This window comes from Oncorhynchus nerka, linkage group LG15 (assembly GCF_034236695.1).
Source record: "Oncorhynchus nerka isolate Pitt River linkage group LG15, Oner_Uvic_2.0, whole genome shotgun sequence".
NCBI lineage: Eukaryota > Metazoa > Chordata > Actinopteri > Salmoniformes > Salmonidae > Oncorhynchus > Oncorhynchus nerka.
In genome coordinates, this window is record NC_088410.1 from 97,435,013 (window position 1) to 97,507,101 (window position 72,089).

Below are 72,089 nucleotides of genomic sequence, written 5' to 3' on the forward strand. Positions count from 1 at the left end.
AAAGATGGCCTATATAAGGGCTTATTGGGGGCAGCCTTCTTGTTAGATACTGGTAAAGATGGCCTATATAAGGGCTAATGGGGGCAGCCTTCTTGTTAGATACTGGTAAAGATGGCCTATATAAGGGATAATAGGGGGCAGCCTTCTTGTTAGATACTGGTAAAGATGGCCTATATACGGCTTATTGGGGGGCAGCCTTCTTGTTAGATACTGGTAAAGATGGTCTATATAACGGATAATGGGGGCAGCCTTCTTGTTAGATACTGGTAAAGATGGCCTATATAAGGGATAATGGGGGCAGCCTTCTTGTTAGATACTGGTAAAGATGGTCTATATAAGGGATAGTGTGGGGGGCAGCCTTCTTGTTAGATACTGGTAAAGATGGCCTATATAAGGGATAGTGGGGGGCAGCCTTCTTGTTAGATACTGGTAAAGATGGTCTATATAAGGGATCGTGGGGGGGGGCAGCCTTCTTGTTAGATACTGGTAAAGATGGCCTATATAAGGGATAATGGGGGCAGCCTTCTTGTTAGATACTGGTAAAGATGGTCTATATAAGGGATAATGGGGGGCAGCCTTCTTGTTAGATACTGGTAATGATGGCCTATATAAGGGATAATGGGGGGCAGCCTTCTTGTTAGATACTGGTAAAGATGGCCTATATAAGGGATAATGGGGGGGGGGCTTCTTGTTAGATACTGGTAAAGATGGCCTATATAAGGGCTTATTGGAGGGGGGTGGCAGCCTTCTTGTTAGATACTGGTAAAGATGGTCTATATAAGGGATAGTGGGGGGGGGCAGCCTTCTTGTTAGATACTGGTAAAGATGGTCTATATAAGGGTTTATTGGTGGGTAGCCTTTTAATTGTTTTATTTTACCTTTATTTAACTAGGCAAATCAGTTAAGAACAAATTCTTAATTTCAATGACGGTCTAGGAACAGTGGATTAAAACTTGTTAGAGAAGTGCTCCCGCTGTGGGGATCAAATCAGCAGAAATGCTCAAGAGCGCCACCATAGAGGTTGATAAACCTCAAACTTTCATTAAAATTGACATACAATATACTGAATTAAAGCTACACTCGTTGTGAATCTATCGACCAAGTCAGATTTGTAAAATGCTTTTCGGGGAACGCATGAGAAGCTATTATCTGATAGCATGTAACACCACAAAAGACCCGCAGGGGACGTAAACAAAATAATTAGCATATTCGGCGCTACACAAACCGCACAATAAAATAGAAAACATTCATTACCTTTGACCATCTTCTTTGTTGGCACTCCTAGATGTCCCATAATCACTATTGGGTCTTTTTTTCTCGATTAAATCGGTCCATATATAGCCTAGATATCGTTATATGTAGACTGTGTGATCAACGGAAAAAAAACTGCGTTTCATAACGTAACGTCATTTTTTTAAATTCAAAAAGTCGACGATAAACTTTCACAAAACACTTCGAAATACTTTTGTAATGCAACTTTAGGTATTAGTACACGTTAATAAGCGATAAAAATCCTCAAGAGGCGATGTGAAAAGATTAGCTTGCCTGTGGAAAAATTGCTGTCTTGAAAAAGTCGAACCAAAATCTGGGCGGGGACAGTAGGAAAGGAGTTCCTTTGTTTCGGTTAGACCAAGAATCAATTGCGCAACAAATGACGTGACTCTAGACAAGCTGGGGAAGCTGTAGCCAATGAAAACTCGGCTCTATGTAATTCTGTTCGCTTTTAACAATTGCCTGTCGTAGCGGAAGAATATATTTTTCCATTTTCAGTGAACAGATTTTCATGCACTATTTGACGAAACGCACGTTCTGTAAATGGCACAGGCGTGATTTAAACAGTTTTGGAAACGTCTGAGTGTTTCCTATCCACACACACTAATCATATGCATGTACTATATTCCTGGCATGAATAGCAGGGCGCTGAAATGTTGCGCGATTTTTAACAAAAAGCTAAGAAAATTCGCAACATCCTTAAAAGGTTTAACTGCCTTGTTCAGGGGCAAGACCAACAGATTTTTTGTACCTCGTCAGCTCAGGGATTCGATCTTGCAAACCTTTCGGTTACTACTCCAACGCTCTAACTACTAGGTTACCTGCCGTGTCCCTCCCAATAAGCCCTTATATAGGCCATCTTTACCAGTACTTCCTAGTGCACTACTTTTGACCAGGGCCCATAGGGAAGAGGGTGCACTACTTTTGACCAGGACCCATAGGGAAGAGGGTGCACTACTTTAGACCAGGGCCCATAGGGAAGAGGGTGCACTACTTTTGACCAGGGCCGATAGGGAAGAGGGTGCACTACTAAGAGGGTGCACTACTTTAGACCAGGGCCCATAGGGAAGAGGGTGCACTACTTTAGACCAGGGCTCATAGGGAAGAGGGTGCACTACTTTAGACCAGGGCCCATAGGGAAGAGGGTGCACTACTTTAGACCAGGGCCCATAGGGAAGAGGGTGCACTACTAAGAGGGTGCACTACTTTAGACCAGGGCCCATAGGGAAGAGGGTGCACTACTTTAGACCAGGGCTCATAGGGAAGAGGGTGCACTACTTTAGACCAGGGCCCATAGGGAAGAGGGTGCACTACTTTAGACCAGGGCCCATAGGGAAGAGGGTGCACTACTAAGAGGGTGCACTACTTTAGACCAGGGCCCATAGGGAAGAGGGTGCACTACTTTAGACCAGGGCCCATAGGGAAGAGGGTGCACTACTTTAGACCAGGGCCCATAGGGAAGAGGGTGCACTACTTTAGACCAGGGCCCATAGGGAAGAAGGTGCACTACTTTAGACCAGGGCTCATAGGGAAGAGGGTGCACTACTTTTGACCAGGGCCCATAGGGAAGAGGGTGCACTACTTTTGACCAGGGCCCATAGAACTCTGGCCAAAGGTAGTGCACTATGTAGGGTAGAGGGTACCATTTGGGACGCCCCTCCTTGATTGCAGTATGTGGTAAATGTAGCACCATTTAACTTGTACTGTGTGTGAGCTGTTATCTTTCTGGATCCCCTTCAAAACAGTGAGGTAAATTAAGCCGAGTGTACACAACACAATTTTGGCCTCGATTTGGCTGTCCCAGAAAAAGTTTTTTTTGAGACCGGAGACAAAATCCCCATGTCGTTGTCACGTTCGTCATAACGAGGAGACCAAGGCGCAGCGTGATAAGAACACATACTTCTTTTAATGAAGAATAAAACACTGAACAAACTATACAAAACAAACATGACGCTATGAGCCACAAGTACTGACAGGCAACTACACATACACAATAACCCACAAACTATCCAAGGAATATGGCTACCCAAATATGGTTCCCAATCAGAGACAACGATAAACAGCTGCCTCTGATTGAGAACCAATCTAGGCAACCATAGACATATAAACCCCTAGACTAGAGACCCCATAAACATCCAAAAACACCTAGACAATACAAAAACTACACAAACCACCCTTGTCAGACCCTGAACTAACCAAAATAATAAAGAAACAAAGATAACTGAGGTCAGGGTGTGACAGTCGTTGCCTACTCACAGCACAGTCCGTCCCCGAAGCTTGTTTAATGTGAGCTGGTCAGAGACGCAATGTGAGGGATACCGATCCAGGCTTTGAGCCTCTTCCCAGGCGTCCCCAAAAATGTTCTAACATGTTTGTTTTTATTGGCACAAAATCTGCAATTCTCTTTTAGTGTGAGATGTACGTCGGCAAGTTTTTTGAGAACAGTGATGAGCAATAGCCAATGAGAGCTCGCCAGAGAAGCCAGTGAGATGACGTGGTACCGCTCACTGAAATCTGGAATTACTTACTAGTATTCCTAATTTGTATGGTATCCCATCACCCAGAATGTGTAGACTCTCGAGCAGCAGCGATGACTACCACTAGTATGTAGTTCACAATCAATGTTATTCAATTCAAAATGTGTCGGCTAGATATTTCAACTCTGTATGACTGAACATATTCCTGAGGCTGCTTTGAGCCACAGCTCGGTTTAGATAGCTATCTTATCACATCGTCACATCATTGTTTTCACAAGACACTGTGGTTTTCCACAATCCTCACGACCAAGTGATGAATCTTGTATCGTGGGAGCCCGTACTGCGCCACATCGTTTAGCACCACTATGCTGGCATGACAAACAACTACAGGAAAGTTGGTCGATTAATGTGAGAGGCCCACATGCTGACCACACGGCTCACGCACGTCTGTGTAGACGGGCGCTAAAATAGAACGTGGTACTGTTTGTGACGCTTGATATGCTGCAAGTCTCGCCTCTCCCATCTCCTCATTGGTTTTTAGGAGCATATACCCACGTGGGTGATTGAAAGATGATGAACTGAGGTTCACACTCCAGTCCAGTAGGTGGTGGTAATGCACCTTAGAGTTGGTTGTCAACCGCCATATAAAGTCCAAACAAGAAGAAGAAGAAGAAGCCTGAAGGAGGAGAGATTACTAGAAAAACAAACTTTACCCTTTTATCTGTGGATTAATTGTCAGAGTAGAGGACTTTACGTATTTCAGGTAAAATAACAACCCAATGTTTATATCCCAGGGCAAACTAGCTAGCTAAATTGCCATGAATGTTTACTTATCGACCTGTCCGCAAAATTAATAAAAACTCAGCAAAAAAAGAAACTTCCTCTCACTGTCAAGTGCATTTATTTTCAGCAAATTTAACATCCGTAAATATTTGTATGAACATAACAAGATTCAACAACAAGTTCCAGACATGTGACTAACAGAAATGGAATAATGTGTCCCTGAACAAAGGGGGTGGGGGTCAAAATCAAAATTAACAGTCAGTATCTGGTGTGGCCACCAGCTGCATTAAGAACTGCAGTGCATCTCCTCCTCATGAACTGCACCAGATTTGCCAGTTCTTGCTGTGAGATGTTACCCCACTCTTCCACCAAGGGACCTGCACCATCCCAGGCAAAATATGTGGGATACCAGAGAATCTATGCCTTCCTTAAAAAGGGTTTTGGGGATAACCCATTGTTTTATGTCATATAGCGCAACATCGTCTGAACACTGAGGGACTAGTGCTGCGTAGGAGTGACATCCCCTAATGTAAGTCAATGGGGATTCTGCAGACGTATGTGGACACCCCTTCAAATGAGTAGATTTGGCTATTTCAGCCACACCGGTTGCTGACAGGTGTATATAAATCAAGCACACAGCCATGCAATCTCCATAGTGAAACATTGGCAGTAGAATGGCCCATACTGAATAGCTCAGTGACTTTCAACGTGGCACTGTCATTGGATGCCACCTTTGCAACTAGTCAGTTACTAAAATGTCTGCCCTGCTAGAGCTGCTCCGTTTAAGCGTAAGTGCTGATACTGTGAAGTGGAAACCTCTTGGAGCAACAACGGCTCAGCCACGAAGTGGTAGGCCACACAACCTCACAAAACAGGACCGCCAATTGCTGAAGAGCGTAGTGCATAAAAATAGTCTGTCCTCGGTTGCAACACTCACTACCGAGTTCCAAACTGCCTTCTGAAAGCAACGTCAGCACATTAACTGTTTTTCTGGAGCTTCATGAAATGGGTTTCCATGGCCGAGCAGCTCCACACAAGCCTAAGATCACCATGCGCAATGCCAAGCGTCAGCTGGAGTGGTGTAAAGCTCGCCGCCATTGGACTCTGGAGCAGTGGAAACGGGTTCTTTGGAGTGATGAATCATACGTTACCATCTGGCAGTCCGACAGACGAATCTGGGTTTGGCTGATGCCAGGAGAACGCTACCTGCCCGAATGCACAGCGCCAACTGTAAAGTTTGGTGGACGAGTTCCAGTGAAGGGAAATCTTAATGCTACAGCATACAATGACATTCTAGATGATTCTGTGCTTCCAATTTTGTGGCAACAGTTTGGGGAAGGACCTTTCCGGTTTCAGCAATGACAATGCGCCTGTGCACAAAGCGAGGTCCATGCAGAAACAGTTTGTGGAGATTGATGTGAAAGAACTTGACTGACCTGCACAGAGCCCTGACCTCAACCCCATTCAACAACTTAGGGATAAATTGGAACGCTGACTGCGATCCAGGCCTAATCGCCCAACATCAGTGCCCGAACTCACTAATGCTCGTGGCTCAATAGAAGCAAGTCCCCGTTCCAACATCTAGTGGAAAGCCTTCCCAGAAGAGTGGCTGTTATAACAGCAAAGAGGGGACCACTTCCATATTGATGCCCATGACGAGCTTACTTTTGACCATGTAGTGTACTTCACGGCTTCGACCCAGTTCAATTTAATGTTAGTGACCACTATGCAGTTCTGCGACATGTCAACCACAGAACTAGAATGAGATTCTATACTGAACAAAAATATACACTCAACAATTCAACAATTTCAATGATTTTATTTGAGATCATGTAAGGAAATCAGTCAATTGAAATTAATTAATTAGGCCCCTAATCTATGGATTTCACATGACTGGGCAGGGGCACAGCCATGGGTGGGCTTGAGAGGGCATAGGCCCACCCACTTGGGGGCCAGGGCCAACCAATCAGAATCAGTTTTTCCCCACAGGCCTTTATTACAGACATAAATACTCCTCAGCACCCACACCCTGCTCTTCAGACGATCCCACAGGTGAAGAAGCCAGATGTGAAGGTTATGGGTTGGCGTGGTTACACGTGGTCTGCCGGTTGGACGTACTCCCAAATTCTCTAAAATGACGTTTTCAGGCGGCTTATGGTAGAGAAATTAACATTAAATTCCCTGGCAACAGCTCTGGTGGACATTCCAGCAGTCAGCATTCCAACGGCAATGCATCCCTCAACACTTGAGACATCTGTGGCATCGTGTTCTGTGACAGAACTGCACATTTTAGAGTGCCCTTTTATTGTCCCCAGCACAAGGTGCACCTGTGTAATGATCACATTGTTTAATCAGCTTCTTGATTTGACACATTTGTCAAAGGTGGAAGGATTATCTTGGCAAATGTGAAATGCTCATTAACAGGGATGTAAACAAATTTGTGCACAACATTTTTGAGAAATAAGGTTTTTTACGTGTGTATGGAACATTTCTGAGATGTTTATTTCAGCTCATGAAACATGGGACCAACACATGACATGTTGCATTTATTCCATGATGTATAGAACAGAAGTCGTTTGGAATGTGAATACAGTCAAATGAATGGCAACTAGCCCCAGATAAATAACGTTTTGAGGCCTCATTGTACAAACACCGGTGCAGTGCACGAACAATCGTGACACTTCTGCATCTCCCTTGTCCATCTGTCTGACTAGCAGAAGCTCAGCCATGGTAATTATGAGTAACTTTAAATGGTTTCCGAAGACGTCCAGTAATTCACTCAAGAAATCAGACCCCTTTCAGAGAACCTACTCTGTTTCAAGTAGTAATATTTTCACTTCTACTTTCCTTTCAGGTAATAACGTTGAAGCCCAGCCATTAAATCAACAACGGTGCTTCAAGTGATTCCCACACCTTTTACTAGCGTTCAGTCAGACAAACAAACAAATAAACAAACAAGACAAACAAGACATATCCATAGTGATTCACTATTTACAACACTACAACATAGGCAAACTGTAGCAAGTATTGACAAGAAGAAGATGAAGGGAGGAATAGCAAAAGAGAGAACGAAAGAAAGAACATCGAGAGAAAGAAAGAGAAATAGAGCTAACAGAAAGAAAGAACAGAGAGAGAAAGAAAGAGAAATAGAGCTAACAGAAAGAAAGAACAGAGAGAGAAAGAAAGAGAAATAGAGCTAACAGAAAGAAAGAACAGAGAGAAAGAAAGAGAAATAGAGCTAACAGAAAGAAAGAACAGAGAGAGAGCCCTGTGGCAGCAGGCGTCCTCAGACTCCTCACCACTGATGCAGAGACTGAGGGAACAGAGGCTCTCCTCGCAGGTCTCGGGGCTCTCCAGCTCCCCCAGGGAGGGGGACGTCCTCCCCCTCTCTCCCCCTCTCTTCCTCGGGGACATCTGCCTCACTATCTTCAGCACCCGGTTTACTCTGTCCATCCTGTTGTCTTATCCTGGAACTAATCCTCCGTTCGTTCACTCTGATCTCCACAAACCGTTTCCCCCCCAACACAGTTCCCAGTACAACTCCTCCTGGTCCAATAGCTGTACACTTGTGTAATGTCACATTAGCTGAGAAACATTCAGGCTACGGCAGTATTGAAATACATCAGGGATTGAAGAGAGGAGGGTGGCAGCGAGTGGCATGCTGCCTGGTTGTTTCCCCTCTGGTTGGAAACTGGAAAGTCTGTGTCTCTCTCTCTCTCTCTCTCTACTCCCCCCTCCTTTCCTCCCTCTCTTCCCATCTCCTCTTTAATCTCTCTCATTACATACAATATATCTCTTTAAAATGAGTTAATCATTCACTGTTTAACTTGACTAAGAATCAGACGTTAACCTCGGTCCAGAAGGGACCACTGCTACACAACCAGAGAGGTGTGAGATGATGATGATGATACCGAGGTAATAGTGCACAACATAATAACTTCAGTCCCCAGACTGCGGCTGGGGTTAGTCAGTGGCTATTTCAATAGCTCCATGGGGTACTTAGGCTAAAAGGAGAGAAAACGTCGCTACCATTCTGTGACCAATTTAACAGACAATGACCCAAAGCCAACTTGACACAACAGTGGGAAGTATTGGGAGTCAACATGGGCCAGCATCCCTGTGGATGCCATGCCCTGACGAATTGAGACTGTTCCGAGGGCAAGAGGGGTGCAAGTCAATATTAGGAAGGTGTTCTTAATGTTTTGAACACTCAGTATATAATGTCAGTTCTCTAAGTCTGACCAGTAAGTAGTATGGCGCTGCAGCTCTGAGTATTGTTTCATCTTCCTATACATCCTGATATTACAGGTTCTGACTACTAGATGGTGCTGTTCCTGCTTAAAGGGATAGTTCACTCAAATGACATATGGGTTTCTTAGCCTGTAAGCAGTCTGTGGGAATACATTTCCATGGATTCCTCGTCTTCCTCATTATTAGAAAAATTATATATGTTTGTCCAGATCGAATGTTAGATACTATATTTGTTGATTATTAAATGAATCCTATTAATTAACGATGGCCAATTTGGGTGCAATCAATTAGCTCAGAGATCAAATTATATTTAAACAAAATAATATTTCAGGAATGCTAATCTTATCTGTTATTATCTTATCTTATCTGTTTCTAACTACAAAACTGATTTCAGAACAATTAGAGATGATGGGTGTCTTTGCTGAAATGACTTGGAACGACCCGCGAGGCATGTTAATGATTTGGAACGACCCACGAGGCATCTTTATAAACCCTTGGGTGTCTTGCTGAAATGACTTGGAACGACCCGCGAGGCATCTTTATAAACCCTTGGGTGTCTTGCTGAAATGACTTGGAACGACCCGCGAGGCATCTTTATAAACCCTTGGGTGTCTTTGCTGAAATGACTTGGAACGACCCGCGAGGCATCTTAATGACTTGGAACGACCCGCGAGGCATCTTAATGACTTGGAACGACCCGCGAGGCATCTTAATGACTTGGAACGACCCGCGAGGCATCTTAATGACTTGGAACGACCCGCGAGGCATCTTAATGACCTGGAACGACCCGCGAGGCATCTTAATGATTTGGAACGACCCGCGAGGCATCTTAATGACTTGGAACGACCCGCGAGGCATCTTAATGACTTGGAACGACCCGCGAGGCATCTTAATGACTTGGAACGACCCGCGAGGCATCTTAATGACTTGGAACGACCCGCGAGGCATCTTAATGACTTGGAACGACCCGCGAGGCATCTTAATGACTTGGAACGACCCGCGAGGCATCTTAATGACTTGGAACGACCTGCGAGGCATCTTAATGACTTGGAACGACCCGCGAGGCATCTTAATGACTTGGAACGACCCGCGAGGCATCTTAATGACTTGGAACGACCCGCGAGGCATCTTAATGACTTGGAACGACCCGCGAGGCATCTTTATAAACCCTTGGGTGTCTTGCTGAAATGACTTGAAACGACCAGCGAGGCATCTTAATGACTTGGAACGACCCGCGAGGCATCTTTATAAACCCTTGAGTTTCTCATCCATTTGCTTCCAACAGTCATAAATAAATGAACTAAAAATGAAACTATGACGGCTGCAGGGGTGATGATGATTCTGCTGCTGCAGGGGCGACAACTACAACGATGACTACGACACTCAGCGAGTCGTGACTTTCTGATTATGACTCTGTAGGATTTACCAGACAATTTTACACAATCCTATTATTGCAGATTACACAACATTAATCTTTTGTAATTCCCTTGTTTTAACCACATCTCCCTGGAAATGCTGTCTTACTTCTATCCTTCAGTCTCTCAGAATTACCACACGACTTGTCCCTGTTTCACGTTGCTTTCCTCTGAGTCCCACCCACACAGTGAGACAGGCAGAGGGAAAGAATGGAGGTAAAAGTGAGGAGAGGAAGAGAAAGACCGAGAGAGTCAGTCAAGAGGGAAACGCGTGGAGGTAAAAGTGGAGATGGAGTTTTGTATCTAAGTACTTTGCTTTAAAGCTTCCATTAGCTGTTATCGTCTTGTATGTCTGAAGGATAGAAAGCCTACCACCCACAGAGGATTGTCTCTTTAATCCTGTGGATTCTAGAACACACACATACAGTTTTTAAAAGGTTCTAAGAACTCTCCAAAGTTTCACCGGCTGATAAAGGCTTGTTGATTATAGAAGTATAAAGGGGCGATAATTCAATACTGTATATCTTGTTTGCGTGTAGCTAGCTAGTGCAATACAATACTGGATGTCCTAGAAAGATACGATACAGGAATGATACGTTTTTAGTTTTAAACGATTTGGTTTAATTAGAGAACCAAATCGATGTGATTCGGTTTGATGCAATACGATTCAATACACTAATATTTGTTGCATAAACATACATTTTCCATTCTAAATTAAAATCTGCTGCCGCATGAGCTGGGCCTCTCTGAGCTGGATCTATTTGAGCTGGGCTTCTCTGAGCTGGGCCTCTCTGAGCTGGATCTATTTGAGCTGGGCTTCTCTGAGCTGGGCCTCTCTGAGCTGGATCTATCTGAGCTGGGCCTCTCTGAGCTGGGCCTCTCTGAGCTGGGCCTCTCTGAACTGGATCTATCTGAGCTGGGCCTCTCTGAGCGTGTGTATAATGTATGTCCATGGTGTATGGCTCCTGTATGGCATTTCAAGGCTGCGTTAAGACAATGACTTCTCAATGACCCAAGATCAGCTCAGCTAATCCCTACCATTGTGACAATGAGTTGTCATTATGCCCGTAGCAAATGTACATTATCCCAGGGGTGTTGGCAGACACAATGTAAGTAACTTAATTTGTGCCCCTAACTTCCCTGAATACCTCTGTTGATCATACAGCTACTGCACGCTGTAATCATGTGCCTATGAACCAGAGTTACACTGTTAGCACTGAGAGGGTGTGCCCTAAAAGGAAGTCCACTGTGTCAGGACTTTACTTTCATTAATCTGATGATAGTAAATTGATTAGATAAATAACAATGTTAAATTATTCATTTAAATCGGGTAACAATTGGGGTACCACAAGAGCGGTTGTTTAAAGAGTTAACATCTCCCACATTAAACTCTATAAGGCCTTTACCTATCACATCCATAAAACAGTCAACTTATTAATCATAACCTCGTATCATATTCTGAACAGTCGTAACCTCCTGCATCTGCAAAAACCTCAGCCTTACTTATGAATCAGTACTACCGAAGTTGGTTTATTTATTTACCAGTTAACTAAATGTTGACACAGGATAAACCCACACACAGTTAATGCATTAGAAACAGATCCCTAGAGGTCTGACACAATATGGCGGCTTGTTACAGACATCGATAGGGCGAGAGAGAGAGAGGGGCCGAGACATAATACTTTGGTACATTTACAAACTATTCTCACAGTAATCATATACTTTGTAAACTAACCACCGCCTTTTTTGGAGTAAGATTTCATGTATTTAAAATGTAGATGTCTTGGTTCTTCGTGTATTTCTGTCGGAACCACGGACTTCTTGGAAAGGTTGTTGGGCCTTTTCGCGGCACGCTTGCAAGGCTCTGATTGTCCAAAAGGGGTCCCCACCAGTCTTCTACTACTGTTAATCTCTGCTGTCGTCCGGTATCCGGTGACCTGTCATGTAGTCCTGAACAGAACTACAGAGTTTATTTCCTTCCATTTGCACCTGAAGCTGCCTCTTTGAAGATAGGCTAGCCAGCTGTGTCCATGGTTCCCAGTGGGATGATGAGAGTAGCATACTACGGTGATTTGAGAAGAGTAGTAAGATGGTTTGAAGAGTAGTAAGATGGTCACACTTAAGTTCACTTTTCTAGATACTTTACTTAGGACAGCTAATCAGCTGTACCAGTGATTGTCCGGGAGTGGAGTTTATCGTCTCTGCCTCGTGTTGAGATTTCAGAGTTCAAACCACTTTGGACATGAGCTGCAGCTCAACATCTCTCTGGTCTCATATGTTAATTCATAACCCATCGTTTTATACAGTTAATTTAAAAAGGGGGCGGTTCCGTCAGGATGACACTCTCTCTGACATCACTCAAAGGGGCGGTGACTACTGACTTGTACAAAGTTATAGAAACAATTTCCTCTTTTACTTTCTAAAATCACATCCCTCGCTTAACAAAAACACTTTCATAATTTTTCATAACGCATTAGATGGACACTATATTATTATTACTATAAATATATTATATATATTTCCTTTATACGTTTTTTTAATGACAACACAAAATAACAACCAAAATGACATTATTATTCTTTAGGTTGCCTCTGACCATTCCCCACGTTCCATGTTAGAAATATTGTTCCAGTAATTGCTTTAGAACGTGTTAGTTAGAGTTGTGGCGGGAAAATGTCTGTGTAGACAAAGGCACATTCCTTGGGTGAACATTGGAGAGGGAGATGCTGAATGTTCTTGTCCTTGATTTACATCAGGGCTTGAGCTGTCAACCCACCACCAGTTCCCTTCTCCTCCGCCCCCCCTCCTTACAGGACAGTCATGACAATTGTGTGGTGCAGCTCATCGTGCACTATCAGCTCCAGTATATAAATAACAAGAGCAAGTCTACTTCTGATAAGCTTCCCAGTAAAGCATTAAAAACAGTCAAGCAACCCAGAAAAGTCCCAAAAAATAGGCTACATATGTTAATATGGGCTAAGAAACAAGGTTCATGAAGTCAATAACTTGCTTGTAACAGATGACATTCATATTCTGATCTCTGAAACTCACTTAGATAATACCTTTGATGATACAGTGGTAGCAATACATGGTTATAACATAGACCGAAAAGATAGAAATGCCAACGGGGGCGGTGTTACGGTCTATATTCAGAGCCACACTCCTGTAAAGATTAGAGAGGATCTCATGTTAAATACTGTTGATGTAATATGACTACAGGTTCATCTGCCTCCCCTAAAGCCCATTCTGGTGGGAAGCTGATGTAGACCACCAAGTGTTAACAGTCAGTATCTGGATAACACTGTATGTGTGAAATGCTTGATAATGTATGTGATATCAACAGAGAAGTATATTTTCTGGGTGTATTAAATATTGACTGGCATTTATCAAGCTACCCACTCAAGAAAAACATCACACTGTAACTAGTGCCTGAAACCTAGTTCAGGTTATCAGTCAACCTACCAGGATAGTTAAACAGCACAGGAATGAAATCATCAACATGTATTGATCACATATTGACTAATGCTGCAGAAATGTGCTATAAAGCAGTATCCAAATCCATAGGATGTAGTGATCACAATATAGTAGCCATATCTAGGAAAACCAAAGTTCCAAAGGCTGGGATTAATATAGTGTATAAGAGGTCATACAATACGTTTTGTAGTGATTCATATGTTGATGATGTAAAGAATATTTGCCGTGGTGTGTAATGAGGAGCAACCAGACGCTGCTGGTCTGTGGTGTGTAATGAGGAGCAACCAGACGCTGCTGGTCTGTGGTGTGTAATGAGGAGCAACCAGATGCTGCTGGTCTGTGGTGTGTAATGAGCAGCAACCAGATGCTGCTGGTCTGTGGTGTGTAATGAGGAGCAACCAGACGCTGCTGGTCTGTGGTGTGTAATGAGGAGCAACCAGACGCTGCTGGTCTGTGGTGTGTAATGAGGAGCAACCAGATGCTGCTGGTCTGTATACTTCCGGCGCCGACTGAGATGGCCGCCTCGCTTCGCGTTCCTAGGAAACTATGCAGTTTTTTGTTTTTTTTTACGTGTTATTTCTTACATTAGTACCCCAGGTCATCTTAGGTTTCATTACATACAGTCGAGAAGAACTACTGAATATAAGATCAGCGTCAACTCACCATCAGTACGACCAAGAATATGTTTTCCGCGACGCGGATCCTGTGTTCTGCCTTACAAACAGGACAACGGAATGGATCGCATGCAGCGACCCAAGGAAACGACTCCGAAAAAGAGGGAAACGAGGCGGTGTTCTGGTCAGACTCCGAAAAAGGGCACATCGCGCACCACTCCCCAGCATTCTTCTTGCCAATGTCCAGTCTCTTGACAACAAGGTTGACGAAATCCGAGCAAGGGTAGCATTCCAGAGGGACATCAGAGACTGCAACGTTCTCTGCTTCACGGAAACATGGCTTACTGGGAAGACGCTATCCGATGCGGTGCAGCCAACGGGTTTCTCCACGCATCGCGCCGACAGAAACAAACATCTTTCTGGTAAGAAGAGTGGCGGGGGCGTATGCCTCATGACTAACGAGACATGGTGTGATGAAGGATTTAGAATTCCTCACAATCAAATGTAGACCGCATTATCTTCCAAGAGAATTCTCTTCGATTATAATCACAGCCGTATATATCCCCCCCAAGCAGACACATCGATGGCTCTGAACAAACTTTATTTAACTCTTTGCAAACTGGAAACCATTTATCCGGAGGCTGCATTCATTGTAGCTGGGGATTTTAACAAAGCTAATCTGAAAACAAGACTCCCTAAATTTTATCAGCATATCGATTGCGCAACCAGGGGTGGTAAAACCTTGGATCATTGTTACTCTAACTTCCGCGACGCATATAAGGCCCTGCCCCGCCCCCCTTTCGGAAAAGCTGACCACGACTCCATTTTGCTGATCCCTGCCTACAGGCAGAAACTAAAACAAGAGGCTCCCACGCTGAGGTCTGTCCAACGCTGGTCAGACCAAGCTGACTCCACACTCATTTACATTTACATTTAAGTCATTTAGCAGACGCTCTTATCCAGAGCGACTTACAAATTGCACTCCAAGACTGCTTCCATCACGTGGACTGGGACATGTTTCGTATTGCGTCAGATGGAAATATTGACGAATACGCTGATTCGGTGTGCGAGTTCATTAGAACGCGCGTCGAAGATGTCGTTCCCATAGCAACGATAAAAACATTCCCAAACCAGAAACCGTGGATTGATGGCAGCATTCGCGTGAAACTGAAAGCGCGAACCTCTGCTTTTAATCAGGGCAAGGTGTCTGCTAACATGTCCGAATATAAACAATGCAGCTATTCCCTCCACAAGGCTATTAAACAAGCTAAGCGTCAGTACAGAGACAAAGTGGAATCTCAATTCAATGGCTCAGACACAAGAGGCATGTGGCAGGGTCTACAGTCAATCACGGACTACAAGAAGAAAACCAGCCCAGTCACGGACCAGGATGTCTTGCTCCCAGGCAGACTAAATAACTTTTTTGCCCGCTTTGAGGACAATACAGTGCCACTGACACGGCCTGCAACGAAAACATGCGGTCTCTCCTTCACTGCAGCCGAGGTGAGTAAGACATTTAAACGTGTTAACCCTCGCAAGGCTGCAGGCCCAGACGGCATCCCCAGCCGCGCCCTCAGAGCATGCGTAGACCAGCTGGCCGGTGTGTTTACGGACATATTCAATCAATCCCTATACCAGTCTGCTGTTCCCACATGCTTCAAGAGGGTCACCATTGTTCCTGTTCCCAAGAAAGCTAAGGTAACTGAGCTAAACGACTACCGCCCCGTAGCACTCACTTCCGTCATCATGAAGTGCTTTGAGAGACTAGTCAAGGACCATATCACCTCCACCCTACCTGACACCCTAGACCCACTCCAATTTGCTTACCGCCCAAATAGGTCCACAGACGATGCAATCTCAACCACACTGCACACTGCCCTAACCCACCTGGACAAGAGGAATACCTATGTGAGAATGCTGTTCATCGACTACAGCTCGGCATTCAACACCATAGTACCCTCCAAGCTCGTCATCAAGCTCGAGACCCTGGGTCTCGACCCCGCCCTGTGCAACTGGGTACTGGACTTCCTGACGGGCCGCCCCCAGGTGGTGAGGGTAGGCAACAACATCTCCTCCCCGCTGATCCTCAACACGGGGGGCCCCACAAGGGTGCGTTCTGAGCCCTCTCCTGTACTCCCTGTTCACCCACGACTGCGTGGCCACGCACGCTCCAACTCAATCATCAAGTTTGCGGACGACACAACAGTGGTAGGCTTGATTACCAACAACGACGAGACGGCCTACAGGGAGGAGGTGAGGGCCCTCGGAGTGTGGTGTCAGGAAAATAACCTCACACTCAACGTCAACAAAACTAAGGAGATGATTGTGGACTTCAGGAAACAGCAGAGGGAACACCCCCTATCCACATCGATGGAACAGTAGTGGAGAGGGTAGCAAGTTTTAAGTTCCTCGGCATACACATCACAGACAAACTGAATTGGTCCACTCACACTGACAGCGTCGTGAAGAAGGCGCAGCAGCGCCTCTTCAACCTCAGGAGGCTGAAGAAATTCGGCTTGTCACCAAAAGCACTCACAAACTTCTACAGATGCACAATCGAGAGCATCCTGGCGGGCTGTATCACCGCCTGGTACGGCAACTGCTCCGCCCTCAACCGTAAGGCTCTCCAGAGGGTAGTGAGGTCCGCACAGCGCATCACCGGGGGCAAACTACCTGCCCTCCAGGACACCTACACCACCCGATGTTACAGGAAGGCCATAAAGATCATCAAGGACATCAACCACCCGAACCACTGCCTGTTCACCCCGCTATCATCCAGAAGGCGAGGTCAGTACAGGTGCATCAAAGCTGGGACCGAGAGACTGAAAAACAGCTTCTATCTCAAGGCCATCAGACTGTTAAACAGCCACCACTAACATTGAGTGGCTGCTGCCAACACACTGTCATTGACACTGACCCAACTCCAGCCACTTTAATAATGGGAATTGATGGGAAATTATGTAAATATATCACTAGCCACTTTAAACAATGCTACCTTATATAATGTTACTTACCCTACATTATTCATCTCATATGCATACGTATATACTGTATTCTAGATCATCGACTGCATCCTTATGTCACTAGCCACTTTAACTATGCCACTTTGTTTACTTTGTCTACATACTCATCTCATATGTATATACTGTACTCGATACCATCTACTGTATGCTGCTCTGTACCATCACTCATTCATATATCCTTATGTACATATTCCTTATCCCCTTACACTGTGTATAAGACAGTAGTTTTGGAATTGTTAGTTAGATTACTTGTTGGTTATCACTGCATTGTCGGAACTAGAAGCACAAGCATTTCGCTACACTCGCATTAACATCTGCTAACCATGTGTATGTGACAAATAAAATTTGATTTGATTTGTGGTGTGTAATGAGGAGCAACCAGACGCTGCTGGTCTGTGGTGTGTAATGAGGAGCAACCAGATGCTGCTGGTCTGTGGTGTGTAATGAGGAGTAACCAGATGCTGCTGGTCTGTGGTGTGTAATGAGGAGCAACCAGATGCTGCACTTGAAACATTTATAAAAATGCTTATTCTAGTTACTAATAAGCACCCACACACATTACAAAAATGACTGTAAAAAACTGTTAAATCCCCTTGGATTGATGAGGAATTTAAAAATTGAATGGTTGAGAGGGATGAGGCAAAAGGTAAGGCAAATAATTCTGGCTGCACAACTGATTGGCAAACCAACTGCAAATTGAAAAATCCTGTGACTAAACTTAATAAAAATAAACTATACTATGAAACAAAGATACAGTAAATAAAGAATGATAGTACAAAGATGGAGGCTATTAAATGAAATTATATATATTTTGTTTAATTGAGGTGACTAAACTGCTTGGAGTAACCCTGGATTGTAAACTGTTATGGTCAAAACATATTGATACAACAGTAGCTAAGATGGGGAGAAGTCTGTCTATAAAAAAAGCAACGCTTTACAAGGCAGGTCCTACAGGCCCTAGTTTCTACCTTCTTAACAGCACTGTCAACAAGGCAGGTCCTACAGGCTCTAGTTTCTACCTTCTTAACAGCACTGTCAACAAGGCAGGTCCTACAGGCTCTAGTTTCTACCTTCTTAAAAAAAAAAGTAGTTGGCTTCCTTGGCAGGAACTAATGGGGATTCATAATAAACCACAGGAAGAGTAGCTGCTGCCTTGACAGGAACTAATGGGGATCCATAATAAACCACAGGAAGAGTAGCTGCTGCCTTGGCAGGAACTAATGGGGATCCATAATAAACCCCAGGAAAAGTAGTTGGCTTCCTTGGCAGGAACTAATGGGGATTCATAATAAACCACAGGAAGAGTAGCTGCTGCCTTGACAGGAACTAATGGGGATCCATAATAAACCACAGGAAGAGTAGCTGCTGCCTTGACAGGAACTAATGGGGATCCATAATAAACCACAGGAAGAGTAGCTGCTGCCTTGGCAGGAACTAATGGGGATCCATAATAAACCACAGGAAGAGTAGTTGCTGCCTTGGCAGGAAGTAATGGGGATCCATAATAAACCACAGGAAGAGTAGCTGCTGCCTTGGCAGGAACTAATGGGGATCCATAATAAACCCCAGGAAGAGTAGCTGCTGCCTTGGCAGGAACTAATGGGGATCCCTAATAAACCCCAGGAAGAGTAGCTGCTGCCTTGGCAGGAACTAATGGGGATCCATAATAAACTCCAGGAAGAGTAGCTGCTGCCTTGACAGGAACTAAAGGGGATCCATAATAAACCACAGGAAGAGTAGCTGCTGCCTTGTCAGGAACTAATGGGGATCCATAATAAACCCCAGGAAGAGTAGCTGCCTTGGCAGGAACTAATGGGGATCCATAATAAACACCAGGAAGACTAGCTGCCTTTGCAGGAACTAATGGGGATCCATAATAAACCCCAGGAAGAGTAGCTGCTGCCTTGGCAGGAACTAATGGGGATCCATAATAAACCCCAGGAAGAGTAGCTGCTGCCTTGGCAGGAACTAATGGGGATCCATAATAAACCCCAGGAAGAGTAGTTGCTTCCTTGGCAGGAACTAATGAGAATTCATAATAAACCACAGGAAGAGTAGCTGCTGCCTTGGCAGGAACTAATGGAGATCCATAATAAACCCCAGGAAGAGTAGCTGCTGCCTTGGCAGGAACTAATGGGGATTCATAATAAACCCCAGGAAGAGTAGCTGCTGCCTTGGCAGGAACTAATGGGGATCCATAATAAACCCCCAGGAAGAGTAGCTGCTGCCTTGACAGGAACTAATGGGGATCCATAATAAACCACAGGAAGAGTAGCTGCTGCTGCCTTGACAGGAACTAATGGGGATCCATAATAAACCACAGGAAGAGTAGCTGCTGCCTTGGCAGGAACTAATGGGGATCCATAATAAACCACAGGAAGAGTAGCTGCTGCCTTGACAGGAACTAATGGGGATCCATAATAAACCACAGGAAGAGTAGCTGCTGCCTTGGCAGGAACTAATGGGGATCCATAATAAACCACAGGAAGAGTAGTTGCTGCCTTGGCAGGAACTAATGGGGATACATAATAAACCACAGGAAGAGTAGTTGCTGCCTTGGCAGGAACTAATGGGGATCCATAATAAACCACAGGAAGAGTAGCTGCTGCCTTGGCAGGAACTAATGGGGATCCATAATAAACCACAGGAAGAGTAGCTGCTGCCTTGGCAGGAACTAATGGGGATCCATAATAAACCACAGGAAGAGTAGTTGCTGCCTTGGCAGGAACTAATGGGGATACATAATAAACCACAGGAAGAGTAGTTGCTGCCTTGGCAGGAACTAATGGGGATCCATAATAAACCACAGGAAGAGTAGCTGCTGCCTTGGCAGGAACTAATGGGGATCCATAATAAACTCCAGGAAGAGTAGCTGCTGCCTTGACAGGAACTAATGGGGATCCATAATAAACCACAGGAAGAGTAGCTGCTGCCTTGGCAATAGCTAATGGGAATCCTTAATAAATACAGTTACTATATAGGCACCTGATCTTTTACATTTTTTAAATCTTTATTTAACTAGGCAAGTCAGTTAAGGACAAATTCTTATCTTCAATGACGGCCTAGGAAACAGTGGGTTAACTGCCTTGTTCAGGGGCAGATCGACAGATTTGTACCTTGTCAGCTCAGGGATTTGATCTTGCAACCTTTCAGTTACTGACCCAACGCTCTAACCACTAGGCTACGCTGCGATCCCATCTGCCCGCCTCCCCCCATCTGCCCGCCTCCCCCCATCTGCCCGCCTCCCCCATCTGCCCGCCTCCCCCCATCTGCCCGCCTCCCCCATCTGCCCGCCGCCCCCATCTGCCCGCCGCCCCCATCTGCCCGCCTCCCCCATCTGCCCGCCTCCCCCCATCTGCCCGCCTCCCCCATCTGCCCGCCTCCCCCCATCTGCCCGCCTCCCCCATCTGCCCGCCTCCCCCCATCTGCCCAACCTCCCCCATCTGCCCAACCTCCCCCATCTGCCCGCCTCCCCCATCTGCCCAACCTCCCCCATCTGCCCGCCTCCCCCCATCTGCCCAACCTCCCCCATCTGCCCGCCTCCCCCATCTGCCCGCCTCCCCCCATCTGCCCAACCTCCCCCATCTGCCCGCCTCCCCCATCTGCCCAACCTCCCCCATCTGCCCAACCTCCCCCATCTGCCCGCCTCCCCCATCTGCCCAACCTCCCCCATCTGCCCAACCTCCCCCCATCTGCCCAACCTCCCCCATCTGCCCGCCTCCCCCATCTGCCCAACCTCCCCCATCTGCCCAACCTCCCCCATCTGCCCAACCTCCCCCATCTGCCCAACCTCCCCCATCTGCCCGCCTCCCCCCATCTGCCCAACCTCCCCCATCTGCCCAACCTCCCCCATCTGCCCAACCTCCCCCATCTGCCCAACCTCCCCCCCATCTGCCCAACCTCCCCCATCTGCCCAACCTCCCCCATCTGCCCAACCTCCCCCATCTGCCCAACCTCCCCCATCTGCCCAACCTCCCCCATCTGCCCGCCTCCCCCATCTGCCCAACCTCCCCCATCTGCCCAACCTCCCCCATCTGCCCAACCTCTCCCCATCTGCCCAACCTCCCCCATCTGCCCGCCTCCCCCATCTGCCCGCAGAAATGCGGGATGAAGAGTTTCAGCTAGTAAAGTATCAATATTGATTGCTTGTAAAAAAAATATATAACATTTGCGATGACATAGGATATGACTATTTGGATTTCTCCTCAAAATCTAAATGGACACTATGACTGGATGGATCTCCCCTTCTTCTCTTGCTTGGACCATGCAGTGTACCTCACAAAAGTGATTGCTGTCCTCATTATGAAATTATCAACTTTTAAAAGAATGACCACACACACACACACACATACATATGTGTGTGTATGGTCATTTTTTTTTTAAAGTTGACAATTTCATTGATTGTTTAATGCAAAACTGCCAAAACTACTGCTGATGGTGAACCTGAACAATCCAAATCCAAATCTATTGTTTTCCCCGTTCAGTAGGTACATAGCCAGATGAGAGTCGTCTCCAATAGACGACTTTCAACAGTGCATAGATAACAAATTACATAGGCTGTCACTCACTAATAAAGCTTAATATCATGCAAGCCATTTAAGCATTTGAATACTGAAGGTGCCCCGCTGATGTGCAAGATTAGGAACAGGCTGCCTACCTCGCGTTGGTCAGCGCGAAGCTGGGCTCAGTTTGACTACTGATATTACTGGGGTTGTTCGGCATGCAAAATGACTTGTAGATCAATGACTGTCAACACAGTTACAGGCAGTTCGACACTGAAGGAGAGAACTCATCCGTTGTCACAAAAGATGAGGTATTTTGTAAGGTATGAAGAATGTAATCTGAGCAAAACATTTTCGTAAACCGGTGATTCATAACGTTTGAATCAATTTTCTAACCAATGCAATGCTACATTTGGATCGTTTTGGGGTCCGTGGACAGATGCACTTGTCTCTTAAACATTTAAAAACAGGGACTGATGCGTATTGGTGAATAATTACATCCCCAAACTTTCCCCCTCACCTTACACTTGTTATTCCAAAAGAACAGACAGTTTTTGGAGGATGATGTGTTGTTGTGTTTTATAGTCTGGAGGAACAGACACAGGGAGAGTGACAGGAAGGGCATAAACAAATTACTGATTCTCTAAACAGTGTCAGAGTACAGTGCCATCATCATCCTCTGTATCTCTGTGTTCTGGGCCTCCGAGTCCAAACGGTGTCAAAGTACAGTACCATCACCAGTCTCTGTGTTCTGGGCCTCCGAATCCAAATGGTGTCACAGTACAGCGCCCACCTGCCTTCAACCTCAGTTCCCTGCCTCAATTGAACATTCTCTGTGTCAGCGTCCCAAATAAATCACCGTATTCCCTACATAGTGCACTAGTTAAAAGTAGTGCACTATGTAGGGAATAGGGTGCCATTTGGGACAAACACATGTCTACCTTCTCTGCCTTTTTAAAGACTGGCTGCACCACCTCTACACCTGTTCCCTGTCCTGTCTGAGACAGTCTGTGCTGTCTGCCTTCTATATGCCTGCCTCATCTGTCTGTATTCTGCTCCTAGTCACAGTAGTCAGTCTATCCTGTCTGCCTCATCTGTCTGTCTCCTGCTCCTAGTCACATTACAGTCACAATGCCATCTCTACCACCACCTTGGTTCCCTGCCTCAGAATCAAATCTGCATTCTACAGTGGCTTACAAAAGTATTCACCCCCCTTGGCATTTTTCCTATTTTGTTGCCTTACAACCTGGAATTAAAATGTATTTTTTGGGGGGGTTGTATCATTTGATTTACACAACACACAATACCACTTTGGAGATGCAAAACATTTTTCTTGGTGAAACAAGCAAGAAATAAGACAAAAAAACTGAAAACTTGAGCGTGTATAACCATTCACCCCCCCCCAAAGTCAATACTTTGTAGACCCACCTTTTGCAGCCATTACAGCTGCAAGTCTCTTGGGGTATGTCTCTATAAGATTGGCACATCTAACTACTGGGAATTTTGCCCAAGGCAAAACTGCTCCAGCTCTTTCAAGTTGGATGGGTTCCACTGGTGTACAGCAATCTTTAAGTCATACCACAGATTCTGAATTGGATTGAGGTCTGGGCTTTGACTAGGCCATCCCAAGACATTTAAATGTTTCCCCTTAAACCACTCGAGTGTTGCTTTAGCAGTATGCTTAGGGTCATTGTCCTGCTGGAAGGTGAACCTCCGTCGCAGTCTCACATCTCTGGAAGACAGAAACAGGTTTCCCTCAAGAATGTCCCTGTATTTAGCCCCATCCATCATTCCTTCAATTCTGACCAGTTTCTCAGTCCCTGCCGATGAAAACATCCCCACAGCAGGATGCTGCCACCACCATGCTTCACTGTGGGGATGGTGTTCTCGTGGTGATGAGAGGTGTTGGGTTTGTGCCAGACATAGCGTTTTCCTTGATGGCCAAAAAAGCTACATTTTAGTTTCATCTGACCAGAGTTCCTTCTTCCATATGTGTGGGGAATCTCCCACATGCATTTTGGCAAACACGTTTGCTTACTTTTTTCTTTAAGCAATGGCCACTCTTCCGTAATGCCCAGCTCTGTGGAGTGTACGGCTTAAACTGGTCCCCAATATCCGCTGTGGAGCTTAGCAGCTCCTTCAGGGTTATCTTTGGTCTCTTTGTTGCCTCTCTGATTAATATCCTCCTTGCCTGGTCCTTGGGCTTTGGTGGGCGGCCCTCACTAGGCAGGTTTGTTGTAGTGCCATATTCTTTCTGATTTTTTAATAATGGTGCGCCGTGGGATGTTCAAAGTTTCGGATATTTTTTTTATAACCCAACCCTGATCTCTACTTCTCCACAACTTTGTCCCTGACCTGTTTGGAGAGCTCCTTGGTCTTCATAGTGCTGCTTGCCTGGTGGTGTTGCAGACTCTGAGGCCTTTCAGAACAGGCGTACAGTATATATACACTCAGATCATGTGACAGATCATATGACAATTAAATAAAGTCCACCTGTGTGCAATCTATCTAATTATGTTACCTCTGAAGGTAATTGGTTGCACCTGATCTTATTTAGGGGCTTCACAGCAAAGGGGGTGAATACATATGTAAAGGGGGTGAATACATATGTAAAGGGGGTGAATACATATGTAAAGGGGGTGAATACATATGTAAAGGGGGTGAATACATATGTAAAGGGGGTGAATACATATGCAAAGGGAGTGAATACATATGTAAAGGGGGTGAATACATATGTAAAGGGGGTGAATACATATGTAAAGGGGGTGAATACATATGTAAAGGGGGTGAATACATATGTAAAGGGGGTGAATACATATGTAAAGGGGGTGAATACATATGCACACACCACTTTTCAGTTTTTATTTTCATTTCACTTCACCAATTTGGACTGTGTGCATCCATTACATGGAATCCAAATAAAAATCCATTTAAATTGCAGGTTGTAATGCAACTAAATAGGAAAAAAACACCAAGGGAGATGAATACTTTTGCAAGGCCCTGTATGTACCTGTCCTCTGTGCCTGTTCCTTTCTCAGAGTCTAAACAGTCACAGTACACAGCCTCTGCCTCCAATCCTACTTCTGTTCACCTGCCTCCGACTCAACCCTGCCCTCTCCGCGTCTAGCCCTCTCCCGCGTCTAGCCCTCTCCCTTGTCTAGCCCTCTCCCTTGTCTAGCCCTCTCCGCATCTAGCCCTCTCCGCATCTAGCCCTCTCCAGCGTCTAGCCCTCTCCAGCGTCTAGCCCTCTCCCGCGTCTAGCCCTCTCCCGCGTCTAGCCCTCTCCCGCGTCTAGCCCTCTCCCGCGTCTAGCCCTCTCCGCGTCTAGCCCTCTCCGCGTCTAGCCCTCTCCGCGTCTAGCCCTCTCCCGCGTCTAGCCCTCTCCCGCGTCTAGCCCTCTCCCGCGTCTAGCCCTCTCCCGCGTCTAGCCCTCTCCCGCGTCTAGCCCTCTCCAGCGTCTAGCCCTCTCCGCGTCTAGCCCCCCCTGTCTAGCCCTCTCCGCGTCTAGCCCTCTCCGGCGTCTAGCCCTCTCCGGCGTCTAGCCCTCTCCGGCGTCTAGCCCTCTCCGGCATCTAGCCCTCTCCGCGTTTAGCCCTCTCCTTCTGTTCCAATCCAGAAACATTTGACAGATTCTCTAAACAGTATCAAAGTACAGTGCCACCATCTCAACTGCTGTTCCTCAAGTAAACCCTCGCTCTGTCTGTTCCAAGGCTCACTATACGCCTGCAGAGAGAGAGAAAGGGTACATTTCACATTTGACGTTGCAGCACAGTTTCATGAGAGAGAGGGGGGGGGGGTAGAGACTGCAGACTTTAGGTACTGTATATGAAACGTTACAAAAGAAACTCATAATGAACTAGCAAACTATGCCAGCCTGACAGAAAAAAATGGAACAGTGAAAAATGTGCAAGGCAATCACTTTATTTTACACTCAGCTATTTGGCTTAGTTCCTGTCTTTTCCTTCGAAACCAACCTGTGGAAATGGAACTAGGGCACGCACGGCACTCATCTACTAAGATCTTCCAATTACAAAGACAGAGATGAGATGAATTCATCGGATTCTCTTTCTTCTGGTATGTTCACTGTTTGATTTGATCACAGATGAAATAGTCATTTCATTCAAGGTTCATCAGTTCTCTATCTGGGCTCAGCAACAAAAAAAAAATGGTGGTAATTTGTGGAATATGCTTTGAAGTTACATTTTATTTGACGGTTAGAATTAGTTAGAAGTATTATCCGTTGACAGTAGCCCTTTACACTTGTACCCGTATACGAGTTCACAAATGGCAGATTCGGACACTGATAAGAGCCTAAATTGGAACGCAGTGGCTGTAATGTAACGCGCTATAAATGACGTCAGAACTCGGGCTCTGTGCTTCACAGCGCTGCGGTGTGGGCTTTGAAGTTGTCCCCATTCCTCCTGCTAATTCGGAAACTTTGTAACATGTTGTCGTCTGAGAGAGGGGAAATGCTATACATTAAGAGGACTCCGTGTATTTTGAAAGATAAGGCGTTGAGGATTATAATACATACAGCTATCATGTCGTACAACCAAACCAGAACACCAAAATGTGCACCTCACATCTCCATATCATTAAAACTCATGTCATATACAGTGTCAACGTTAATGATAACTATGTTTGATGTACAAGATGACATGGCGTCATACCCTGGGTTTGTTCTGAACAGAACGAGCCCGTTTGTTCATTGTGAAGAAAATTCCGTCACAGAACACGCAAAGGGAATGCACGCATAACTACTTTTATAGCTCACCAAAATTATCAATCTGCTGAATTGCTCACTGAATTGCTTTGTGAAAGCCCAACACGGTAAGATCGTATTTTATAACTTAACTAGTCATGTTAGCAATAGAACAAGCTTTTAAATGATGCCCACCTGACCCAGATCGCGATTTATAAAATGGTCCGTTTTTGGGGATTGAGTACGCAACAACAGTAATTGTGTGATGGCGGGGATGCAGGGCCATGTTCCAAACAGAAGTATAGGTGTACTTGCTCTAGTATGTCAAAGTCACAGATGGGACAAATGAGTATAGTTGAAGACTTCTTTGAGTCATAAAAGTGCATTAAAATGACTTAGTAACTAACTGTTATTCCTCTCAACCCTTTGTCTTACGTTGCGCCAAACCGCGACATTTTCCAGGAATATTCTTTTCACGTTACTTAACGTATTCCGGAGTATTTTCAGATTTAGTTATCAGCAAACTGTGAAAATTACCGTAAATGTAAAATACACAAAATCAACAGTGGAATGTTTTGGATTCAGTCTTGTGTCAACTGTTTTGTCCTCACCTTTGGTCTATTAATCTTCCAATTATCTATTATTATTATTTTCAATTACTACCAAGTTCATGCTTTTCATGTTTCTTCTGTAAGGAACATTCAGCCATATATCCATATAGGCCAGTTTCCAAGAGTGTAAAGGGTGAACGGGGTTTATTTCACCCAGCTATACCGTAAAACGATCAGTAGAGAGTGGTTTACTATGTTTCACAACACCCTCCATAAATCACCGTACACTCTGTCTATTTCTGTTAATTGGTTATTTCAGTTTGAGTGAGAGTACCTTTTTTCGACTTTACTTAGTTATCCTAGTTCCTCCACACCAGCCACCTATCACTGGCCTTGGCACAGAGGCTCACTCCTCACCCTCACTGCTCTCTGTGTTTCTGTCTGCCAGGAGATTCCACCCACCCATTTGTCAGAGGAGGGATATCACCGTGTCCCTCTGGTGAGTCTGGATACGTCCCAAATGGCACCCTATTCCCTATATGGGCCCTGGTCTAAAGTAGTGCACCCTCTTCCCTATGGGCCCTGGTCTAAAGTAGTGCACTATATAGGGAATAGGGTGCCATTTGGGACACAGTCCTCCGTCTCCATGCGCTGTTGCTGTCTATCGACCAGCCGAGGGTGACACAAAATAGAGCCTGGCATTTCTTCTGATTGTCACATACATCCTAAAGTGTAAACTAGGTCAAACATGTGTGAGGTGGAGATAATGTTCAACTGCTCAGTCATCCCTCAGAGAGAGGGGGGGGGCGCGGAGGGACCAGGGGGGGACCAGGAAGACAGAGAGAGGGGGAGGAATGTTCAGCTGCTCAGTCATCCCTCAGAGAGGGGGGTGCGGAGGGACCAGGGGACAGAGAGAGAGGGGGAGGAATGTTCAACTGCTCAGTCATCCCTCAGAGAGAGGGGGCGGGGGAGGGGGGCGCAGAGGGACCAGGGGACAGGGACCAGGAAGACAGAGAGAGATGGGGAGGAATGTTCAGCTTCTCAGTCATCCCTCAGAGAGAACAGAGAGGGGGGTGGGTGGAGTGACCAGGGGACAGGAAGACAGAGAACAGAGGGGACGGAGGGACCAGGAAGACCGAGAGAGAGGGGGGGGGACCAGGAAGACAGAGAGAGAGAGGGGGGAACCAGGGAACAGAGAGAGATGGGGGAGGAATGTTCAGCTGCTCGGTCATCCCTCAGAGCACAGAGAGAGAGGGGACGGAGGGACCGGGGACGGGAGACATGAAGATAGGGGAGGGGGGGGGGGTGCTCAGCTGCTCAGTCATCCCTCAGAGCATAGAGAGAGAGGGGACGGAGGGACCGGGAGACATGAAGATAGAGGGGGGGGTGCTCAGCTGCTGAGAGAACAGATAGAGAAGGGGAAGTGAGGGAGTGGGGTTGGGGGGGCAGAGAGTAGAGGGGGAGACAAACAGAGAGAGAGAGAGAGAGGGGGGAGGAAGGGGGGGTAGAGAGTAGGGCAGTATATCATATACCGGGTTATTTGGAAAAACTGTAGCTATGGGATGGTTTTTCAATACCATCCATTAAAACTACTTATTTGACACTTACATTTTTTTAAAATGGTGAACATTTGTAGCATTTAAATATTTGTAGCTACGTTTTAAGTCAATACCTGCAGTCAACTTGTGCAATATGTTAGGAGATCAAGAAGATCAAGTTGTTCATTTCACATATAACGTTATGAGCTTGGATTTCGGTCCTGCAAATACTTTAGGTCAGAGACTGTATATTCACAATGCGCTCGTTAGCATTCAGTTAGGATTCTCTATGTGGATTTTACATGCACTTTGTTAGCCTTGCTAACCTTTGGATTACAATAGCGTACCTTGTAGTCAGTGCCGGTATTACCGAATATCCCTGTATGGCACAAGGCTGAGTGAGTGAGTGAGTGAGTGAGTGAGTGAGTGAGTGAGTGAGTGAGTGAGTGAGTGAGTGAGATCAGCCAAAACCTCAGAAAAAAAAGTGTAGACCTCCACAAGTCTGGTTCAATTTCCAAATGCCTGAAGGTACAACGCTCGTCCTGTACAGACAACAGTACACAAGTATAAACACCATGGGACCACGCAGCCATCCTACCGCTCAGGAAGGAGACGCGTTCTGTCTCCTAGAGATGAACGTACTTTGGTGCGAATAACAGCAAAGGACCTTGTGAAGATGCTGGAGGAAACAGGTACAAAAGTATCTCTATCCACAGTAAAACGAGTCCTATATCGACATAACCTGAAAGGCCGTTCAGCAAGGAAGAAGCCACTGCTCAAAAACCGCCATAAAAAAGCCAGACTACGGTTTGTCGAGAGTTTTGCAACTGCACATGGGGACAAGGATCGTACTTTTTAGAGAAATGTCCTCTGGTCTGATGAAACAAAAATTGAACTGTTTGGCCATAATGACCATTGTTATGTTTGGAGGAAAAAGGGGGAGGCTTGCAAGCCGAAGAACACCATCCCAACCGTGAAGCACGGGGGTGTCAGCATCATGTTGTGGGGGTACCTTTGCTGCAGGAGGGACTGGTGCACTTCACAAAATAGATGGCAGATCTAAGTACATGACAGATAGTACCAAGGTTATTATACATAGAAGATATAGTACATGACAGATAGTACCACGGTTATTAGTAATGAATCTCTCTCTGTGTAGGCATTAGACCCTTTCTTGCATCATACTGGTGGTCCCTTCATCTCGGCTTTGAAAACCATTGTAGACATTTTTTTTTTTTGTAGAGCATCTTGTTCCCCCATTTGTCTTTAAGAGCATTGCATATCCAAATCAGATAGCTACCATATCATGCTTAACTTAATCAACCTCCTCGTTTTCTGTATCTTCTTCCCTCGAGGGAATAGTTGAGATTTGATGAAAAACAGGGATTGACAGTTAATCTGTGAACATTACAGGGATGGTTTGACAAGACGAATATGTCTTAAGCCAGTAGGGTATACAGTAGAGATGGAGAGTCAGTCTTAAGCCAGTAGGGTATACAGTAGAGATGGAGTGTCAGCCTTAAGCCAGTAGGATATACAGTAGAGATGGAGTGACAGCCTTAAGCCAGTAGGGTATACAGTAGAGATGGAGTGTCAGCCTTAAGCCAGTAGGGTATACAGTAGAGATGGAGTGAGGAAAGAGAGAGAGAGAGGGACGGAAGAGAGAGAGAGAGAGAGAGGGACGGAAGAGAGAGAGAGAGAGAGAGGGACGGAAGAGAGAGAGAGAGAGAGGGACGGAAGAGAGAGAGAGAGAGAGGGACGGAAGAGAGAGAGAGAGAGAGAGGGACGGAAGAGAGAGAGAGAGAGAGAGGGACGGAAGAGAGAGAGAGAGGGACGGGAGAGAGAGAGAGAGGGACGGGAGAGAGAGCGAGAGACGGAAGAGAGAGCGAGAGAGAGACGGAAGAGAGAGAGACGGAAGAGAGAGAGACGGAAGAGAGAAAGAGAGAGAGACGGAAGAGAGAAAGAGAGAGAGAGACGGAAGAGAGAAAGAGAGAGAGAGACGGAAGAGAGAAAGAGAGAGAGAGACGGAAGAGAGAGAGAGAGAGACGGAAGAGAGAGAGAGAGAGACGGAAGAGAGAGAGAGAGAGACGGAAGAGAGAGAGAGAGAGACGGAAGAGAGAGAGAGAGACGGAAGAGAGAGAGAGAGATGGAAGAGAAAGGGGGACGGAAGAGAGAGGGGGACGGAAGAGAGAGAGGGACGGAAGAGAGAGAGAGGGACGGAAGAGAGAGAGAGGGACGAAAGAGAGAGAGAGAGACGGAAGAGAGAGAGAGAGACGGAAGAGAGAGAGACGGAAGAGAGAGAGAGAGAGAGAGAGACAAAAGAGAGAGAGAGAGACGGAAGAGAGAGAGAGAGACAGAAGAGAGAGAGAGAGACAGAAGAGAGAGAGAGAGACGGAAGAGAGAGAGAGAGACGGAAGAGAGAGAGAGAGACGGAAGAGAGAGAGAGAGATGGAAGAGAGAGAGGGACGGAAGTGAGAGGGGGACGGAAGAGAGAGGGGGATGGAAGAGAGAGGGGGACGGAAGAGAGAGGGGGACGGAAGAGAGAGAGGGACGGAAGAGAGAGAGAGGGACGAAAGAGAGAGAGAGGGGCGAAAGAGAGAGAGAGGGGCGAAAGAGAGAGAGAGGGACGGAAGAGAGAGAGAGGGACGAAAGAGAGAGAGAGAGGGAGGAAAGAGAGAGAGACGGAAGAGAGAGTTCACACATGACTGAGTGGCCAAAATGCGACTACAACACCATCATTAAGTTTGCTGCCTGATTACCGACAACAATGACACAGCCTATAGGGAGGAGGTCAGAGAACTGGCAGTGTGGTGCCAGGAAAACAATCTCTCCCTCAATGTGAGCAAGACAAAGGAGCTGATTGTGGACTACAGGAAAAGCTGGGCCTAACAGGCCCCCATTAACATCGACGGGGCTGTAGTGGAGCGGGTCGAGAGTTAAGTTCCTTGGTGTCCACATCACCAACAAACTATCATGGTCCAAACACACCAAGACAGACGTGAAGAGGGCACGACAACACCTTTTCCCCCTCAGGATACTGAAAAGATTTGGCATTGTTCCTCAGATCCTCAATAAGTTCCACAGCTGCACCATCGAGAGCATCCTGACCGGTTGCATCACCGCCTGGTATAGCAACTGCTAGACATCTGACCGTAAGGCGCTACAGAGAGTAGTGTGTACAGCCCAGTACATCACTGGGGCCAAGCTTCCTGCCATCCAGGACCTCAATACCAGGCGGTGTCAGAGGAAAGCCCTAAAAATGGTCAAAGACTCAAGTCACTCAAGTTACATAGACTGTTCTCTCTGCTACCACACGGCAAGCGGTACTGGAGCGCCAAGTCTAGGACCAAAAAGCTCATTAACAGCTTCTACCCCCAAGCCATAAGACTGCTAAACAATTAATCAAATGCCCGGACTATTTACATTGACAGACCCCCCCCCCCCCCCCAAAATGTAGAATATGATTTATCTTTAACTTCCCTATGCCTTAACATTCACTGCATGATGTCCTTGCTCTGAAGAGGAAGAAACATTCCATTTAACCATTACAATAAACAGGAACTGATGCCCATATGAGACTAATGCAGTTCCCCATGCAGTTTAACACCTCATTCCCCATTCAGTTTAACACCTCATTCCCCATGCAGTTTAACACCTCATTCCCCGTGCAGTTTAACACCTCATTCCCCATGCAGTTTAACACCTCATTCCCCGTGCAGTTTAACACCTCATTCCCCATGCAGTTTAACACCTCATTCCCCGTGCAGTTGTAACACCTCATTCCCCGTGCAGTTGTAACACCTCATTCCCCATGCAGTTTAACACCTCATTCCCCATGCAGTTTAACACCTCATTCCCCGTGCAGTTTAACACCTCATTCCCCATGCAGTTTAACACCTCATTCCCCATGCAGTTTAACACCTCATTCCCCATGCAGTTGAACACCTCATTCCCCATGCAGTTGAACACCTCATTCCCCATGCAGTTGTAACACCTCATTCCCCGTGCAGTTTAACACCTCATTCCCCATGCAGTTTAACACCTCATTCCCCATGCAGTTTAACACCTCATTCCCCATGCAGTTTAACACCTCATTCCCCATGCAGTTGTAACACCTCATTCCCCATGCAGTTGTAACACCTCGTTCCCCATGCAGTTTAGCACCTCATTCCCCATGCAGTTTAGCACCTCATTCCCCATGCAGTTTAACACCTCATTCCCCATGCAGTTTAGCACCTCATTCCCCATGCAGTTTAACACCTCGTTCCCCATGCAGTGTAACACCTCATTCCCCGTGCAGTTTAACACCTCATTCCCCATGCAGTTTAACACCTCATTCCCCGTGCAGTTTAACACCTCATTCCCCATGCAGTTTAACACCTCATTCCCCATGCAGTTGTAACACCTCATTCCCCATGCAGTTGTAACACCTCATTCCCCATGCAGTTGTAACACCTCATTCCCCATGCAGTTTAACACCTCATTCCCCATGCAGTTTAACACTTCATTCCCCATGCAGTTGTAACACCTCATTCCCCGTGCAGTTTAACACCTCATTCCCCATGCAGTTTAACACCTCATTCCCCATGCAGTTGTAACACCTCGTTCCCCATGCAGTTTAACACCTCATTCCCCATGCAGTTTAACACCTCGTTCCCCATGCAGTTGTAACACCTCGTTCCCCATGCAGTTGTAACACCTCATTCCCCATGCAGTTGAACACCTCATTCCCCATGCAGTTGAACACCTCATTCCCCATGCAGTGTAACACCTCATTCCCCATGCAGTTTAACACCTCATTCCCCATGCAGTTTAACACCTCATTCCCCATGCAGTTTAACACCTCCTTCCCCATGCAGTTTAACACCTCATTCCCCGTGCAGTTTAACACCTCATTCCCGTGCAGTTTAACACCTCATTCCCCGTGCAGTTGTAACACCTCATTCCCCATGCAGTTGTAACACCTCATTCCCCGTGCAGTTTAACACCTCATTCCCCATGCAGTTTAACACCTCATTCCCCGTGCAGTTTAACACCTCATTCCCCGTGCAGTTTAACACCTCATTCCCCATGCAGTTTAACACCTCATTCCCCATGCAGTTTAACACCTCATTCCCCATGCAGTTTAACACCTCATTCCCCGTGCAGTTTAACACCTCATTCCCCGTGCAGTTTAGCACCTCATTCCCCATGCAGTTTAACACCTCATTCCCCATGCAGTTTAGCACCTCATTCCCCATGCAGTTTAACACCTCATTCCCCATGCAGTTTAACACCTCATTCCCCATGCAGTTTAACACCTCATTCCCCATGCAGTTTAGCACCTCATTCCCCATGCAGTTGTAACACCTCATTCCCCATGCAGTTGAACACCTCATTCCCCATGCAGTGTAACACCTCATTCCCCATGCAGTTGAACACCTCATTCCCCATGCAGTGTAACACCTCATTCCCCATGCAGTTTAACACCTCATTCCCCATGCAGTTTAACACCTCATTCCCCATGCAGTTTAACACCTCCTTCCCCATGCAGTTTAACACCTCATTCCCCATGCAGTTTAACACCTCATTCCCCATGCAGTTGTAACACCTCATTCCCCATGCAGTTGTAACACCTCGTTCCCCATGCAGTTGTAACACCTCGTTCCCCATGCAGTTGTAACACCTCATTCCCCATGCAGTTGTAACACCTCATTCCCCATGCAGTTGTAACACCTCATTCCCCATGCAGTTTAACACTTCATTCCCCATGCAGTTGTAACACCTCATTCCCCATGCAGTTTAACACCTCATTCCCCATGCAGTTGTAACACCTCATTCCCCATGCAATTGTAACACCTCGTTCCCCATGCAGTTTAACACCTCATTCCCCATGCAGTTGTAACACCTCATTCCCCATGCAATTGTAACACCTCATTCCCCATGCAGTTGTAACACCTCATTCCCCATGCAGTTGTAACACCTCATTCCCCATGCAGTTTAACACCTCATTCCCCATGCAGTTTAACACTTCATTCCCCATGCAGTTGTAACACCTCATTCCCCATGCAGTTTAACACCTCATTCCCCATGCAGTTGTAACACCTCATTCCCCATGCAATTGTAACACCTCGTTCCCCATGCAGTTTAACACCTCATTCCCCATGCAGTTCTAACACCTCATTCCCCATGCAGTTTAACACCTCATTCCCCATGCAGTTGTAACACCTCATTCCCCATGCAGTTGTAACACCTCATTCCCCATGCAGTTGTAACACCTCATTCCCCATGCAGTTGTAACACCTCATTCCCCATGCAGTTGTAACACCTCATTCCCCATGCAGTTGTAACACCTCATTCCCCATGCAGTTTAACACCTCATTCCCCATGCAGTTGTAACACCTCATTCCCCATGCAGTTGTAACACCTCATTCCCCATGCAGTTTAACACCTCATTCCCCATGCAGTTCTAACACCTCATTCCCCATGCAGTTTAACACCTCATTCCCCATGCAGTTTAACACCTCATTCCCCGTGCAGTTGTAACGGTCGTCGTATGAAGAAGGTGAGGACCAAAGCGCAAGGTGGTAAGTGTTCATGTTATTTTTTAATTTAAACTGAACCCAAAATAAAATAACAAAGAGACTGAACGAAAACGAAACAGTCCTGTCAGGTGCAGAAACACAAAACAACTACCCACAAGACACAGGTGGGAAAAGGCTACCTAGGTATGGTTCCCAATCAGAGACAACGATAGCCTCTGAGAACCACACCCGGCCAAACACACAGAAATAGAACACATAGAACACAAAAACATAGAATGCCCATCCCAACTAATGCCCTGACCAAACCAAAATAGAGACATAAAAAGGATCTCTGAGGTCAGGGCGTGACAGCAGTGCGCTACTTTTGTCCATAGCCCTATGAGCACTATATGGAGAATAGGGTGCTATTTAGGAACACAGGACAGGCAAGTTATCCAGGACAGTCAAGCTATCCAGGACAGGATATCCAGGTCAAGATAGGGCAGTCAAGTTATTCAGGACAGTCAAGTTATCCAGGACAGTCTAGTTATCCAGGACAGTCAAGTTATCCAGGACAGTCAAGTTATCCAGGACAGTCAAGTTATCCAGGTCACTTCTCTACTTCTCTAGCAGATCAAATAGGGAAACTCCTCACTCAGAGAGGAGGACTGTAGTTAGACTAGTTTACTCCAGCAGCTCTCCATTTAGACTAGTTACTCCAGCAGCTCTCCATTTAGACTAGTTACTCCAGCAGCTCTCCATTTAGACTAGTTACTCCAGCAGCTCTCCAGTTAGACTAGTTACTCCAGCAGCTCTCCAGTTAGACTAGTTACTCCAACAGCTCTCCAGTTAGACTAGTTACTCCAGCAGCTCTCCAGTTAGACTAGTTACTCCAGCAGCTCTCCAGTTAGACTAGTTACTCCAGCAGCTCTCCAGTTAGACTAGTTTACTCCAGCAGCTCTCCATTTAGACTAGTTTACTCCAGCAGCTCTCCAGTTAGACTAGTTTACTCCAGCAGCTCTCCAGTTAGACTAGTTACTCCAGCAGCTCTCCATTTAGACTAGTTACTCCAGCAGCTCTCCATTTAGACTAGTTACTCCAGCAGCTATCCAGTTAGACTAGTTACTCCAGCAGCTCTCCAGTTAGACTAGTTACCTCAGCAGCTCTCCATTTAGACGAGTTACTCCAGCAGCTCTCCATTTAGACTAGTTACTCCAGCAGCTCTCCAGTTAGACGAGTTACCCCAGCAGCTCTCCATTTAGACTAGTTACTCCAGCAGCTCTCCAGTTAGACGAGTTACTCCAGCAGCTCTCCATTTAGACTAGTTACTCCAGCAGCTCTCCAATTAGACGAGTTACTCCAGCAGCTCTCCATTTAGACTAGTTACTCCAGCAGCTCTCCATTTAGACTAGTTAATCCAGCAGCTCTCCATTTAGACTAGTTACTCCAGCAGCTCTCCATTTAGACTAGTTACTCCAGCAGCTCTCCAGTTAGACTAGTTACTCCAGCAGCTCTCCAGTTAGACTAGTTACTCCAGCAGCTCTCCAGTTAGACTAGTTACTCCAGCAGCTCTCCAGTTAGACTAGTTACTCCAGCAGCTCTCCAGTTAGACTAGTTTACTCCAGCAGCTCTCCATTTAGACTAGTTTACTCCAGCAGCTCCACAGTTAGTTGCTACAGGCTTCGTATCATTTGCATTCCAAACTGGTGATTAAACTTCTCTCAGAGAGCCCAAGAGGCATCAATATTTGAGATTGTGTGCCGAAGCCCATATCACTGTGTGTATCTCTCAGCTCAGAGCAGCACCTCTCCTTGTCTGTGTTCTTATGATCCTAACCTCTTTGATGGCACTCCAGCTGGCTCCAGTCTTAAATCTGCGTCCCAAATAGCACCCTCTCCAGTTAGACATACATAGTGCACTACTTCTGACCAGGGCCCTATATATGGAATAGGGTGCCATTTTGGGACACAGATTTAGTCCTTTGGTGTGTGAGTGTGACACCATAGGGGGCAATGGCTGGCAGTGACACGTTTCTCAAATCTCACTCCACTTTAAATATGAAGGTCTGATCACTGTGGGTCTCTAAGGTGCGCGATGATAGTAACGTGAGAAACGTGGTTGGGAACGTTCCTGCTTCCTCTAGTTGTAAATAACAAAGCAATGATATCAGATACAGATGTAAGAATATAAGAACAGAGATATCGGATATTAAAAAAAAAGGTGTAAGAAATGAGTTTGTGTTGGCCCCCCAAAGATGACACGTTATTATCGTAACTACAACAAACTTACTAAAGTCCCTGACTTCCTGTCCTGAGTTAAAAAAAAACACACTTCCTGCTCTTTAACGCAGTGGGACCCATCTCCTGTTCTTCTGACGTGTCTTCACTGTTCTGATTGGTCTGTTAAACACAAACAGTCCTCAGTTCTTCACTGTCCTGATTAGTCTGTTAAACACAAACAGTCCTCAGTTCTTCACTGTTCTGATTAGTCTGTTAAACACAAACAGTCCTCAGTTCTTCACTGTCCTGATTAGTCTGTTAAACACAAACAGTCCTCAGTTCTTCACTGTCCTGATTAGTCTGTTAAACACAAACAGTCCTCAGTTCTTCACTGTCCTGATTAGTCTGTTAAACACAAACAGTCCTCAGTTCTTCACTGTTCTGATTAGTCTGTTAAACACAAACAGTCCTCAGTTCTTCACTGTTCTGATTAGTCTGTTAAACACAAACAATCCTCAGTTCTTCACTGTTCTGATTAGTCTGTTAAACACAAACAGTCCTCAGTTCTTCACTGTAGTGATTAGTCTGTTAAACACAAACAGTCCTCAGTTCTTCACTGTAGTGATTAGTCTGTTAAACACAAACAGTCCTCAGTTCTTCACTGTCCTGATTAGTCTGTTAAATACAAACAGTCCTCAGTTCTTCACTGTAGTGATTAGTCTGTTAAACACAAACAGTCCTCAGTTCTTCACTGTAGTGATTAGTCTCTGTTAAACACAAACAGTCCTCAGTTCTTCACTGTCCTCATTAGTCTGTTAAACACAAACAGTCCTCAGTCCTTCACTGTCCTCATTAGTCTGTTAAACACAAACAGTCCTCAGTTCTTCACTGTCCTGATTAGTCTGTTAAACACAAACAGTCCTCAGTTCTTCACTGTCCTGATTAGTCTGTTAAACACAAACAGTCCTCAGTTCTTCACTGTCCTGATTAGTCTGTTAAACACAAACAGTCCTCAGTTCTTCACTGTAGTGATTAGTCTGTTAAACACAAACAGTCCTCAGTTCTTCACTGTCCTGATTAGTCTGTTAAACACAAACAGTCCTCAGTTCTTCACTGTCCTGATTAGTCTGTTAAACACAAACAGTCCTCAGTTCTTCACTGTAGTGATTAGTCTGTTAAACACAAACAGTCCTCAGTTCTTCACTGTCCTGATTAGTCTGTTAAACACAAACAGTCCTCAGTTCTTCACTGTAGTGATTAGTCTCTGTTAAACACAAACAGTCCTCAGTTCTTCACTGTCCTCATTAGTCTGTTAAACACAAACAGTCCTCAGTTCTTCACTGTCCTCATTAGTCTGTTAAACACAAACAGTCCTCAGTTCTTCACTGTCCTGATTAGTCTGTTAAACACAAACAGTCCTCAGTTCTTCACTGTCCTGATTAGTCTGTTAAACACAAACAGTCCTCAGTTCTTCACTGTTCTGATTAGTCTGTTAAACACAAACAGTCCTCAGTTCTTCACTGTAGTGATTAGTCTGTTAAACACAAACAGTCCTCAGTTCTTCACTGTAGTGATTAGTCTGTTAAACACAAACAGTCCTCAGTTCTTCACTGTCCTGATTAGTCTGTTAAATACAAACAGTCCTCAGTTCTTCACTGTAGTGATTAGTCTGTTAAACACAAACAGTCCTCAGTTCTTCACTGTAGTGATTAGTCTCTGTTAAACACAAACAGTCCTCAGTTCTTCACTGTCCTCATTAGTCTGTTAAACACAAACAGTCCTCAGTCCTTCACTGTCCTCATTAGTCTGTTAAACACAAACAGTCCTCAGTTCTTCACTGTCCTGATTAGTCTGTTAAACACAAACAGTCCTCAGTTCTTCACTGTCCTGATTAGTCTGTTAAACACAAACAGTCCTCAGTTCTTCACTGTCCTGATTAGTCTGTTAAACACAAACAGTCCTCAGTTCTTCACTGTAGTGATTAGTCTGTTAAACACAAACAGTCCTCAGTTCTTCACTGTCCTGATTAGTCTGTTAAACACAAACAGTCCTCAGTTCTTCACTGTCCTGATTAGTCTGTTAAACACAAACAGTCCTCAGTTCTTCACTGTAGTGATTAGTCTGTTAAACACAAACAGTCCTCAGTTCTTCACTGTCCTGATTAGTCTGTTAAACACAAACAGTCCTCAGTTCTTCACTGTAGTGATTAGTCTCTGTTAAACACAAACAGTCCTCAGTTCTTCACTGTCCTCATTAGTCTGTTAAACACAAACAGTCCTCAGTTCTTCACTGTCCTCATTAGTCTGTTAAACACAAACAGTCCTCAGTTCTTCACTGTCCTGATTAGTCTGTTAAACACAAACAGTCCTCAGTTCTTCTGGGTTCTAAAGTTCTGCAGGATATATAGATATATTTTTATAAATTTCATGAGCACCTGTCCTGTACACACACACCATTTTTTAAATTTTTTATTCAACCTTTATTTAACTAACAAATTCTTATTTACAATGACGGCCTAACCAGACCAAACCCGGACGACGCTGGGACAATTGTGCGCCGCCCTATGGGACTCCCAATCACGGCCGGGATGTGATTCAGCCTGGATTCGAACCGGGGACTGTATTTTCGACCTCTTGCACTGAGATGACTGTACATAGGACAGCGATCACTTTCAAAACTTTACAATAACTTACAAGCCTAACTATCAACGTTTCAACTGAAGTGATGCTGACCTGACATTTAACAGTACGATATGAATGGTCATGTATTGTGATACTCATTCAAGAAACGTTAATGTCGTACTCTACAAGTAACAGTCTGAACGATGAAGTCACTGTCGTCCATTGACCCAGGCCTTCCGTTCCATTGTCCAAACTAGCATACCACTTAGATCGCATTTATTTTATTTTTTTAAGTAATTTGCTAGTGGAGTTGTCTCTGGATGAAAAGGGGACTCCTACTGTGGCACAAGAGTCGATAGCGACAAGATATATGAGCTTGTGTTAGTAGTTAACTGTGTTCTCTGCCCTTCCCTGGCTGAAATCAATACTGTGATCTACAAGAGTTCTCACGTCGATATGATTCATATGGTGTTGGAAGGCCCTTTGTGTGTGTGTGTGTGTGTGTGTGTGTGTGTGTGTGTGTGTGTGTGCTTTTTTAGTTTTACTATCCTTGTGGGGACCAGAAGGCATTTCACAGGTCCCCACAAGAAAAAAGTATATTTTAAGCTTTAGGTTCACGGTTAGAAGTTTGGGGTTAAGGTTAGGTTAGGGAAAATGGGGTTTTGAATGGGAATCGGTTGTTTGGTCCCCGCAAGGTTTGTAAAACACACTAACTTACCCAGTCACATCTAACATAACTGGTTCATCTTCCAGACATGACACAGTAATGATCTCTGTTATACAGATCGACACAGTAATGATCTCTGTTATACAGATCGACACAGTAATGATCTCTGTTATACAGATCGACACAGTAATGATCTCTGTTATACAGATCGACACAGTAATGATCTCTGTTATACAGATCGACACAGTAATGATCTCTGTTATACAGATCGACACAGTAATGATCTCTGTTATACAGATCGACACAGTAATGATCTCTGTTATACAGATCGACACAGTAATGATCTCTGTTATACAGATCGACACAGTAATGATCTCTGTTATACAGATCGACACAGTAATGATCTCTGTTATACAGATCGACACAGTAATGATCTCTGTTATACAGATCGACACAGTAATGATCTCTGTTATACAGATCGACACTGGAATGATCTCTGTTATACAGATTGTACCACTGCATTTCCAATGTAGCCAATAGTGTCTATGGTCAAATATTATAACTTGTCATCTTCAGGGCCAACAACAACTAATTTCTTGTTCTTTTTATCAGATATCTAAATTACATTGATATTGATTTATTTTTATGGGTTTACCGCTCGCAAGAAAAGCATTATCACTGTACTTGCGCACGTGAAACAAATTGAAACGGCCTCTCTGAAGTGCCTCTTCTTTGGTAGCCAACTCAGCCATTAATCGGTAAGTCTCTACTTTATACTGTATCTGCTGGATTTGTGTTCTGTGAGTTTCTGCCTGTGCTAGATTAGTTAGTGTTGTTCTCTGGTCTACTACTTAGCTACAGTATGTCGACTGTGGTGGCCGGTTAGCTAGGCCAGTTAGCTAGACTAGCTAGGATAGTTAGCAGGCTAAAATTACACACTTTAGCTGGCTAAGAACTGCATATACTGGTAACATGATTTGATAACTGGTTTGATGGCGTTATGTATTTCCAAAATGAAAATTTTGATGTTTCTGTGTCCAGTATGAAGGAAGTTAGATTTAGAGTTGTGATTTTATTAGGATCCCTATAAGCCGACGCCAAACAGCGACAGCAAGTCTTACTGGGGTCAGACACATAACCAAAAAGACATTAGGCAAAATACTTCACATACATTTAAAAACATTAACATGTAGTGTGTGTGCATCTATCAGTTACACATCCAGTGGGGCAATAAAGTATTTAGTCAGCCACCAATTGTGCAAGTTCTCCTACTTAAAAAGATGAGAGGCCTGTAATTTTCATCATAGGTACACTTCAACTATGACAGACAAAATGAGGAAAAAAAATCCAGAAAATCACATTGTAGGATTTTTAATGAATTTATTTGCAAATTATGGTGGAAAATAAGTATTTGGTCACCTACAAACAAGCAAGATTTCTGGCTCTCACAGACCTGTAACAACTTCTTTAAGAGGCTCCTCTGTCCTCCACTCGTTACCTGTATTAATAGCACCTGTTTGAACTTGTTATCAGTATAAAAGACACCTGTCCACAACCTCAAACAGTCACACTCCAAACTCCACTATGGCCAAGACCAAAGCTGTCAAAGCTGACCAGAGCTGTCAAAGGACACCAGAAACTAAATTGTAGACCTGCACCAGGCTGGGAAGACTGAATCTGCAATAGGTAAGCAGCTTGGTTTGAAGAAATCAACTGTGGGAGCAATTATTAGGAAATGGAAGACATACAAGACCACTGATAATCTCCCTCGATCTGGGGCTCCTACGCAAGATCTCACCCCGTGAGGTCAAAATGATCACAAGAACAGTCAGCAAAAATCCCAGAACCACACGGGGGGACCTAGTGAATGACCTGCAGAGAGCTGGGACCAAAGTAACAAAGCCTACCATCAGTAACACACTATGCCGCCAGGGACTCAAATCCTGTAGTGCCAGACGTGTCCCCCTGCTTAAGCCAGTACATGTCCAGGCCCGTCTGAAGTTTGCTAGAGAGCATTTGGATGATCCAGAAGAAGATTGGGAGAATGTCATATGGTCAGAAGAAACCAAAATATAACTTTTTGGTAAAAACTCAACTCGTCGTGTTTGGGAGGACAAAGAATGCTGAGTTGCATCCAATGAACACCATACCTACTGTGAGGCATGGGGGTGGATACATCATGCTTTGGGGCTGTTTTCCTGCAAAGGGACCAGGATGACTGATCCGTGTAAAGGAAAGAATGAATGGGGCCATGTATCGTGAGATTTTGAGTGAAAACCTCCTTCCATCAGCAAGGGCGTGGAGATGAAATGTGGCTGGGTCTTTCAGCATGACAATGATCCCAAACACACCGCCCGGGCAACGAAGGAGTGGCTTCGTAAGAAGCATTTCAAGGTCCTGGAGTGGCCTAGCCAGTCTCCAGATCTCAACCCCATAGAAAATCTTTGGAGGGAGTTGAAAGTCCGTGTTGCCCAGCAACAGCCCCAAAACATCACTGCTCTAGAGGACATCTGCATGGAGGAATGGGCCAAAATACCAGCAACAGATATCTGACACAGTCACTGTTGTATTACCAATGGCAGTTAGGATGGGTGATATCTGACACACAAACAAGTACTATGTTGGAGATTGAACAGGTCAGATTAAACCTAGCCAATTATGGTCTCCCCGTCAAATGACTAGGCTGTCGTCAGGCAAAAAAAACTATTTCCAGTCCATCTGTAGAAGTAGGCAGAGGTTGAGGCACAGTTCATTAGTGACACATGGAATGAAAAGCATGTTGATATTAGTGTATTATTAAGTAAATCACCTCATTGTGGGATGTGTTGAGTGCCAGGTCTCTGAACCTCACATCTGTGAACACATACAGGCACTGTTACCGATGGCAGTTCGGTGATATGACACACAAACGTGATAGGTGATATGACACACAAACATGATAGGTGATATGACACACAAACGTGATAGGTGATATGACACACAAACATGATAGGTGATATGACACAAACGTGATAGGTGATATGACACAAACATGATAGGTGATATGACACACAAACGTGATAGGTGATATGACACACAAACGTGATATGTGATGACACACAAACGTGATATGTGATGACACACAAACGTGATATGAGATGACACACAAACGTGATAGGACACACAAACGTGATATGACACACAAACGTGATAGGACACACAAACGTGATAGGACACACAAACGTGATAGGACACACAAACGTGATAGGACACACAAACGTGATATGACACACAAACTATAGTTTGTTAACAAAAAATTTGTGGAGTGGTTGAAAAACGAGTTTTAATGACTCCAACCTAAGTGTATGTTAACTAGTTTTAATGACTCCAACCTAAGTGTATGTAAACCAGTTTTAATGACTCCAACCTAAGTGTATGTAAACTTCCGACTTCAACTGTACTATGTCGAAGTTTGAATAGGTCAGACTAAACCTACCTAACTTTATTCTCTCCATTGACGACCGTTGATGAGCAGGCAACAGGCAGACCAGCACCCCACTAATGGGCATAGCAGCGTAGATCAACTCCTGGCATCTCAAAGATACCAGTCAGTCACAGACAAACACACACAGAGCACCGATTACATTATCAATAGTGGTTATGATTAGCCTGGTGGAACCTGCCTGATCGCTTCATGTCCAGGGCATAACTTAGCCTGGTGGAACCTGCCTGATCGCTTCATGTCCAGGGCATAACTTAGCCTGGTGGAACCTGCCTGATCGCTTTATGTCCAGGGCATAACTTAGCCTGGTGGAACCTGCCTGATCGCTTCATGTCCAGGGCATAACTTAGCCTGGTGGAACCAACCTGACCACTGCGTTCATCTTTCTATTTCACTTCAGATATCGAGATACATGCCCTGGACATGAAGCGATCAGGCAGGTTCTACCAGGCTAAGTTATGTCCTGGACATGAAGCGATCAGGCAGGTTCCACCAGGTTAAGTTATGCCCTGGACATGAAGCGATCAGGCAGGTTCCACCAGGCTAAGTTACGCCCTGGACATGAAGCGATCAGGCAGGTTCCACCAGGCTAAGTTACGCCCTGGACATGAAGCGATCAGGCAGGTTCCACCAGGCTAAGTTATGCCCTGGACATGAAGCGATCAGGCAGGTTCCACCAGGCTAAGTTATGCCCTGGACATGAAGCGATCAGGCAGGTTCCACCAGGCTAAGTTATGCCCTGGACATGAAGCGATCAGGCAGGTTCCACCAGGCTAAGTTATGCCCTGGACATGAAGCGATCAGGCAGGTTCCACCAGGCTAAGTTATGCCCTGGACATGAAGCGATCAGGCAGGTTCCACCAGGCTAAGTTATGCCCTGGACATGAAGCGATCAGGCAGGTTCCACCAGGCTAAGTTATGCCCTGGACATGAAGCGATCAGGCAGGTTCCACCAGGCTAAGTTATGCCATGGACATGAAGCGATCAGGCAGGTTCCACCAGGCTAAGTTATGCCCTGGACATGAAGCGATCAGGCAGGTTCCACCAGGCTAAGTTATGCCCTGGACATGAAGAGATCAGGCAGGTTCCACCAGGCTAAGTTAAGCCCTGGACATGATATGTATCTAAGAATTAGAAAATAAGCAACAAATATTGTCCGTATTGCATAAATCGTTTCACAATTGGGTTATTATAATGTATCAAAGTTATGAAGTGGTTACCTTCCGTATTTGTATAAATGACGAGCCTGTTGAAGCTGTTGACGCTGACAGGGGAAAGGTTCTGGCCGGATACTGGCCAACATGTGACTGACTGTTTACAGAGACGTCATGTGACTGACTGTTCCATTCATAGGAATGTTCACAGTGAGGTCATGTGACTGTCTGTTCCATTCATAGGAATGTTCACAGTGAGGTTATGTGACTGACTGTTCCATTCATAGGAAGGTTCACAGTGAGGTCATGTCTGTCTGTTCCATTCATAGGAATGTTCACAGTGAGGTCATGTGACTGACTGTTCCATTCATAGGAATGTTCACAGTGAGGTCATGTGACTGACTGTTCCATTCATAGGAATGTTCACAGTGAGGTCATGTGACTGACTGTTCCATTCATAGGAATGTTCACAGTGAGGTCATGTGACTGACTGTTCCATTCATAGGAATGTTCACAGTGAGGTCATGTGACTGACTGTTCCATTCATAGGAATGTTCACAGTGAGGTCATGTGACTGACTGTTCCATTCATAGGAATGTTCATAGTGAGGTCATGTGACTGACTGTTCCATTCATAGGAATGTTCACAGTGAGGTCATGTGACTGACTGTTCCATTCATAGGAATGTTCACAGTGAGGTCATGTGACTGACTGTTCCATTCATATGAATGTTCACAGTGAGGTCATGTGACTGTCTATTCCATTCATAGGAATGTTCACAGTGAGGTCATGTGACTGTCTATTCCATTCATAGGAATGTTCACAGTGAGGTCATGTGACTGACTGTTCCATTCATAGGAATGTTCACAGTGAGGTCATGTGACTGACTGATCCATTCATATGAATGTTCACAGTGAGGTCATGTGACTGACTGTTCCATTCATAGGAATGTTCACAGTGAGGTCATGTGACTGACTGTTCCATTCATAGGAATGTTCACAGTGAGGTCATGTGACTGACTGTTCCATTCATAGGAATGTTCACAGTGAGGTCATGTGACTGACTGTTCCATTCATAGGAATGTTCACAGTGAGGTCATGTGACTGACTGATCCATTCATATGAATGTTCACAGTGAGGTCATGTGACTGACTGATCCATTCATAGGAATGTTCACAGTGAGATCATGTGACTGACTGATCCATTCATAGTGAGGTCATGTGACTGACTGATCCATTCATAGGAATGTTCACAGTGAGGTCATGTGACTGACTGTTCAAATCAAATCAAATTTTATTTGTCACATACACATGGTTAGCAGATGTTAATGCGAGTGTAGCGAAATGCTTGTGCTTCTAGTTCCGACAATGCAGTGATAACCAACAAGTAATCTAACTAACAATTCCAAAACTACTGTCTTATACACAATGTAAGGGGATAAAGAATATGTACATAAGGATATATGAATGAGTGATGGTACAGAGCAGCATACAGTAGATGGTATCGAGTACAGTATATACATATGAAATGAGTATGAAGACAAAGTAAACAAAGTGGCATAGTTAAAGTGGCTAGTGATACATGTATTACATAAGGATGCAGTCGATGATGTAGAGTACAGTATATACGTATGCATATGAGATGAATAATGTAGGGTAAGTAACATTATATAAGGTAGCATTGTTTAAAGTGGCTAGTGATATATTTACATCATTTCCCATCAATTCCCATTATTAAAGTGGCTGGAGTTGGGTCAGTGTCAATGACAGTGTGTTGGCAGCAGCCACTCAATGTTAGTGGTGGCTGTTTAACAGTCTGATGGCCTTGAGATAGAAGCTGTTTTTCAGTCTCTCGGTCCCAGCTTTGATGTACCTGTACTGACCTCGCCTTCTGGATGATAGCGGGGTGAACAGGCAGTGGTTCGGGTGGTTGATGTCCTTGATGATCTTTATGGCCTTCCTGTAACATCGGGTGGTGTAGGTGTCCTGGAGGGCAGGTAGTTTGCCCCCGGTGATGCGTTGTGCAGACCTCACTACCCTCTGGAGAGCCTTACGGTTGAGGGCGGAGCAGTTGCCGTACCAGGCGGTGATATAGCCCGCCAGGATGCTCTCGATTGTGCATCTGTAGAAGTTTGTGAGTGCTTTTGGTGACAAGCCGAATTTCTTCAGCCTCCTGAGGTTGAAGAGGTGCTGCTGCGCCTTCTTCACGACGCTGTCAGTGTGAGTGGACCAATTCAGTTTGTCTGTGATGTGTATGCCGAGGAACTTAAAACTTGCTACCCTCTCCACTACTGTTCCATCGATGTGGATAGGGGGGTGTTCCCTCTGCTGTTTCCTGAAGTCCACAATAATCTCCTTAGTTTTGTTGACGTTGAGTGTGAGGTTATTTTCCTGACACCACACTCCGAGGGCCCTCACCTCCTCCCTGTAGGCCGTCTCGTCGTTGTTGGTAATCAAGCCTAACACTGTTGTGTCGTCCGCAAACTTGATGATTGAGTTGGAGGCGTGCGTGGCCACGCAGTCGTGGGTGAACAGGGAGTACAGGAGAGGGCTCAGAACGCACCCTTGTGGGGCCCCCGTGTTGAGGATCAGCGGGGAGGAGATGTTGTTGCCTACCCTCACCACCTGGGGGCGGCCCGTCAGGAAGTCCAGTACCCAGTTGCACAGGGCGGGGTCGAGACCCAGGGTCTCGAGCTTGATGACGAGCTTGGAGGGTACTATGGTGTTGAATGCCGAGCTGTAGTCGATGAACAGCATTCTCACATAGGTATTCCTCTTGTCCAGGTGGGTTAGGGCAGTGTACAGTGTGGTTGAGATTGCATCGTCTGTGGACCTATTTGGGCGGTAAGCAAATTGGAGTGGGTCTAGGGTGTCAGGTAGGGTGGAGGTGATATGGTCCTTGACTAGTCTCTCAAAGCACTTCATGATGACGGAAGTGAGTGCTACGGGGCGGTAGTCGTTTAGCTCAGTTACCTTAGCTTTCTTGGGAACAGGAACAATGGTGGCCCTCTTGAAGCATGTGGGAACAGCAGACTGGTATAGGGATTGATTGAATATGTCCGTAAACACACCGGCCAGCTGGTCTGAGAATTCTCTTGGAAGATAATGCGGTCTACATTTGATTGTGAGGAATTCTAAATCAGGTGAACAGAAGGATTTGAGTTCCTGTATGTTTCCTTCATCACACCATGTCTCGTTAGTCATGAGGCATACGCCCCCGCCACTCTTCTTACCAGAAAGATGTTTGTTTCTGTCGGCGCGATGCGTGGAGAAACCCGTTGGCTGCACCGCATCGGATAGCGTCTTCCCAGTAAGCCATGTTTCCGTGAAGCAGAGAACGTTGCAGTCTCTGATGTCCCTCTGGAATGCTACCCTTGCTCGGATTTCATCAACCTTGTTGTCAAGAGACTGGACATTGGCAAGAAGAATGCTGGGGAGTGGTGCGCGATGTGCCCTTGTCCGGAGTCTGACCAGAAGACCGCTACGTTTCCCTCTTTTTCGGAGTCGTTTTCTTGGGTCGCTGCATGCGATCCATTCCGTTGTCCTGTTTGTAAGGCAGAACACAGGATCCGCGTCGCGGAAAACATATTCTTGGTCGTACTGGTGGTGAGTTGACGCTGATCTTATATTCAGTAGTTCTTCTCGACTGTATGTAATGAAACCTAAGATGACCTGGGGTACTAATGTAAGAAATAACACGTAAAAAAACAAAACTGCATAGTTTCCTAGGAACGCGAAGCGAGGCGGCCATCTCTGTTCCATTCATAGGAATGTTCACAGTGAGGTCATGTGACTGACTGTTCCATTCATAGGAATGTTCACAGTGAGGTCATGTGACTGTCTATTCCATTCATAGGAATGTTCACAGTGAGGTCATGTGACTGTCTATTCCATTCATAGGAATGTTCACAGTGAGGTCATGTGACTGTCTATTCCATTCATAGGAATGTTCACATTTTTTTATTTTTTTTTATTTCACTTTTATTTAACCAGGTAGGCTAGTTGAGAACAAGTTCTCATTTGCAACTGCGACCTGGCCAAGATAAAGCATAGCAGTGTGAACAGACAACACAGAGTTACACATGGAGTAAACAATTAACAAGTCAATAACACAGTAGAAAAAAAGGGGAGTCTATATACAATGTGTGCAAAAGGCATGAGGAGGTAGGCGAATAATTACAATATTGCAGATTAACACTGGAGTGATAAATGATCAGATGATCATGTACAGGTAGAGATATTGGTGTGCAAAAGAGCAGAAAAGTAAATAAATAAAAACTGTGGGGATGAGGTAGGTGAAAATGGGTGGGCTGTTTACCAATAGATTATGTACAGCTGCAGCAATCGGTTAGCTGCTCAGATAGCAGATGTTTGAAGTTGGTGAGGGAGATAAAAGTCTCCAACTTCAGCGATTTTTGCAATTCGTTCCAGTCACAGGTAGCAGAGTACTGGAACGAAAGGCGGCCGAATGAGGTGTTGGCTTTAGGGATGATCAGTGAGATACACCTGCTGGAGCGCGTGCTACGGATGGGTGTTGACATCGTGACCAGTGAACTGAGATAAGGCGGAGCTTTACCTAGCATGGCCTTGTAGATGACCTGGAGCCAGTGGGTCTGGCGACGAATATGTAGCGAGGGCCAGCCGACTAGAGCATACAAGTCGCAGTGGTGGGTAGTATAAGGTGCTTTAGTGACAAAATGGATGGCACTGTGATAAACTGCATCCAGTTTGCTGAGTAGAGTGTTGGAAGCAATTTTGTAGATGACATCGCCGAAGTCGAGGATCGGTAGGATAGTCAGTTTTACTAGGGTAAGCTTGGCAGCGTGAGTGAAGGAAGCTTTGTTGCGGAATAGAAAGCCGACTCTTGATTTGATTTCCGATTGGAGATGTTTGATGTGAGTCTGGAAGGAGAGTTTGCAGTCTAGCCAGACACCTAGGTACTTATAGGTGTTCACATATTCAAGGTCGGAATCATCCAGTGTGGTGATGCTAGTCGGGCATGCGGGTGCAGGCAGCGATCGGTTGAAAAGCATGCATTTGGTTTTACTAGCGTTTAAGAGCAGTTGGAGGCCACGGAAGGAGTGTTGTATGGCATTGAAGCTCGTTTAGAGGTTAGATAGCACAGTGTCCAATGACGGGCCGAAAGTATATAGAATGGTGTCGTCTGCGTAGAGGTGGATCAGGGAATCGCCCGCAGCAAGAGCAACATCATTGATATATACAGAGAAAAGAGTCGGCCCGTGAATTGAACCCTGTGGCACCCCCATAGAGACTGCCAGAGGACCGGACAGCATGCCCTCCGATTTGACACACTGAACTCTGTCTGCAAAGTAATTGGTGAACCAGGCAAGGCAGTCATCCGAAAAACCGAGGCTACTGAGTCTGCCGATAAGAATATGGTGATTGACAGAGTCGAAAGCCTTGGCAAGGTCGATGAAGACGGCTGCACAGTACTGTCTTTTATCGATGGCGGTTATGATGTCGTTTAGTACCTTGAGTGTGGCTGAGGTGCACCCGTGACCGGCTCGGAAACCAGATTGCACAGCGGAGAAGGTACGGTGGGATTCGAGATGGTCAGTGACCTGTTTGTTGACTTGGCTTTCGAAGACCTTAGATAGGCAGGGCAGAATGGATATAGGTCTGTAACAGTTTGGGTCCAGGTTGTCTCCCCTTTGAAGAGGGGGATGACTGCGGCAGCTTTCAATCCTTGGGGATCTCAGACGATATGAAAGAGAGGTTGAACAGGCTGGTAATAGGGGTTGCGACAATGGCGGCGGATAGTTTCAGAAATAGAGGGTCCAGATTGTCAAGCCCAGCTGATTTATACGGGTCCAGGTTTTGGAGCTCTTTCAGAACATCTGCTATCTGGATTTGGGTAAAGGAGAACCTGGAGAGGCTTGGGCGAGGAGCTTCCGGGGGGCCGGAGCTGTTGGCCGAGGTAGAGTAGCCAGGCGGAAGGCATGGCCAGCCGTTGAGAAATGCTTGTTGAAGTTTTCGATAATCATGGATTTGTCGGTGGTGACCGTGTTCCCTAGCCTCAGTGCAGTGGGCAGCTGGGAGGAGGTGCTTTTGTTCTCCATGGACTTCACAGTGTGCCAGAACTTTTTGGAGTTGGAGCTACAGGATGCAAACTTCTGCCTGAAGAAGCTGGCCTTAGCTTTCCTGACTGACTGCGTGTATTGGTTCCTGACTTCCCTGAACAGTTGCATATCGCGGGGACTGTTCGATGCTATTGCAGTCCGCCACAGGATGTTTTTGTGCTGGTCGAGGGCAGTCAGGTCTGGAGTGAACCAAGGGCTGTATCTGTTCTTAGTTCTGCATTTTTTGAACGGGGCATGCTTATCTAAAATGGTGAGGAAGTTACTCTTAAAGAATGACCAGGCATCCTCAACTGACAGGATGAGGTCAATGTCCTTCCAGGATACCCGGGCCAGGTCGATTAGAAAGGCCTGCTCACAGAAGTGTTTTAGGGAGCGTTTGACAGTGATGAGGGGTGGTCGTTTGACTGCGGCACCGTAGCGGATACAGGCAATGAGGCAGTGGTCGCTGAGATCCTGGTTGAAGACAGCGGAGGTGTATTTGGAGGGCCAGTTGGTCAGGATGACGTCTATGAGGGTGCCCTTGCTTACAGAGTTAGGGTTTTACCTGGTGGGTTCCTTGATGATTTGTGTGAGATTGAGGGCATCTAGCTTAGATTGTAGGACTGCCGGGGTGTTAAGCATATCCCAGTTTAGGTCACCTAACAGAACAAACTCTGAAGCTAGATGGGGGGCAATCAATTCACAAATGGTGTCCAGGGCACAGCTGGGAGCTGAGGGGGGTCGGTAGCAGGCGGCAACAGTGAGAGACTTATTTCTGGAGAGAGTAATTTTCAGAATTAGTAGTTCGAACTGTTTGGGTATGGACCTGGAAAGTATGACATTACTTTGCAGGCTATCTCTGCAACTCCTCCCCCTTTGGCAGTTCTATCTTGACGGAAGATGTTATAGTTGGGTATGGAAATCTCTGAATTTTTGGTGGCCTTCCTGAGCCAGGATTCAGACACGGCAAGGACATCAGGGTTAGCAGAGTGTGCTAAAGCAGTGAGTAAAACAAACTTAGGGAGGAGGCTTCTGATGTTGACATGCATGAAACCAAGGCTTTTTCGATCACAGAAGTCAACAAATGAGGGTGCCTGGGGACATGCAGGGCCTGGGTTTACCTCCACATCACCCGCGGAACAGAGAAGGAGTAGTATGAGGGTGCGGCTAAAGGCTATCAAAACTGGTCGCCTAGAGCGTTGGGGACAGAGAATAAGAGGAGCAGGTTTCTGGGCATGGTAGAATATATTCAGGGCATAATGCGCAGACAGGGGTATGGTGGGGTGCGGGTATGGCGGAGGTAAGCCCAGGCACTGGGTGATGATGAGAGAGGTTTTATCTCTGGACATGCTGGTTGTAATGGGTGAGGTCACCGCATGTGTGGGAGGTGGGACAAAGGAGGTATCAGGGGTATGAGGAGTGGGACTAGGGGCTCCATTGTGAACTAAAACAATGATAACTAACCTGAGCAACAGTATACAAGGCATATTGACATTTGAGAGAGACATACAGCGAGGCATACAGTAATCACAGGTGTTGAATTCGGAAAGCTAGCTAAAACAGTGGGTGAGACAACAGCTAATCAGCTAGCATAACAACAGCAGGTAAAATGGCATTGACTAGGCAACGGGGCCGACAGATAAAACAAACAAGCAGAATGGAGTACCGTGACTAATGGACAGTCCAGCGTGCATCAGCTATGTAGCCAAGTGATCAGAGTCCAGGGGCAGCGGTGGATGGGGCAGGGGGGCTGGACTGGTGAGTGTTATCCAGGTTAAGAAACTAACAATGACTAAATAGCTTGTAGCTAGTTAGCTGGTTAGCTTCTGGAGGTTCTTGAGTGTGTTCTAAAAATTAAAAATAATAGCGATTCCGTATCACATTGGGTGAGGCAGGTTTCCGGAAGGTATAAACAAATTTTTTAAAATCGGGAAGAGATAGAAAGTACATATGGGCCACTGCGTGTTTGGGACGCGGCGATGCAGACGGTTAGCAGGCCTGTGCTAACAAGCTAACAGATTAGCAGGCCGGGGTAAACAAGGTAGTAGTTAGCGGACCTGGGTTAAACAAGCTAGCAGTTAGCATGCCGAATTAGCAAGCAAGGAGATAGCGAGGGCTAGAGAGTTAGCCTTTGGATGACGTCGCGGTGGGGTGAGTCTGTTTATTCCTCTTAATGCAGTGACATCGATAGACCGGTCGTGAGTCCGGGTATTGTAGCCCAGGAGTATGCTAGGAGCACAGGAGGTCTGGCCGGGTTAGCTTCAAGCTACGTGGGTGGAAACGCTAGCCAGGAGTAATCGACCAGGGTTGCGGTTTAGCTCGATAGCTAGTTGTGAAGATCCAGCTGAAAATGTTCCGTGTACGGTGGGAATCCGGGGATAAAAAATAAATAGGTCCGTTATGCTCTGGTTAGCGTCGAGTTGTTCGAACTGGCGAGAGCTTTCCGAGCTAAAGGTTAGCTGATGACCGGTTAGCTGAAGACCGCTAGCATAGCTGGTGGTTAGCTTCAGTTGAGGGGTTCCGGTTCCGAAGTAAATATAAATACTTTAGGAAAAGTAGCTACATTGGGTGAGGCGGGTTGCAGGAGAGTATTTGGAAGCTTAGGTTTAGCAAAATGTTTTTAAAGATATGCGAAGAAAAATATCTAAAACGAAACGAAAAAGAGACGATATTTACAGAGAGACGATACGACAGGACGACTTACTGCTACGCCATCTTGGATTCGATTGAGGTCCATGTGTCTGTCTGTTCACAGTGAGGTCATGTGACTGTCTATTCCATTCATAGGAATGTTCACAGTGAGGTCATGTGACTGACTGTTCCATTCATAGGAATGTTCACAGTGAGGTCATGTCTGTCTGTTCCATTCATAGGAATGTTCAGTGAGGTCATGTCTGTCTGTTCCATTCATAGGAATGTTCACAGTGAGGTCATGTGACTGACTGTTCCATTCATAGGAATGTTCACAGTGAGGTCATGTGACTGACTGTTCCATTCATAGGAATGTTCACAGTGAGGTCTTGTGACTGACTGTTCCATTCATAGGAATGTTCACAGTGAGGTCATGTGACTGACTGTTCCATTCATAGGAATGTTCACAGTGAGGTCATGTGACTGACTGTTCCATTCATAGGAATGTTCACAGTGAGGTCATGTCTGTCTGTTCCATTCATAGGAATGTTCAGTGAGGTCATGTCTGTCTGTTCCATTCATAGGAATGTTCACAGTGAGGTCATGTGACTGACTGTTCCATTCATAGGAATGTTCACAGTGAGGTCATGTGACTGACTGTTCCATTCATAGGAATGTTCACAGTGAGGTCATGTGACTGACTGTTCCATTCATAGGAATGTTCACAGAGAGGTCATGTGACTGTCTGTTCCATTCATAGGAATGTTCACAGTGAGGTCATGTGACTGACTGATCCATTCATAGGAATGTTCACAGTGAGGTCATGTGACTGACTGTTCCATTCATAGGAATGTTCACAGAGAGGTCATGTGACTGTCTGTTCCATTCATAGGAATGTTCACAGTGAGGTCATGTGACTGTCTGTTCCATTCATAGGAATGTTCACAGTGAGGTCATGTGACTGTCTGTTCCATTCATAGGAATGTTCACAGTGAGGTCATGTCTGACTGTTCTGTTCATAGGAATGTTCACAGTGAGGTCATGACTGCATGATACTGACGAGGGCCGCCTTGCTGGTCTTCTCTCTGCTGCAAACTGGACACCTCTCCAACAACCGCAGCCTTGCAGACTCTACTCGTATCTGCTTGGCTGGGTAATTAACCTACTATTTCATCAACCCGGGTAGTTTTGAATACAACTTTTCACATAACACACACGTTACCAACATTACCTGTCGTTGTTGATGAAACCGTCTGTCATCAGGGCAGTAACTCAGGTCACTATCAGAGGACTCATGGTGTGTCCTTTTCATAGAAGTTGAGGGAGACTTTGGCAACAATGGAGGAGACGTCACAAAAAAGGTACTTGTGTCGCATGGCACACTTTTATTCTGAGGTCTTGCCTGACAGGAAGTGAACAGTGAAGGAAATTGGTTACCAACATCGCTGGACATGTTACGATACCCACCTTCAGGGCCTTCAGGACAAATTTGAGATTTTTGGTTCCAACTGGAGTGTCTTTGTGAAACACAGTAGGTGAATGGATGGTGTGGTTCCCACCGTGAAGCATGGAGGAGGAGGTGTGATGGTGCTTTGCTGGTAACACTGTCAGTAATTTATTTAGAATTCAAGGCATACTTAACCAGCGTGGATACCACAGCATTCTGCAGTGATATGCCATCCCACCTGGTTTGTGCTTAGTGGGACTATCATTTGTTTTTAAACAGGACAATGACCCAAAACACACCTCCAGGCTGTGTAAGGCCTATTTGACCAAGGAGAGTGATGGAGTGCTGCATCAGATTACCTGGCCTCCATAAATCACCTGACCTCAACCCAAGTGAAATGGTTTGGGATGAGTCGGACCACTGGAAAAGCAGCCAACAAGTGCTCAGCATATGTGAGAACTTCTTAAAGACTGTTGGAAAAGCATTCCTGAGGAAGCTGGTTGAGAGAATGCCAAAGAGTGTGAAAATCTGTCATCAAGGCAAAGGGTGGCTACTTTGAAGACTCACAAATATAAAATATTTTGATTTGTTTTAACACTGTTGGTTACTACATGATTCCATATGTGTTGTTTCATAGTGTTGATGTCTTCACTATTGTTCTACAATATAGAAAATAGTAAAAATAAAGATAAACTCTGGAATGAGTAGGTGTCTCCAAACTTTTGACTGGTACTGTACTTCTGGACAGACTGAAGAGGTGGGTTGGCCTCTCCGGTCCAGTTCTAAACTGGTTTAAAACCCATTTAACCAGTCTAGAGTTTTTTTGTCACCCTTTTGTGAACACAACTTAGAGGAAATACATATCACAGGTGACGTTCCGTCTATATATGGTCTCCCCTGACATCGTTATCAGAAAGCACAGCATTGATTTTTCCCTGCTGCGCAGACGATACACAACTTTACATTTCTGTGGTCACCAGAGGATTTTAGCTTCACAGATTAATAATTTAACTCTATTAGTTATTTAAAAACACTTGGATGGCTCACAACTTCCTCCAGATAAAACTCTGGAGACAAGACAGAGGAAGACCAACAAGACCGGGGAAGACCGACAAGACCGAGGAAGACCAACAAGACCGAGGAAGACCGGGGAAGACCGAGGAAGACCGAGGAAGACCGAGGAAGACCGGCAAGAACGGGGAAGACTGACAATACCGAGGAAGACCGACAAGACCGAGGAAGACCGACAAGACCGAGGAAGACCGACAAGACCGAGGAAGACCGACAAGACCGTGGAAGACAGAGGAAGACCGACAAGACCGTGTAAGACCGAGGAAGACTGAGGAAGACTGAGGAAGACTGGCGAAGACCGACAATACCGAGGAAGACAGACAAGACCGAGGAAGACCGACAAGACCGAGGAAGACCGACAAGACCGAGGAAGACCGACAAGACCAAGGAAGACCGACAAGACCGAGGAAGACCGGGGAAGACCGACAAGACCGTGGAAGACCGAGGAAGACCGACAAGACCGAGGAACTTATTGTTGGGGCCAAAGCACAGAGACAGAATCTGGCCGCACATTTTAATTAACGGGAAAGAAAGATCTTAAGATTTTTAAACCACTTTTTACCACCTGAGGAACAGCTGAGGTTGTTTCTCTCTGTCTATATAAAACATCCCATAGTTGTCAGTGCATGTCATGAGGTCGAAGGAATTGTCCGTGGAGCTCTGAGACGGGATTGTGACGAGGCACAGATCTGGGGAAGGGTACCATAAAATAAAAAATGTCTGCATCATTGAAGGTCCCCAAGTACACAGTGGCTTCCATCATTCGTCATTATGGGGTATTGTGATGTCATTATGGGGTTTTGTGGGTAGATTGATTGGGGGGGGGGGGGGGTCAAGGGGTTTGAATACTTTCCGAATGCACTGTAAGGCATTTTTCAAAAGGGATTGGTTGGTTTTCAGGGGCAGTCGCACTTCAACACAGAGGGGGTGACAACAGTGGGATAAACAGCAGAGGAGTAGCAGCGTAAATTGTACAGAGGAACAACAATTCCCTGAAGGAGAGGCACTGCAGGATGGATGGAGCTATCTAATTAACCAATACACACACACACACATCTTACAAAATACAGACTACTAAAGGGATCCAGGAATCAAAGGCACAACTTCCTCTTTAGGCAGAAATATCTTTTTTAAAGAAGCGCAGCGACATTAAAAAAAATAGTGTTGGGTTAGTGAAATGCTTCCCTCTGTGGGTTCCCCCTCTCATCATGGAGGTCTGGCCTCTGCTCTGCTCAGCAACCAGTTTGCCTGAAGCTATGCCAATTCCCCTAAGGAATAGTTCCTTTTAAAAATCACAAAAAAATGAGAGAAAATTGGTAGAAGATTCAAGAAGAGACTTGAACGTATTCTTCCATATTATAGCAACAACAAAAAAACATACAACACTCCAGACACTAACACACGATGTGCACCCCAAACGACATCCTTCCCTATATAGTGCACTACTTTTGACCAAGGACGGGTGAATACTAGTGTGCTACACAGGGAACCATATGGGTCACACATAACAGAGTAACACATTCTCCACACTCAGAAGACTGTAACCATGTGTTTACTTGGCCTCAACTGAACAACAGATCGGTCTGAAATAGAAACTGACTTCAGCATCTTTATTGTCCCGTCCCCGGGGGATGTGTGTGTGTGTGTGTGTGTGTGTGTGTGTGTGTGCATCCATGCAAAGGCTTTTCCCACATTACTGTTGGCAGTCCTAGCTGTTCCTTCACACACACAGCAGACAGGGTTGCACAGTACACACACACACGGTACTGTAAGAATAATTTAGTGAGCAATGTCAAAGTGGCCCCTCATGTTCCACTGTCAGGTTCTCTCCACAATGGAACAGTCTAGTTCAGTCGGAACAGCTGTGGCCCTCCTCTCCCTGCCGGGGCCAGCTGGGACATGGACGGACAGAGACAGAGACAGACAGACAGAGAGAGACAGACAGAGAGACAGACAGAGAGAGAGAGACCGAGAGAGAGAGAGAGACAGAGAGACCGAGAGAGACAGAGACAGAGACAGAGAGAGAGAGAGAGAGAGAGAGAGAGAGAGAGAGAGAGAGAGAGAGAGAGAGAGAGAGAGAGAGACAGAGAGAGAGAGAGAGAGAGAAAAATGGAGAGAGAAAGGAGCAGGGGATGACTCATTTATGGAACAAAATGTAACCCAAACCTCAATCTCATCGTATTTCTTAAAAATGTTTTTTTTATATATTCAATTTGGTAATCCAGCATACCACTGCAACAACCCATTGTAAATCATTCCCAATCTAAACTAACGTAAACTATCGTGTACGATTAATTTGAAACACATTTTCAACTTGGTATGGTTTTCAAATGATGGAACGGTCTAGACACGGTGCAATAGAACATGTAGTCCAGACTGATACAGTGGTTTCTCTCCAGTCCCAGGAACCAGACCTGGGGTCCATGTAGTCCAGCCTGATACAGTAGTTTCTCTCCAGTCCCAGGAACCAGACCTGGGGTCCATGTAGTCCAGCCTGATACAGTGGTTTCTCTCCAGTCCCAGGAACCAGACCTGGGGTCCATGTAGTCCAGCCTGATACAGTGGTTTCTCTCCAGTCCCAGGAACCAGACCTGGGGTCCATGTAGTCCAGCCTGATACAGTGGTTTCTCTCCAGTCCCAGGAACCAGACCTGGGGTCCATGTAGTCCAGCCTGATACAGTGGTTTCTCTCCAGTCCCAGGAACCAGACCTGGGGTCCATGTAGTCCAGCCTGATACAGTGGTTTCTCTCCAGTCCCAGGAACCAGACCTGGGGTCCATGTAGTCCAGCCTGATACAGTGGTTTCTCTCCAGTCCCAGGAACCAGACGTGGGGTCCATGTAGTCCAGCCTGATACAGTGGTTTCTCTCCAGTCCCAGGAACCAGACCTGGGGTCCATGTAGTCCAGCCTGATACAGTGGTTTCTCTCCAGTCCCAGGAACCAGACCTGGGGTTCATGTAGTCCAGCCTGATACAGTGGTTTCTCTCCAGTCCCAGGAACCAGACCTGGGGTCCATGTAGTCCAGCCTGATAGTGGTTTCTCTCCAGTCCCAGGAACCAGACCTGGGGTCCATGTAGTCCAGCCTGATACAGTGGTTTCTCTCCAGTCCCAGGAACCAGACCTGGGGTCCATGTAGTCCAGCCTGATACAGTGGTTTCTCTCCAGTCCCAGGAACCAGGCCTGGGGTTCATGTAGTCCAGCCTGATACAGTGGTTTCTCTCCAGTCCCGGGAACCAGACCTGGGGTCCATGTAGTCCAGCCTGATACAGTGGTTTCTCTCCAGTCCCGGGAACCAGACCTGGGGTCCATGTAGTCCAGCCTGATACAGTGGTTTCTCTCCAGTCCCGGGAACCAGACCTGGGGTCCATGAAGTCCAGCCTGATACAGTGGTTTCTCTCCAGTCCCAGGAACCAGACCTGGGGTTCATGTAGTCCAGCCTGATACAGTGGTTTCTCTCCAGTCCCAGGAACCAGAACTGGGGTCCATGTAGTCCAGCCTGATACAGTGGTTTCTCTCCAGTCCCAGGAACCAGACCTGGGGTCCATGTAGTCCAGCCTGATACAGTGGTTTCTCTCCAGTCCCAGGAACCAGACCTGGGGTCCATGTAGTCCAGCCTGATATAGTAGTTTCTCTCCAGTCCCAGGAACCAGACCTGGGGTCCATGTATATCCAGCCTGATACAGTGGTTTCTCTCCAGTCCCAGGAACCAGACCTGGGGTCCATGTAGTCAAGCCTGATACAGTAGTTTCTCTCCAGTAGAAACACATCACAGAGGAGGACAGTAGAAATAGAAGACACATCACATAGGAGGACAGTAGAAATGGAAGACACATCACATAGGAGGACAGTAGAAATAGAAGACACATCACATAGGAGGACAGTAGAAATAGAAGACACATCACATAGGAGGACAGTAGAAATAGAAGACACATCACATAGGAGGACAGTAGAAATAGAAGACACATCACATAGGAGGACAGTAGAAATAGAAGACACATCACATAGGAGGACAGTAGAAATAGAAGACACATCACATAGGAGGACAGTAGAAATAGAAGACACATCACATAGGAGGACAGTAGAAATAGAAGACACATCACATAGGAGGACAGTAGAAATAGAAGACACATCACATAGGAGGACAGTAGAAATAGAAGACACATCACATAGGAGGACAGTAGAAATAGAAGACACATCACATAGGAGGACAGTAGAAATAGAAGACACAATCACATAGGAGGACAGTAGAAATAGAAGACACATCACATAGGAGGACAATAGAAATACATCACAACATAACAGGGGAAGATACACATCCATGTCAGTTATGAATCCATACAGGGTTAATATATGTTAATATATGTTAATGTAAAAAAATAATCATAATTATGATATATGTTGAGCAAGGCTATTGTCATATCCGACACGAATACAATTAATTCATCCAATGTCTTTTTTTTGTGATGTTTCCATTTGTCTTTGCAGAAACTCTCACCATGTTCACTGTGAAGGCATGTTTAGTAACACAGTCAACAGCTCAGATCATTTGGTATACGAGTCATTTGGGAGAGTAAAAATACGGAATTGGGGCAGTGAGCGTGCAGCACGAATCCCCCCCCCCTCACTCCCTACACTGTGATTCTAGATCTGACTGTATAAACAGTACAACTGAATAGACACACACCCCTCTAGTGGCAGAACCAAGTTGATTCAAACCAGAGTCTATACTAAGACAGCTACACTACCGTTCAAAAGTTTGGGTTCAATTAGAAAATGTCCTTTAGGGCCATTAAAATAACATCAAATTGATCTGAAATACAGTGTAGACATTGTTAATGTTGTAAATGACTATTGAAGATCTCGTACAACTCTGTGTACTACTCCCTTCACAGAACGGCACAAACTGTCTCTAACCAGAATAGAAAGAGAAGTGGGAGGCCACAGCGCACAACTGAGCAAAAGGACAAGTACATTAGAGTGTCTGGTTTGAGAAACAGACGCCTCACAAGTCCTCAACTGGCAGCTTCATTAAATAGTGCCCGCAAAACACCAGTCTCAACATCAACAGGGAAGAGGCGACTCCGGGATGCTGGCCTTCTAGGCAGAGTTCCTCTGTCCAGTGTCTGTGTTCTTTTGCCATCTTAATCTTTTATTTTTATTGGCCAGTCTGAGATATGGCTTTTTCTTTGCAACTCTGCCTAGAAGGCCTCACTCCTCTTTCTATTCTGGTTAGAGCCAGTTTGTGCTGTTCTGTGAAGGGAGAAGTACGAGATCTTCAGTTTTTTGGCCATTTTTCACATGGAGTAGCCTTCATTTGTCAGAACAAGAATAGACTGATGAGTTTCAAAACAAAGTTATTCGTTTCTGGCATTTTGAGCCTGTAATCTTGCAGGCTTGTTTTCGAGTTGCTGTGCGTTTTGTTGCCAACCTATTTTGCTACCTGACAACTTTACGGTTTTCACTTTTTAATTACCGTTCATATATTTATTTATTTTTTCCTCAACTTTTTCACTCCGGACGCTTTATCTGGACACGATTCGTCAGGACCTCCAACAGCCGAAGCTAAGTAGTAACATTAACATGATGCCTTCTAATTGCAGCCGCTGTGCTCGCCTTACGGCGAGGATAGCTGTACTGCAAGCCCAGCTTCAGACGCAATCGTAATTTCAGTGTAGGAAAGGATGAAACAGCGTCTGTGCCACCAGTAAGTACAGATAGTAGTATAAATCCCCTGGCACAGTCCCCGCAGCCGGACAATTTTCTCACGGTTTCTGGAAGGAAATGCTGTAGGAACGCTCAACCGGTGTCGCTCATTCAGCCGACAGAAACTTTCAACCGGTTTTCCCCATTAAGCAGCGGGTCGGTGTCAGAGGCCGAGTCTTCTCTGGTCTCTACTCCTCCCGTTACGGGGTCTGAGACGCCGAAGCTTCCCACCATTAGCTCTGACAAATTGAAAACTCTAGTCATTGGCGACTCCATTACCCGCAGTATTAGACTTAAAGCGAATCATCCAGCGATCATACACTGTTTACCCGGAGGCAGGGCTACCGACGTTAAGGCTAATCTGAAGATGGTGCTGGCTAAAGCTAAAACTGGCGAGTGTAGAGAGTATAGAGATATTGTTATCCACGTCGGCACCAACGATGTTAGGATGAAACAGTCAGAGATCACCAAGCGCAACATAGCTTCTGCGTGCATATCAGCTAGAAAGATGTGTCGGCATCGAGTAATTGTCTCTGGCCCCCTCCCAGTTAGGGGGAGTGATGAGCCTCACAACTCAATCGCTGGTTGAAAACTGTTTTCTGCCCCTCCCAAAAGATAGAATTTGTAGATAATTGGCCCTCTTTCTGGGACTCACCCACAAACAGGACCAAGCCTGACCTGCTGAGGAGTGACGGACTCCATCCTAGCTGGAGGGGTGCTCTCATCTTATCTACCAACATAGACAGGGCTCTAACTCCTCTAGCTCCACAATGAAATAGGGTGCAGGCCAGGCAGCAGGCTATTAGCCAGCCTGCCAGCATAGTGGAGTCTGCCACTAGCATAGTCAGTGTAGTCAGCTCAGCTATCACCATTGAGACCGTGTCTGTGCCTCGACCTAGGTTGGGCAAAACTAAACATGGCAGTGTTCGCCTTAGCAATCTCACTAGGATAAAGACCACCTCCATTCCTGTCATTACTGAAAGAGATCATGATACCTCACATCTCAAAATAGGGCTACTTAATGTTAGATCCCTTACTTCAAAGGCAATTATAGTCAATGAACTAATCACTGATCATAATCTTGAAGTGATTGGCCTGACTGAAACATGGCTTAAGCCTGATGAATTTACTGTGTTAAATGAGGCCTCACCTCCTGGCTACACTAGTGACCATATCCCCCGTGCATCCCGCAAAGGCGGAGGTGTTGCTAACATTTACTATAGCAAATTTCAATTTACAAAAAAAAAATGAAGTTTTCGTCTTTTGAGCTTCTAATCATGAAATCTATGCAGTCTACTCAATCACTTTTTATAGCTACTGTTTACAGGCCTCCTGGGCCATATACAGCGTTTCTCACTGAGTTCCCTGAATTCCTATCGGACCTTGTAGTCATTGCAGATAATATTCTAATCTTTGGTGACTTTAATATTCACATTGGAAAAGTCCACAGACCCACTCCAAAAGGCTTTCGGAGCCATCATCGACTCAGTGGGTTTTGTCCAACATGTCTCTGGACCCACTCACTGTCACAGTCATACGCTGGACCTAGTTTTGTCCCATGGAATAAATGTTGTGGATCTTAATGTTTTTTCCTCATAATCCAGGACTATCGGACCACCATTTTATTATGTTTGCAATTGCAACAAATAATCTGCTCAGACCCCAACCAAGGAACATCAAAAGTCGTGCTATAAATTCACAGACAACACAAAGATTCCTTGATGCCCTTCCAGACTCCCTCTGCCTACCCAAGGACGCCAGAGGACAAAAATCCGTTAACCACCTAACTGAGGATCTCAATTTAACCTTGCGCAATACCCTAGATGCAGTTGCACCCCTAAAAACTAAAAAAAATTCTCATAAGAAACTAGCTCCCTGGTACACAGAAAATACCCGAGCTCTGAAGCAAGCTTCCAGAAAATTGGAACGGAAATGGCGCCACACCAAACTGGAAGTCTTCCGACTAGCTTGGAAGGACGGTACCGTGCAGTACCGAAGAGCCCTTACTGCTGCTCGATCATCCTATTTTTCTAACTTAATTGAGGAAAATAAGAACAATCCGAAATTCCTTTTTGATACTGTCGCAAAGCTAACTAAAAAGCAGCATTCCCAAGAGAGGATGACTTTCACTTTAGCAGTGATAAATTCATGAACTTCTTTGAGGAAAAGATTATGATTATTAGAAAGCAAATTACGGACTCCTCTTTAAACCTGCGTATTCCTCCAAACCTCAGTTGTCCTGAGTCTGCACAACTCTGCCAGGACCTAGGATCAAGAGAGACGCTCAAGTCTTTTAGTACTATATCTCTTGACACAATGATGAAAATAATCATGGCCTCTAAACCTTCAAGCTGCATACTGGACCCTATTCCAACTAAACTACTGAAAGAGCTGCTTCCTGTGCTTGGCCCTCCTATGTTGAACATAATAAACGGCTCTCTATCCACTGGATGTGTACCAAACTCACTAAAAGTGGCAGTAATAAAGCCTCTCTTGAAAAAGCCAAACCTTGACCCAGAAAATATAAAAACTATCGGCCTATATCGAATCTTCCATTCCTCTCAAAAATTTTAGAGAAGGCTGTTGCGCAGCAACTCACTGCCTTCCTGAAGACAAACAATGTATACGAAATGCTTCAGTCTGGTTTTAGACCCCATCATAGCACTGAGACGGCACTTGTGAAGGTGGTAAATGACATTTTAATGGCAACGGACCGAGGCTCTGCATCTGTCCTCGTGCTCCTAGACCTTAGTGCTGCTTTTGATACCATCGATCACCACATTCTTTTGGAGAGATTGGAAACCCAAATTGGTCTACACGGACATGTTCTGGCCTGGTTTAGATCTTATCTGTCGGAAAGATATCAGTTTGTCTCTGTGAATGGTTTGTCCTCTGACAAATCAACTGTAAATGTCGGTGTTCCTCAAGGTTCTGTTTTAGGACCACTATTGTTTTCACTATATATTTTACCTCTTGGGGATGTTATTCGAAAACATAATGTAAACTTTCACTGCTATGCGGATGACACACAGCTGTACATTTCAATGAAACATGGTGAAGCCCCAAAATTGCCCTCGCTAGAAGCATGTGTTTCAGACATAAGGAAGTGGATGGCTGCAAACTTTCTACAATTAAACTCGGACAAAACAGAGATGCTTGTTCTAGGTCCCAAGAAACAAAGAGATCTTCTGTTGAATCTGACAATTAATCTTAATGGTTGTACAGTCGTCTCAAATAAAACTGTGAAGGACCTCGGCGTTACTCTGGACCCTGATCTCTCTTTTGAAGAACATATCAAGACCATTTCGAGGACAGCTTTTTCCATCTACGTAACATTGCAAAAATCAGAAACTTTCTGTCCAAAAATGATGCAGAAAAATTAATCCATGCTTTTGTCACTTCTAGGTTAGACTACTGCAATGCTCTATTTTCCGGCTACCCGGATAAAGCACTAAATAAACTTCAGTTAGTGCTGAATACGGCTGCTAGAATCCTGACTAGAACCAAAAAAATTGATCATATTACTCCAGTGCTAGCCTCTCTACACTGGCTTCCTGTCAAAGCAAGGGCTGATTTCAAGGTTTTACTGCTAACCTACAAAGCATTACATGGGCTTGCTCCTACCTATCTCTCTGATTTGGTCCTGCCGTACATACCTACACGTACGCTACGGTCACAAGACGCAGGCCTCCTAATTGTCCCTAGAATTTCTAAGCAAACAGCTGGAGGCAGGGCTTTCTCCTATAGAGCTCCATTTTTATGGAACGGTCTGCCTACCCATGTCAGAGACGCAAACTCGGTCTCAACCTTTAAGTCTTTACTGAAGACTCATCTCTTCAGTGGGTCATATGATTGAGTGTAGTCTGGCCCAGGAGTGGGAAGGTGAACGGAAAGGCTCTGGAGCAACGAACCGCCCTTGCTGTCTCTGCCTGGCCGATTCCCCTCTTTCCACTGGGATTCTCTGCCTCTACCCTGTTACGGGGGCTGAGCCACTGGCTTACTGGGGCTCTCTCATGCCGTCCCTGGGGGGGTGCGTCACCTGGGTGGGTTGATTCACTGTTGTGGTCAGCCTGTCTGGGTTGGCGCCCCCTTGGGTTGTGCCGTGGCGGAGATCTTTGTGGGCTATACTCGGCCTTGTCTCAGGATGGTAAGTTGGTGGTTGAAGATATCCCTCTAGTGGTGTGGGGGCTGTGCTTTGGCAAAGTGGGTGGGGTTATATCCTTCCCGTTTGGCCCTGTCCGGGGGTGTCCTCGGATGGGGCCACAGTGTCTCCTGACCCCTCCTGTCTCAGCCTCCAGTATTTATGCTGCATTAGTTTATGTGTCGGGGGGCTAGGGTCAGTTTGTTATATCTGGAGTACTTCTCCTGTCCTATTCGGTGTCCTGTGTGAATCTAAGTGTGCGTTCTCTAATTCTCTCCTTCTCTCTTTCTTTCTCTCTCTCGGAGGACCTGAGCCCTAGGACCATGCCCCAGGACTACCTGACATGATGACTCCTTGCTGTCCCCAGTCCACCTGGCCATGCTGCTGCTCCAGTTTCAACTGGCCTGGGCCCTAGGACCATGTCCCAGGACTACCTGACATGATGACTCCTTGCTGTCCCCAGTCCACCTGGCCATGCTGCTGCTCCAGTTTCAACTGTTCTGCCTTACTATTATTCAACCATGCTGGTCATTTATGAACATTTGAACATCTTGGCCACGTTCTGTTATAATCTCCACCCGGCACAGCCAGAAGAGGACTTGCCACCCCACATATGCTCTCTCTAATTCTCTCTTTCGGAGGACCTGAGCCCTAGGACCGTGCCCCAGGACTACCTGACATGATGACTCCTTGCTGTCCCCAGTCCACCTGACTGTGCTGCTGCTCCAGTTTCAACTGTTCTGCCTTATTATTATTCGACCATGCTGGTCATTTATGAACATTTGAACATCTTGGTCATGTTCTGTCATAATCTCTACCCGGCACAGCCAGAAGAGGACTGGCCACCCCACATAGCCTGGTTCCTCTCTAGGTTTCTTCCTAGGTTTTGGCCTTTCTAGGGAGTTTTTCCTAGCCACCGTGCTTTTACACCTGCATTGTTTGCTGTTTGGGGTTTTAGGCTGGGTTTTTGTACAGCACTTTGAGATATCAGCTGATGTACGAAGGGCTATATAAATACATTTGATTTGATTTGATTTAATCGAACCCACAAATGCTGATGTTCCAGATACTCAACTAGTCTAAAGGCGGGAAAGAAACAGGAATCAGAACAAAAGTTTCAGCTGTGTTAACATAATTGCAAAATGGTTTTTCTAATGATCAATTAGCCTTTTAAAATGATAAACTTGGATTAGCTAACACAACGTGCCATTGGAACACAGGAGTGATGGTTGCTGATAATGGGTCTCTGTACACCTATGTAGATATTCCATAAAGAAATCATCCGTTTCCAGCTACAATAGTCATTTACAACATTAAGAATATCTACACTGTATTTTTTATAAATTGATGTTACTTTACTAAACAAAAACAAAAAATATTTTCTTTCAAAAACAAGGACATTTCTACATGACCCCAAACATTTTAACAGTAGTGTATGTCTACTTATAATAGGATTAAATTATATTAAATTAAAAAAGGTACAAGTTTTATTTTTCTGTCTCCATACGATATGGTAAATATATCCAATAAAAATAAAAAACATCTACATTTAAATGGTATTAATATTAATTTGCATATATTTCAGTGAAGTCCCAAAGAGCCAACCCTACGCATAGCTTCCTGAAACGTGACACATGTACAGTACTGTTTAAAATGGTCTGTCAGACTTCCTTATACAGATCAATGAAGACTTTACAATATACAGTACTGTTTAAAATGGCCTGTCAGACTTCCTTATACAGAGCAATGAAGACTTTACAATATACAGTACTGTTTAAAATGGCCTGTCAGACTTCCTTATACAGAGCAATGAAGACTTTACAATATACAGTACTGTTTAAAATGGCCTGTCAGACTTCCTTATACAGATCAATGAAGACTTTACAATATACAGTACTGTTTAAAATGGCCTGTCAGACTTCCTTATACAGAGCAATGAAGACTTTACAATATACAGTACTGTTTAAAATGGCCTGTCAGACTTCCTTATACAGATCAATGAAGACTTTACAATATACAGTACTGTTTAAAATGGCCTGTCAGACTTCCTTATACAGATCAATGAAGACTTTACAATATACAGTACTGTTTAAAATGGCCTGTCAGACTTCCTTATACAGAGCAATGAAGACTTTACAATATACAGTACTGTTTAAAATGGCCTCAGACTTCCTTTACAGAGCAATGAAGACTTTACAATATAAGTACTGTTTAAAATGGCCTGTCAGACTTCCTTATACAGATCAATGAAGACTTTACAATATACAGTACTGTTTAAAATGGCCTGTCAGACTTCCTTATACAGATCAATGAAGACTTTACAATATACAGTACTGTTTAAAATGGCCTGTCAGACTTCCTTATACAGATCAATGAAGACTTTACAATATACAGTACTGTTTAAAATGGCCTGTCAGACTTCCTTATACAGATCAATGAAGACTTTACAATATACAGTACTGTTTAAAATGGCCTGTCAGACTTCCTTATACAGAGCAATGAAGACTTTACAATATACAGTACTGTTTAAAATGGCCTGTCAGACTTCCTTATACAGAGCAATGAAGACTTTACAATATACAGTACTGTTTAAAATGGCCTGTCAGACTTCCTTATACAGAGCAATGAAGACTTTACAATATACAGTACTGTTTAAAATGGTCTGTCAGACTTCCTTATACAGAGCAATGAAGACTTTACAATATACAGTACTGTTTAAAATGGCCTGTCAGACTTCCTTATACAGAGCAATGAAGACTTTACAATATACAGTACTGTTTAAAATGGCCTGTCAGACTTCCTTATACAGATCAATGAAGACTTTACAATATACAGTACTGTTTAAAATGGCCTGTCAGACTTCCTTATACAGAGCAATGAAGACTTTACAATATACAGTACTGTTTAAAATGGCCTGTCAGACTTCCTTATACAGAGCAATGAAGACTTTACAATATACAGTACTGTTTAAAATGGCCTGTCAGACTTCCTTATACAGATCAATGAAGACTTTACAATATACAGTACTGTTTAAAATGGCCTGTCAGACTTCCTTATACAGAGCAATGAAGACTTTACAATATACAGTACTGTTTAAAATGGCCTGTCAGACTTCCTTATACAGATCAATGAAGACTTTACAATATACAGTACTGTTTAAAATGGCCTGTCAGACTTCCTTATACAGATCAATGAAGACTTTACAATATACAGTACTGTTTAAAATGGCCTGTCAGACTTCCTTATACAGATCAATGAAGACTTTACAATATACAGTACTGTTTAAAATGGCCTGTCAGACTTCCTTATACAGATCAATGAAGACTTTACAATATACAGTACTGTTTAAAATGGCCTGTCAGACTTCCTTATACAGATCAATGAAGACTTTACAATATACAGTACTGTTTAAAATGGCCTGTCAGACCTTATACAGATCAATGAAGACTTTACAATATACAGTACTGTTTAAAATGGCCTGTCAGACTTCCTTATACAGATCAATGAAGACTTTACAATATACAGTACTGTTTAAAATGGCCTGTCAGACTTCCTTATACAGATCAATGAAGACTTTACAATATACAGTACTGTTTAAAATGGCCTGTCAGACTTCCTTATACAGATCAATGAAGACTTTACAATATACAGTACTGTTTAAAATGGCCTGTCAGACTTATACAGATCAATGAAGACTTTACAATATACAGTACTGTTTAAAATGGCCTGTCAGACTTCCTTATACAGAGCAATGAAGACTTTACAATATACAGTACTGTTTAAAATGGCCTGTCAGACTTCCTTATACAGATCAATGAAGACTTTACAATATACAGTACTGTTTAAAATGGCCTGTCAGACTTCCTTATACAGAGCAATGAAGACTTTACAATATACAGTACTGTTTAAAATGGCCTGTCAGACTTCCTTATACAGAGCAATGAAGACTTTACAATATACAGTACTGTTTAAAATGGCCTGTCAGACTTCCTTATACAGATCAATGAAGACTTTACAATATACAGTACTGTTTAAAATGGCCTGTCAGACTTCCTTATACAGAGCAATGAAGACTTTACAATATACAGTACTGTTTAAAATGGCCTGTCAGACTTCCTTATACAGATCAATGAAGACTTTACAATATACAGTACTGTTTAAAATGGCCTGTCAGACTTCCTTATACAGATCAATGAAGACTTTACAATATACAGTACTGTTTAAAATGGCCTGTCAGACTTCCTTATACAGAGCAATGAAGACTTTACAATATACAGTACTGTTTAAAATGGCCTGTCAGACTTCCTTATACAGAGCAATGAAGACTTTACAATATACAGTACTGTTTAAAATGGCCTGTCAGACTTCCTTATACAGATCAATGAAGACTTTACAATATACAGTACTGTTTAAAATGGCCTGTCAGACTTCCTTATACAGATCAATGAAGACTTTACAATATACAGTACTGTTTAAAATGGCCTGTCAGACTTCCTTATACAGATCAATGAAGACTTTACAATATACAGTACTGTTTAAAATGGCCTGTCAGACTTCCTTATACAGATCAATGAAGACTTTACAATATACAGTACTGTTTAAAATGGCCTGTCAGACTTCCTTATACAGAGCAATGAAGACTTTACAATATACAGTACTGTTTAAAATGGCCTGTCAGACTTCCTTATACAGATCAATGAAGACTTTACAATATACAGTACTGTTTAAAATGGCCTGTCAGACTTCCTTATACAGAGCAATGAAGACTTTACAATATACAGTACTGTTTAAAATGGCCTGTCAGACTTCCTTATACAGAGCAATGAAGACTTTACAATATACAGTACTGTTTAAAATGGCCTGTCAGACTTCCTTATACAGAGCAATGAAGACTTTACAATATACAGTACTGTTTAAAATGGCCTGTCAGACTTCCTTATACAGATCAATGAAGACTTTACAATATACAGTACTGTTTAAAATGGCCTGTCAGACTTCCTTATACAGAGCAATGAAGACTTTACAATATACAGTACTGTTTAAAATGGCCTGTCAGACTTCCTTATACAGAGCAATGAAGACTTTACAATATACAGTACTGTTTAAAATGGCCTGTCAGACTTCCTTATACAGAGCAATGAAGACTTTACAATATACAGTACTGTTTAAAATGGCCTGTCAGACTTCCTTATACAGATCAATGAAGACTTTACAATATACAGTACTGTTTAAAATGGCCTGTCAGACTTCCTTATACAGAGCAATGAAGACTTTACAATATACAGTACTGTTTAAAATGGCCTGTCAGACTTCCTTATACAGATCAATGAAGACTTTACAATATACAGTACTGTTTAAAATGGCCTGTCAGACTTCCTTATACAGATCAATGAAGACTTTACAATATACAGTACTGTTTAAAATGGCCTGTCAGACTTCCTTATACAGATCAATGAAGACTTTACAATATACAGTACTGTTTAAAATGGCCTGTCAGACTTCCTTATACAGATCAATGAAGACTTTACAATATACAGTACTGTTTAAAATGGCCTGTCAGACTTCCTTATACAGATCAATGAAGACTTTACAATATACAGTACTGTTTAAAATGGCCTGTCAGACTTCCTTATACAGATCAATGAAGACTTTACAATATACAGTACTGTTTAAAATGGCCTGTCAGACTTCCTTATACAGATCAATGAAGACTTTACAATATACAGTACTGTTTAAAATGGCCTGTCAGACTTCCTTATACAGATCAATGAAG

General features: G+C 44.9%; 1 protein-coding gene across 1 annotated transcript; it reads left to right on the forward strand.

The window, feature by feature from the left end:
* Positions 1-10,408: 10,408 nt before the first annotated feature.
* LOC135559857 (uncharacterized) lies at positions 10,409-33,948 on the forward strand. Its single transcript, XM_065000743.1, has 8 exons — positions 10,409-10,414; positions 10,935-11,130; positions 20,490-21,433; positions 27,513-27,563; positions 32,420-32,589; positions 32,734-33,000; positions 33,195-33,269; positions 33,558-33,948. The coding sequence occupies exons 1-8, from the start codon at positions 10,409-10,411 to the stop codon at positions 33,946-33,948; spliced, it is 2,100 nt and encodes a 699-aa protein (XP_064856815.1).
* Positions 33,949-72,089: the final 38,141 nt, after the last annotated feature.

Bases quoted from the DNA above. Each gene is read 5' to 3' on its own strand.
- LOC135559857 (XM_065000743.1), top strand. The intron at 32,590-32,733 runs GTAACACCTCAT...TTCCCCATGCAG, and splicing joins ACCTCATTCCCCATGCAGTT to TTGTAACACCTCGTTCCCCA. The intron at 33,001-33,194 runs GTAACACCTCAT...TTCCCCATGCAG, and splicing joins ACCTCATTCCCCATGCAGTT to TTGTAACACCTCGTTCCCCA.